General features: G+C 49.3%; 1 protein-coding gene and 1 long non-coding RNA gene across 2 annotated transcripts; one reads left to right on the top strand and one right to left on the bottom strand.

Moving 5' to 3' along the window:
• Positions 1–11,816: 11,816 nt before the first annotated feature.
• Positions 11,817–39,898, bottom strand: CCND2 (cyclin D2). Its single transcript, XM_082351510.1, has 5 exons — positions 39,417–39,898; positions 37,419–37,634; positions 34,683–34,842; positions 25,629–25,777; positions 11,817–17,210 (listed from the first exon to the last, which is right to left on the bottom strand). Exons 1-5 carry the CDS (start codon positions 39,609–39,611, stop codon positions 17,061–17,063), a joined length of 870 nt encoding a protein of 289 aa, XP_082207636.1. The 5' UTR covers positions 39,612–39,898; the 3' UTR covers positions 11,817–17,060.
• LOC309609734 lies at positions 37,669–66,109 on the top strand. Its single transcript, XR_014233552.1, has 2 exons — positions 37,669–38,607; positions 64,265–66,109. It is a non-coding gene; the product is annotated as an uncharacterized lncRNA (long non-coding RNA).
• The last annotated feature ends 3,174 nt before the right edge of the window (positions 66,110–69,283 follow it).

Below are 69,283 nucleotides of genomic sequence, written 5' to 3'. Positions count from 1 at the left end.
GGCACCTAGCTAGCTGCTTGGCCTGAGGCATCCCAATACTGTTGCCTGCAGTCTGGTGGGTGTGGTTGAGTCCCAACGCTAATAAACTCAAGGGAGGATTCCAGAATGGCAACTGCCAGCACCAGTGTCCATGTGGTAGAACAAGCTCCCCAGAGTGGCTGCTGCCATTGTCTGTGTCCCCAAACATTCTGGGGCCTTGTCTTCCTGGTGCAGGAACCCTGGGCTGGGGAGCCCGATGTGGGGCTCAAACCACTCGCTCCTTGGGGAGAAGCTCTGCAATTGTAATTATCCTCTGGTTTGTGGGTCACTCCCTCACAGGTGTATAGGTCTTGACTATACTACATCTCTGCCCCTCCTACCCATTTTGTTCTGGTTCCTTTTTAAAATCTTCAGTTGTAGAAGATCTAGTCTTCCTATCTTCCTCATCAGTAGTTGCTCTGTAAATAGCTGTAGTGTTGGTGTGCCCCTGGGAGGAGGTGAGCTCAGGGTCCTCCTGCTCTGCCATCTTGGCTGCTCTCTCCTCTGCTCATTCATTTATCCAGTGACCTGCTCAGCATCTTCCCTGGGATCTCTAGTAGAGACATCTCAGGCTAACTTTATCCATGCAGAACCTTTGAGTTTTGCCCCCAGAGACTGCTCACTGCTCTCATCTCAGTAAATGGCAGTACCTCTACCATGGCTCACATAATCCTGACTCTTCACTGTGACCTTACATTCCCCATCAGTGTCATCACAGATTTCTGTAGGTTCAATAGTACAGTGAGTGCTGGACTTTTGCTTTTATTTTCAAATAAAGATTTAATCCCAGTCTTCGCTAAGGATGAGCCAAGTGTGAAAATACCTGCTCTACCTGGAACGTGGGCTAGGGGAGGCGAGTGAGGGTGGGAGTCCATTTCCCGGGCATTTAAATGCTTTCAACAATAGAATCGGGGCTGAAAATAATTCCACTGCGACCAAACGTTGGCCTGTTGGTTAATCAGAGTCAGTGAAATTTCTGTTCTTCTTGTTTATAAATATATATTTTTAAACTGAAGGTTTTTCCTCATTCTGATAGTAAGACTAAAATATATATAGTCTTAAATCTCCAGGACTTCAAAGATCTTTAAAGATACACGTCTTTGAAATTTGCAGAGACTTGTTCCATGAATATGTCCCCAGTCCTGTGGTGTAAATGTTTCACGTATGTTTGTGAAGAATGTGGATTCACTCATTATATGGTGCAGAGTTCTATGTGTGTCTGAAATAATTGTGTTGTTAATTGTGTTGTTCAAATCTTCAATAAGAAAGAAAGCTTGTTAATTGTGTTGTTCAAATCTTCAATAAGAAAGAAAAGGAAGGGAGGGAGGGAGGAATTTAAAACCTAAAAAAGAAGTTTCTGTGGGCTCTCTCACCAAATTATGTCTTGAATCCACCACTTCTCTTTGTGACTTTCCTACGTCCTCCACTAACCCTCCATCATCTCTTGTGTGAACAACTGTTAACATAGCTTGTCTGGAGAGTCTGTTGGCATAGCTCTGCTGCCTGCACCCTTGTACCCCATAAACCATCCCCTCCTCAGCCAGTAACGCGATAACTCTGTAATCATCTCATGTCACCCCCCTGCTGGAAGATTCTCTCATGGATTCTCTTTGCCACTGAAGTCCCAGCTCCTCCAAGGCCTAGGTGACTTGGCCTCTCTCTGGGTCTCTGGTCCCATTTCCCTCCTCACGGCCCCTCTTCACCGAGCTCCAGCCATAATGGCTTCCCTCTGTTCCTGGACCACGTCATGCTCATTCCTGCCTCAGGGCCTTTGCATTTTCAGTTCCTTCTGCCGACAAAGCCCTTTCCCAAGATATTTGCATGGCTACCGCCTTCTAGCCTTCAGATCTTAACTCAGAAGTTAAGGCCTTCTTTCCAGTCCCCGCCCACTCACCATGTGTTACCCTATCTTAGAGCACTTAGGTCTGAAATTATATCATCTGTTTACTGTTTTCACAGGTTTATTGCCTGTCTCTCTCTGCCGGAATGTAGGTTTTTTTGAAGGAAGGGACTCTCTTGTTCTCTTATACGTCTTTAGTGCCTGGAATGGTGACAGTCACATTGTAGAAGCCCAATCAATATTTGTCATCCATAGAAATCATGTTCCTAAAGAATATCTAATGATACTGGTAAGTGGTTAAATGGGAAAAAAAAAAAAAGGAAAAAAGTAGGATAGAAAACTATTCACTATGAGCCTGATTTTATAAGAAAAGACATACATTATAACAAGATAAGAAGAAACGTATAGGTTGTGTCAGGGGTTTGTCTAGGTGATATTTATAATGTTAAAAATGCTTCTGCTATTCTACTGTTAGAGAACTTTTCAGCTGTATGCGTATAATTAAGATTTTTTCATAAAGAAAATTACCCAGAGGGCGGATAGGGGAGAACGCATATATTGTTGTATGTATGTGGTCACGCATATGTACTGAGGCAGGCCAAAGTTCTAACGTAAAAGCACTTAATAGAGTAAAACTCTGAATATTCAAAAAGAAATCTGAGTTGGTGGGTATGTGTGCTCCTGGTATTTGTTCTGTTTACTTACGATTGTTATATTACGATTCTAACATGAAATTCGTTAAGACTCATCAGAATAGAGACAAGAAGATTTTAAGACTAAAAATGGACAGACAAAACAGACATCAGGTATTAGTATAAACTAACAAGAGTCTTCAGGACCAACTGAGAATTGTGGTTTTGCAATTACCCAAGTTATTTCTAACCCCACAACTTTGCTTTTTCCTGTTATTGCTTTTAAGTTGGAAATTGTAGTGGTTTATGCAAATTTAATAAAAGAGAAGGTCTTGGACTTTTATTGGCAGGGACTTTCTTACACCACCCACTGTCATAATTGATTACATGCTGTACCCTGATGGAAGAACAGAATTTCTAGGCCAACAAAAAAATCACAAATACACGGTAAACCATCTGTCTGTCCAGCGACTGAGAAATAACAATGTGAGCAGTGATCCAAGCCAGTCCAACTGTGCCCGGTCCTCCAGCAGCTTGATGTCTGAAGGTGGACAGAGATTTGTTCTGGCAGCCACTCTGCCAGCACCTGACATCTGTCACCCAGAGTTCCCCATGATTGCTGGTTCCAAAAATCATATCTGCCAGTCAGACAGCTTTTCTACTGATGGGCAGTCGAAGGAGGCCTTGTCAGCCTGCTTCTGGGGACCTCCCTTTTATCTGAATACATGTATCCAATAATCCCTTTTCATGCCTTGCCTTATAGCCTGTCACTTAGTGGGGAAAAGAACTTCCCCTAAGCCCAGGTTCATTGCTATTTGGAAGAATGGCAGCAGAATGAAGGGGATACTGTGGAAGTTGTAAATGCTTATGGTTTCATAAGCATTTACAACTTCCATCGTTGTAAATGCTTCACATGCTGTGGATGAGAGCCGTCTCCTCCATCAGGATCCACAGGAAAACACTACCCCCCGCCGCCCCTGCCTTTTTGGAAAATTAACATTTGCATTGATAACGCCTTAAAAAATAATTACAAGGTACTTGATGTGTTTGCATATACAGTCAGTGTCTGCTGGGAATTGTTTCCAGGACCTTCCTTGGATACCACAATCCGTGGATGTCCAAGTCCCTTATATACGGTGGCACAGTATTTGCATGTCACCTTTGCACATCCTCCTGTGTACTTTGAATCATCACTAGTTTACTTAGAATACCTAATGCAATGTAAAGGCTATGGAAATAGTTGCCAGCGCTCTGCAGATTCAGACTTTGCTTTTTGGAACTTTGTGGAATTTTTTCTCGAACATTTTCAATCTTCTGTTGAACCTGTGGACATGGAAGGACTGTATTCAGATTCTTGTTGAAGCTTCCAATGTATTAGGCGCTGTACATAGACTACCTCATTTAATCTTTCTAATAATCCAGCAAGTCTTCCCACTTTACAGCTAACAAGCATCAGCCCTGGGATTCAAACACAGATCTTCTTGCTTAAGTGAAATTCCCGCTCCACTGTGGCATCCTGACTTTCCCTGTCACCATATTTGTGACAATTTTTATGTAACAGATAAATGTACAATACTGCCAGTAACACTCCAGACAGATAGCAAGCATTGGGGGGTATTGATTGGGAGGATCCCCCCCCAGACACCTGACAGAGTGCTAAGGAAAACCCTGGACTCCTGTTCTCCTGGTCCTAGTATCTGGAAAGATGTAGGGTGTGAAGCAAGTAAAGCCATAGGAAGTGCCCTATCGAAGCAAACCTTCTGTAGACTGTTCATTCTGATCTATAGGGATGTATGTAAGACAGAAGTGAATGATTTGCTGTCAGAACATCTGAGGTGTCAAGACTTTCCAGGAAGGTACTGACCAAGGTATCCAGACTCATTAAGCCCAGCCACGAATGGAAAACTGCACAAGCCAAGAGCTCTCTCCCCACGTTAACACCTCCGTTGCTGGGCAACCCTTTGCTGAGAACAGCAGGGAGCCCTTGCAGGGTTCAGGTTATTGTATCCATGGTAGGATACATTTTTTTGAAACAGTACCAGTGTATTTCCTCCAGCATTTTTCCCTTGCATTTTTGGCCCTTTATCCCGTGTCCCCTTTTCAGGGAAGGGAAGGTGACAGAGAGCCAGGGAAATGACCACCTGGAGGATAAAGAAAGTAATCTTGACATGAGCAAAGTTTTGAGAGACTGTGATGAGGTCTTCCCTGATCCCTGGACCAGAAAGATTCTCTAGACTGTTGGGGGAGGGGAAATGATGAGAGCAGAGATATTGGTGGGGTCCCTGAGGAATAAGGACCAACTAAAGATGCGATTTTTTTTGGGGGGGGGGCTGCATTGGGTCTTTGCTGCACGCGGGCTCTCTCTAGTTGTGGCGAGCGGGGGCTACTCTTCGTTCCAGTGCGTGGGCTTCTCAATGCAGTGGCTTCTCTTGTTGTGGAGCACAGGCTCTAGGCATGCGGGCTTCAGCAGTTGTGGAACGTGGGCTCAGTGGTTGTGGCTCGCGGGCTCTAGAGTGCAGCTCAGTAGTTGTGGCACATGGGCTTAGTTGCTCCGTGGCATGTGGGATCTTCCCGGACCAGGGCTCAAACCCGTGTCCCCTGTATTGGCAAGTGGATTCTTAACCACTGAGCCACCAGGGAAGTCCCAAGATACGATTTTTTAAAATGATATACGTTTGGGGGTTTGGTAGGAGAACAGAACCTCTGCCCCTTCCCAGGCAGAGCGCCCCTGGAGGTGGCGAGACCCCACAGAAGCAGTGGCTTTGCAGAGCCTTAGACAGAGTCTGGGGTAATCTTTTGGCTCCAGGCCCCAGCATAGCGTGGGAGCAGCAGAATGTTTCTTTTACATCCAGAAGAAAACCACAGTTACAGTGTTTGCAACTTTCTTTAAAATATTTTGGAATATGCAGCCCATGTGTGTGATTTCGGTAAGTTATAACCCAGATGCTACAACCATTCTGCCTTGGCCACCTGGCACTGCTGTAACAGAAGACCGCAGACCTGGGGGCTTTAACAGCCAATATTTATTTCTCACAGTTATGGAGGCTGGAAGTCTGAGATCAGGGTGCCAGCACGGTCAGGTTCTAGTGAGAGCCCTCTTCTGGTTGCAGACTGCCAACTTCTCACTGTGTCCTCCTCACACGGCAGAGGGAGAAGAGACAGCTAGGCTTCTGGCTGCTTCTTATAAGAGCACTCATCTCATTCATGGGGGCTCCACCCTCAGGACTTAGTTATCCCCCAAAGGCCCCACCTCCAGATACCATCTCACCAGGAATTAGGTTCCAACCTATGACTTTGGGGGGACACAAACGTTCAGTCTGGAGAACATTCTAATCAAGAATGGACAGTCTAAGGGTGGTGCACTGGTTCTAAGGATGGCGCACTGGTTCTAAGGGTGGTGCATCGGTTCTAAGGGTGGTGCACTGGTTCTAAGGGTGGGGTACTGGTTCTAAGGGTGGGGCACTGGTTCTAAGGGTGGCGCACTGGTTCTAAGGGTGCTGCACTGGTTCTAAGGATGGGGCACTGGTTCTAAGGGTGGTGCACTGGTTCTAAGGGTGGGGCACTGGTGTCGTAATCAGGAGAACCGTAGTCCACAGGAACTTCTATCTGCATTTCGATTGCAATGGATACTTAATTAGCATCCTGAATTTCAGAAAATAGATTTTGTTGGTGCAAATGGTAACGTGTGCAACACAAGTTAGACGGGGGCCTCGTTGAAATTGTGTGTATTGGCTGAGACGTTTTAGGGCCCCCCCTCCCCACCAGATGACCAGTTAAGGGTCTAGAGAGACTGGTCTCCATCCTCGGGGTGCTGCTGGCAGAGCCTCGTCTCTCCAACAGCCCTCCATCCGGCCGTGGGATTGGGAGGCCCTCTGGTTGCTCCTTGCTGACTGTAAAGGAAGAGAACCCTTCCTTTGGAACATTTGCCTGGAGGAGGGAAGCCTTCCTGCGAGGTGGAGGTGGAGACAGAGCTGCGCAACGTGGCGGAAGATGCAGAGCGCTAGAAGTCAGCCACCTCTGGGTCCCAGTCCGAGCCTGACCCTTGCTGCGAGCTGTGTGTCCCGCGAGTCACTCGGCGACAAGACGAGGTGTCAGATTCATCGGGGGTCGTGAGGGTCATGAGACGCTTGTGAAAGCTCTTTGAAGACTGCACTTAGCTGCTAAGAAGTCTCCCTCATCTCAGAGCTTAAGCTGGCGGTACTGAGTGGCTAAACCATCGATACCTGTCTGGAAAATGAACTTTTGAAAAGACTGAATTAGGTGCCTCTCTCACACGCCGCTTTAGTTATTTATTTTTTAACTTTTTATTTTATATTGGAGTATAGCCGATTAACAATGTTGTGACAGTTTCAGGTGCACAGCAAAACGACTCAGCTGTACATATATATGTATCCATTCTCCCCCAGAATCCCCTCCCATCCAGGCTGCCACATAACACTGAGCAGAGTTCCCTGTTCTATACGGTAGGTCCTTGTTGGTTATCCTTTTTAAATATAGCCGTGTGTACATGTCAATCCCAAACTCCCTATCCCTTCCCCGCACCCTTCCCCCACTGTTAACCATAAGTTCATTCTCTAAGTCTGTGAGTCCATTTCTGTTTTGTAAATACGTTCATTTGTATCATTTCTTTTTAGAGTCCACATATAAGCGATATCACATGATATTTCTCTTTCTCTGTCTGACTTACTTCACTCAGTATGACAATCTCTAGGCCCATCCACATCTCTACAAATGACCCAATTTCGTTCCTTTTTATGGCTCAGTAATATTCCGTTGTATATATGTACCACATCTTCTTTATCCATTTCTCTGTCGATGGACATTTAGGTTGCTTCCATGTCTTGGCTCTTGTAAACAGCACTGCAATGAACTTTGGGGTGCATGTATCCTTTTGGACCATGTTTTTCTCCAGATGTATGCCCAGGAGTGGGATTGCTGGGTCGTATGGTAGCTCTATTTTTAGTTTTTTAAGGACACGCCATACTGTTCTCCATAGTGGCTGCACCAATTTATCACACTCCACTTCAGCCTTGACAATGGCTCATATTTATCAGGCTCTGGCTCTGTGCCAGGCACTGTGGACGTGTTAAAATGAGTAACTCAGGAGGTACTGTGAGCGTTGGACCGCATTTCAAAGATGAAGAAACCGAGTCATGGAGGGGCTCAGTGATGCCCGAGGTTACACAGCCAGTGGGTGGTCCAGGGGTGGGAGGGGAAGGGGTGGGGGGAAGAGGGGATCCCAGAGCAGGCACTTGTGTTCTTTACCACTGCATGAAATAGCAGCCGTCCTGTGACTCCTTGTCTTTTTCTGCAGGGAGTGCAAAGACATCGTACCTGGAAAACTAGGTGCCAGAGAAACATTTGTCGAATGGGGTGTTCGGTGCAGAATGCTTGGCACGTAAGCAGCCCTCGTTTACTGAACGCACAAGCAGTGCCCGAGAGCCCCACGCACAGGAAGGGTGGCGAGAAGGCATCATGTGGATGGTTGGGCTGACTGAAACAGTCTTGGGATTGGTACTTTTTCAACAGATCCAAAAATCTCACAGGTTTGTCTTCTTACGGGGTCATTACGGTACTAGGAGAACGAAAAGTGGCTCCCCAAACAAACAAGCAACAGAGAAAAAGCTGACCTTTAACCTGGCCTACCTGCAGACCTCAGTGTGGGCTGACTCTGGGGTCTCAAAGGAAGTTCAAGAACCTGGCCCAGCTCCCGGTTACCTGATAACTAATAGCCCATGGAGAGATAACAGAGCAGAGATGACAAAGCCTAATGAGGAATGCAGGTCTTTTTCAGTTGGGGTAGAAAAGCAAAGGGAGGGTCCCAAGCCTGCTTTGCTCCCCCTGGGGCTTATGGGGGTCCTGCTTCATAGCTGGAGGTGGGACAGGCTGCAGAGCTGCAGACTTCTTGGGGGACAGGTGGCTGAGGTCAGTGAGGGAAGCAGGTTCCACGGGGAATGGGGGGAGGGGAAGGGGTCAGACTGTCTACAGCAGCAGCCCGGACTGTCTTGCAGGCCTGTCTTTTGCCAGAAATGTATTTCCCAAGAGGAGTTAAAATCCTTACTTTTACGGGAAAGCTCTCATCTCATATTGGCCCCGTAAATCATGATGAGAGTCAAACTAAACACGCCCGCAGGCTGGATTTGGTTTATAGGCTGCCGTTTCTATCTCTGAATTAGACACTGAAAAGAATGGCAAGAAGTCACATATAGCACCAGCCGCTCCCAGGTGGAGTCAGGATGTGGCAGTGCTGACAGGTGCAGGGGAGGGAGCTGCCGTCCCGCTCACCTGCGGGAGGTAGGAGCCACCCTACACCTGGCTGCCCCGCTTCTCTCTGCAAGTTGCTCCCGCCTGTGGCCTTAGCGCCACCTAGTGGACTTTCCAGGAAGTGCTCCATGTTGACACCCACCAAGGCCAGAGGGAGGAGGTGGAGTTCCAGGGCCACCAGCCAGAGCCAAAGCAAGTCGCCAGCAATGAAATGGAAGCGGTGTTTTGGATAAGCGTAAACGCCAAGCTCCCGTGGGATGCTGAGGCACGGTCCGAGGGAAATCAGCGGGGCTGTCTTGCTGTGTTCTCAGGCCGCCCAGTTTTGCTTGCCCACCTGATGGGATCTGACCCTCCACGGCAGCAGGAGGCCCCCAGGCCCAAGCCATCAGCTCAGAACGGCCAGACGTATTTCTCAGGAGGAATTAGGTACATGGGAATCGACGTCTGTGGCCAAGTTCATCCCGTTTCACGAGGATAACATCTGTGTTCATGGTGTTTAAAATCCATTATATTATGCATGCTCTTCAAGCTATATTTTCCCTTCACTCTTAAAATCACTTCCCATCCCCTTATTTTTGGAAAAAAGTCAAACTCTGTTTCCAAACTCTCCTGCATCTTTCCACACGTGTTTTCCTAAAACTCATTTGCTTGAGGGAACCCATCCCATCTTGTCGGAAAGTGCCCCCTGCCACCCAGGGCATCGGCGTTTGCTGTCAGAGCTGCGTGCAGTCTTGAGGGCGTGTGTGTGTTGTGCCCCATGGGAAGCCTCTTAAACCAGGGGGCATGGGTTTTGTCTGCTCTGCTCTTCCTTGCAGGCCCATGTAGACCCTGCACACGCGTGTTGGCTGTGGCCGGTCAGCTCTTTGTGATGTGCTGACCCTTCACGCCAGCATGTTTGTTGCCGTTGCTGCTATAAGAGCAGAGCAGAAATGATCTGGTGCAATACCCAGCTCTGAACGTTCGCCTCATGGCAGCAGGTTGAGAACATCACTAAGGCAACTGGAACTTTCATTTTGGTGTGACCTCTGTGTCCTGACATAAAAGTCCCAGATCTCTGCAAAGTCGTTAGAAAAGTCGTTAGTCACTAGAGCACAAACAAAAGACCTGGGATTTCGAAGTCTCCACTCCATCACTAACTTCCACTTGCAGAAAGGGCCCTTTTGTCTCAGGTTTGAGGTTTTCCACTTATAAGATGAAATGGATCCGAGAGTGTGCTGTGAAGGGGCCGTTGGATTGACCCAGAGCCAGCTGTGTGGGATGGAACACTCGCTTCTTCAGGGTCCTTCCCACCTGCAACACTCGTAGCCCCGGATGGGAGAATCCAGCCTTGCTGGATGGAATTTGTAAGGAGCGGTGTTGGAGTGTTATTAATGGACATGGCACCAACACTGCAGGGCGAACAGATCGGGAGGGGAGGGAGGGAGGGACCTGGCTGGAGAGCAGGTCATGCAGAAGAGGATTCCAAGGATGGTTAAGAGCGGCAACCAGAGGCCTTGGAAACTCCCGAGAGGTCCAGCGGGCTCCACGAGGCAGAAACCCAAGAAAAAAGTTATCCCTACTTTTCTCCAAGAACACTGGAAATCAATGGGGGATGGAGACAAAGGGGAATTTCGAGAGTCCTTGTAAGATGAAACATCCTATAAAGTGGAGTTCCTTGGGAGTAACAGGGAATGTTTTCATCTGTACCTTCGCACCGTGACCAGTACTTATCTTCCCACTTGCAACTCAGGTCAGAATGAAACTGGAAAACAGCCTTCAGTGACTTTTTTTTTTCCTTAGGAACTAGGTTATTATTTTGTGTCTCTGTAGCTCTATTTCCTTTAATATTTCATTGTGTAACTCTCACAGAAATTCACTTATTTTATTTTCACATTTAAAAAAATTTTATATTGGAGTACAGTTGATTTACAATGTTGTTAGTTTCAGGTGTACAGCAAAGTGATTCAGTTATACATATACATGTATCTATCCTTTTTTCAGATTCTTCTCCCATATAGGTTATTACAGAGTATTGAGTAGAGTTCCCTGTGCTCTACAGTAGGCCCTTGTTGGATATCTGTTTTATATATAGTAGTGCGTATATGTTAATCCCAACCTCCTAATTTATCCTTCCCTACCACCTTTCCCCTTTGGTAACCGTAAGTTTGTTTTGTAAGTCTGTGAGTTTCTGTTTCTGTTTTGTAGATAAAATTCATTTGTATCATTTCTTTAGATTCCACATGTAAGTGTTATCATATGATATTTGTCTTTTTCTGTGTGACTTATTTCACTTAGTACGATAATCTCTAGGTCCATCCACGTTGCTGTAAATGGCATATTTCACTCTTTTTTACGGCTGAGTAATATTCCATTGCATATATGTACCACATCTTCTTTATCCATTCAGTGACTTTGAAAGAGACAGGGAACTACAGAGAAAATGAATTTTCGTAGTAACATCAAAAGGGCATGACCCATCACTCTTGGGAAAGAGGCTGGTCTGAGTTGCTGAGGTCGGGGAGCAACGGGCAATTTGTTTAAGTGTGGACTTTCCCACCCCTTTCCCAGGCTCTACCTCACCACCCTTCCACCAAGGCAGTGGTAGTCCAGTCCTCACAGGAGGGATACAGAGAGGGAGAATCAGGAATCAGGTGGGAGCCGGGAAGAGCTGCAGGCAACCGGGAAAGCTGCGGAGGTTGGGTTCTCCAGAGACATGCCCTCCCCTCCCCGCCGAATCTAGAGGTGGCACCTCGGAAGCCAGGAGATACTCATACCCAGGAGTGAGTAGCTGGCAATAATCAGAAGATTAGCATCTGAGGTCTGGTCACGACAGCAGTGACTGACCCACCTTCTGAAGGTGGCCTGAGGCTTCTGGTTTATAAGAGGGTTGTACGGGTGACCCAAAAGTTAAAAAAACAAGGTCATCAATTGGTTGCACTGCAATGACACACACAGATGACCCTCCAGGTTAGGATTTGCATTTTACCCCAGCACCAGCTGCGGCCAACAGAGTCCTGACGCAAGAAAGCTGTGTTCCACGCTGAGGATTGCCGGTCAAGAAAGAAGTCAAAAGAGCCAGAGAATTTAGGTCAAGGTGAGTTTATTGTCCAAATAGCATAACCTAATTGCATCCAAAACCATTTTCAAATCCATCTTTAAGCTAGTCAGAAAAACAGGTTATTATTTTTAAAAATCACTTAACACTGAACAGATAGGACCTCTGAAAAGGCAGCTTGACTATACCATGTCACCATCATGGCCAATACAACATTTTTTTTCCCATACTTCCTAAAAACCTTCCGTGTATACTGATCATGCTACTTTAGCACTTGCTCGCATGCCGACCAAATAAACACCCACACCTCTTACAGAGTACATGGTGAGAGAATAAAATTGACTGGATATGGCATCACACTCATTTTAAAGCAAAAAAAAAAAAAATTATAATAATAATAAAAGAAAGTCCAAGACGAGAAACTGTAACTGAGAGAGAGAGAGAGAGAGAGAGAGATCTGAGGTACATGGTAATGAACATAATGGAAAAAATCCAATGGCCTGGTGATCTGCCGGGGATTTCAGAGCTGGCCAGCAGTAAGAAATACAACCAATTAAAAAAAAAAAACAAAAGAAACCACGAGAACTTTTTTGTTTAAAGGATAGGCACCTGTCAAAATACACTGGCTACTGTAATGCTACAGTCAGTAAGGCACTTTTTTCCCCAAAGTAGGCTGCAGGCAAAGGGATAAATGTGGCAGCTCCAGCATGCGCGTGTATGTTTGCCGATGGCTTCTGGAAACCTAAGCCAAGAATCGGGTCTGACAGCCCAGCCAAGTCTAAAAGCAGAGACACACGGATACAGAACGGTGGTTCTGGCTGAAGTGACGGTTCTGGGTCATTTAGAATCCAGAATCATGAAAAGCCAAGTGGGATGAGGAAGCCATACACGTCCTCTTGAATCTCCCGGCCCTATTTTGTACAAACGGGTGACAGGAACTGCCCCGAGCCCACTGTGCTCCGTAGCTACAGAGCGTCTGGCTGGCTGAAGGGGACTTTACCGTCTCAGCACTAATTTCCCTTTTAAAGCTATTCTCAGGGTCGGACTGTCTCAAAGATAAACAAAGAGGAATCCTTTTGGCTTAGAAGCCAGCTGGCTTACTCAGATGTCCCCCCCCATTCTTACTTCCCATTTCCACTCTACCAATATTCTCTTCTTGAGCTAGAAAATCATTATTTACATGAGATAAGGTGCGAGTCTATTTCTTCTCCCAGCCCTGCCCCCTGTGGCCCATGGAGGGAAAATGCCCTTGCCCTCTTTGAGAAAGTCATCCAATCCTGCTACCGTCCTAACCCAGCAGTCCCAGGGCTCCCAGGGCAGCGTGGACATGGCCTTGGGGCCGGGCCGCGGCCCCTTCGGAAGGGAAGCCCCCGATGCCCGCAGCCGGGGTGGTGTCCCCTCGGAGCCACGCGTGCCCGACTTGGATGCTGAAGGAGGGCGGACGGGGCCTCTGCTACAGCACACAGACCAACAGGGACCTGGCTGGGGGACACAGTGGGCTGCTCAGTGGGGTGGGGCAGTTCCAGAGGACAGCCTCCCCGGACAGAAGCCCCTTCTCTCAGCCTAGGGGGAGCATTCTGCTGAGGCATCGGTCCCCTGCCCCTGCCGGCGGGCTTCTCGGCTGTTATGAACCCGCATGGAACTGAATCATGCTTAGCATATATTTTTGGCATACAAGGATTTCCCCCCGTAGGATTTGGCCAAAATAGGGGAAGGAACAAAATTTGGCAGGTTAGGGGAACAACTTAGCTCCCACTGATGGAGAAAAACATATAAACAAACAAACAACCAAAAAAAAAAAAAAAACAAAAAAAACCATAAAGAGGAGGAAGTAAAGAAGAGAGAGAAAGACAACAAGGTAGAGAAAGACCAGAATAGGTTTGGAACCCTCTTAGTGGGAGGAAAGAGAAAAAAATGCACGGGGAGAAGTGAACTCCTCTGGAACAAAAACTCCTACCGAGGAAACCAAGATCCAAGGAGCGGGTACAAGCCAGTTCAACAAAGCCGGGGTCCCTTCTTTTCTGTTAAGGAGAGAGCAGGCAGAAAAGCTAAATTACCTAGCACCCTCCCCATCAGCAACCCTACACCTCCCATCACACTAGGCCCTGAGGATGGGAAGAAGACAAAGCCAGAAGGCCCCAGTGGCCCCCTGGGGGCTCCAGGGCTGGGAAGAAGAAAAAGCCAGAAGGCCCCAGTGGCCCCCTGGGGGCTCCAGGGACAGTGGGAAGTGAAGGGCTCTGGCGAAGTCTGTTGGCCTGTTTCCTTCCTTATTTGTCAGGTTCTCTCATGTGCTGCTTCCCTCTGAGCTTAGTGGCTGGTCACTGTTCAAGGGATCTGTACCTGGCTTTCTCTTTAGGTTCCAAGACTCCCAAGAACTCTAGGGCCCTTGCATTCCTCCATCCCGTGGAACCCCTCAGGGCCCAGAAGAGTGGCCTGTGCAAAGTGTGCTCCCGATAAAACACAGGCTGCTCGGCCTTCCTCTCCAAAACCTCAAAATACAGCACCCACTGGCCCACCAGGAATCCCTAGAATGTCAGGGTCATGTAACTCACCAAGTCCTGAACCCTTCTAACACACTTCACGGGAGACTGACTCGGCTGGGACTGCATCTCTGCAGAGAAGCAGCCTCCCTACCTCCCTTCGACCACCAATCCAATACTCATCGGACCCATTTTTCCAACCATGCCAATTCAACGCACGATCTAAAACCGGAAAACCATTTAGTGCCACTTAGCGAGGACCTGCCGCAGGCCAGACAGGTGGGAGCGGTTGCCGTGGCAACCCTACCTGCTGCAGGTTCAGACCTAGGAAACCCTCCGAGATCATCCTGAACGGGGGCTGCCCGTATCCGGGAAGGGGCCAGAGAGAGGGGAAACGTGCCAGATGAGAAAGGACCCAAAGCAGAGGAGAGCCCTGCTTTAGAAAGGCCTGCAAGATGAGACTCTCCAGATAGCCTGCTGGAATTCTCTAGTCTGTGTCCTGATCGCTGGTACCCAAGTGGTACCTAGGCCACTGCATCAACCTCTGTGCTGAGTGTCAGCCTGGCGGGGGAGGGGAAATCCCTTGGTTCAATTGCATTTTTTCCATCATGATGAGGATACCAGAGTCAGAATGGAAGCCTGATGACCTTCACCACGGAAGAGGTCCCTGGGCGTGAGACCCTGGGGCCAAAACCTCCACCTTCCACCTGGGAGGGGCTGCAGCCTCCTCCCCCCGCCTGCCTTTCCTGACTAATGGGCTCCGAAGCAGAAACTGTACGGTTGTGAGGTATTATGAGAACAAAAATGTGAACCATTTTCTTTTGTAGCTATTGATTTTGTCCAGTAAACCTGAGGTAAAGAATACTCTGTCTTTGAAGGATGTGACCAGAGAGGAAAAAAAAAAAAAAAAAAAAATCCATGAATACGCTACCAGAAGAAAACAAACTATGTATGGAAGAAGGGCTTTTCCAGTACGAAGAACTCCTATCTCAACCATCTACTTCAGGACTTGGAAATTGAAGCGGTAAAATAATATATTATAAAATTGTTTATAAAATAGCAGCACACTCGGTGAAACATTACAGCTAGGTACTGTTAATGTGGATAACAATGAATGATCTTAGCTTCTTAGCAGCGCAAAAAAAAAAAAAATAATAAAAAACTGAACATAATAAAATGAAAAATAAGAGACCCTTAGATTTTTCTCCATCTTAAACCCTTATACTACGAAACAAGGCAGAATCTGTGTATAAAACAATTCTTCAAAGTAGCCCTGTTCTGATCTTTTTCTTATTTTTACTTAAAAAGGCAAATATTTTAATAGCTTCATTACCTGTCAATTATAATTGTGCAAAAAAAAAAAAAAGTTGGTGCTTCAACCTCTCTGCTAACTGAATGCCTCTAAGACGTGGAGAGGAAAAAAAATTCAAGTACGCTGAATGCAACCTTGCAATGAAATCAACAAAAAAACGGAAACGGGAACAAAATGCCACACTGATGACCCGCTGTCTGTCTTTGCACCAGCAATAACGTTTTTTTCCATGTCCAAAGGAGGAGTATAGAGGTGGGAATTAAGATCCTTCTGTGCCATCAAAATGGTAACAGAGCTTTGTTTTTAGGAATGTTGTGATGGGGATTTCAGCGGAAGAGGGTGTGTCTTGAGTTCCGGTGGGGATGCCAGAGAGTGTCAGATACAGGACAGCAACCCAACTGGGGGCAGGAGGGGAGGGGGCACAGGAGGAGAAGGGAGGCAACTACTCTGCATGATTTGCATAAACCATCCCATCTATCCCTCGGGAACAATTTTTCAAAGTGCTTTTCGAATGGAATGGTTTATACCAAAACGCTCACCTGTGGACCAGACATGCCAATCAGCACCAAAGAATTCGTTTGTTTCCTAATGAGGGATGCCAAGGTCACATTACTCTCTTGAACACATCAGGAGAAAAGTTTCCATTCCAGATCCCACCCTCGGGCTCCGTCTGCCTCCATTTCATAGGAGTTTTGGGGATGGCCCGTCGCTAGATTGCCCCTTTTAGATAAAAACTGGGTGGTGTCTGCAACGAACCATGTTTGGAAGAAGAAGCAAGATGTCGAAAAACGTGAAACCCCAGGATCCAATCACCTGTGTCCAACGGGCAAAACATCATCTCTTTTAGGTAGCAGCTACTGTAGACAGCAAGAGTTGTCACTAGAGACCCAGCAACGCTCCTGACTTAGTAACAAACAGGTGGTCGGGAGCAAGGGCGCTTCTCTATCCAAAATGGTTCGATCGCACTGAGATTATTTTGTAACTCCCTCCCCGTCCTGTCCCTCCTTATTTCTAATTCCTTCTCGAGTTCATTGCTTTGCAATCTAATCCTGCCATAAATGGCATCCGCAATTCCTCGAAATTATCCTACCAGGGGTATATACGTGCTAGTTCATAACATGAAAAAAAAAGTCTCTAATTTGTTCCCATAGTGCAGGCATACATTTTCGCTAGCTACTCTGCAGGTTTTCCTGTAAGCATTTTACTATGACTTTTAATATCATCAAACAATAACTGTTCGCATATATACGGGATTCCCTTCTGTTGTACTTCAAATAGGCACCAAATGCTTTTAATGATTCCGTTTTTATAGGACCTTTATCTCTCACTTCTAAAAGATCTTTCAATATGATCTAGGTGGGGGCAGATTTTTTTTTTTTTTTTAAGTTTCATCCTAAAACATAAGAGAACAAAACACAACCAGAGAGAAGGAGAGAGCAGATTGGACGCTTCTCTCCCATTCGGCCTGCCCGACATCCTCTCACAGGTCAATATCCCGCACGTCTGTAGGGGTGCTGGCTTGGTCCAGCTCGTCCTCCGACTTGGATCCGTCGCCCTGGTCCTGACGGTACTGCTGTAGGCTGTTCAGAAGCACCACCTCAATCTGCTCCTGGCAGGCTTTGAGGCAATCCTAGAAGAAGAACGGTCCAGACCAGAGCTGTTAGCAAGGGCAACAGTACACAGAGCAACTGATGAAGAAAACACACACGATTCAAGCCCCGCCTAAGTCTGCGCTCCTTTTCCAGTAGAAAGAAAGTTGAAACGTACGGGAGATGCATCCTTCCGGTGCCGGGGAAACTCACCACTCCAAGTGGGGTCCACGGACCGGCGGCGTCAGCACCACCTGGGAGCTTGTTAGAAATGCAGAACCTGGGACTTCCCTGGTGGTCCAGTGGTTAAGCATACACCTTCCAATGCAGGGGACGTGGGTCTGAGCCCTGGTCGGGGAACTAAGATCCCACGGGCCGCGGGGCAGCTAAGCCCACGGTGCCGCAACTACTGAGCCCGCGCGCTCTGGAGCCCACGTGCCAAAACTAGAGACAAGCCTGCGTGCCGCGATGAAAGATCCCGAGTGCCACGACTGAGACCCGATGCAGCCTAATTAATTAATTAAAGAAAGAAAAAAGAAATGCAGAACCTCATCCCTCTCCAGACCAGTCAAATCAGAATCTGCATTTTAGCAGAAGCCCAGGTGAGTTGTATGCACAGGACCTGGGCAGCGCTGGCCGAGAGGAGGAGCCATTTGTGGCCACGCAGTGCCTGGTAATCCAAGGGCCAGCGAGATGCTTCCCGCCTGGGGACACTGGGAGGTGAGAGGGAAAAGGGGAAGGCCAGCCGTACAGACAGTGTGACAGCACTAGACTACCCAAGGGATAGATAAGAGAATGGACTGAACTACACTGACCCTCACAGCAACTGCGGAACCGCTTAAAAACAAGCAATCTGTTTTTCGCTTATTTACCGTTCCCTTAACTCTCATAAAAATACAACACAGAAATGTTCACAAAATTCTGGACACTTGAGCCGTCTAATTTGGGAATAGGCAAAAAAAAAAAATTGCTGCATTGCTTTGATATTAGTCTATATTTGGTAGGGAAGATTCAGAATGTGTTGATCTCAGGCAGATGTTTCTGTTAGCTGGGTGGCATGGGACACAGCGGCAATTCGTGGGTGTCACCAGGGAGGGATGGTGGTTGGTACTAGCAAGTGGGAGGCGAGCTGAAGAAATTGCTCGTAGGAGCTATTTCCCAACATCTTTCCTTGGCAAGCCTGCTTTCCTGTGCTCTCGTAAGCAGCACAGACACATGGAACATATGTTAAATCCACTCTGCCTGGGTCTTGCCACAGTTTAATGTATGTTTCCCTTGTGCTTGTTTCACCGTGCAGCTGCCCACAGGTTACTGTTTGCCGAGCACCAAAGCGTTATCTCTATTTTCCAAAGATCTAAAAATAAAGTTGGGGTTCTCAGGAACGCCGTTTCCATACGCCCACGTTTTCCTTTCTTATCTCTCATCCATTTCAGCTTTTTATGAAAATCAAGACTGGGGGCAGTGGAAGACCGAGCGTTAAGGGCAGAGATGAAATTTCACCTGGAATGAATTAAGAGTGACAAGAAGGCAGGGGTATTTGCTGTCGCCCCACCAGACTTGCAGGCAGCCGCTAGGTTATTTTCCTTCTCTGACCTCAGTTTCCCCACTTGTAAAATAAGGCTCAGGAAACGCTCACAGACGGAGGATCAACTGAGATCGTTTGGACAAAGTGCTGAGTTCGACACACGACAATCATTTATTATGAACAGAAAGAAGTCCATCCTGGACTGTGAAAGAATTCCTGAGATTTCTTTGAAACGAGGTACGAACGAGCATTTGCTCAGGACAGGTGAGGCGGACAGTGCAGCAGGCACAGTGGGTGGAGCGTCCGGCAGGGCAGACGTACCCCGGCCCAGAGCTCTCCGTCCCCCCTGAGAAACAGCCAGGGACTGGCCACTGAGGACCCGCCCACATTTCTCAGACTGGCCTGTGGCCTCGCCTGCTCATGTCCTCTAACCTGCCTGACCCCCTAACTGGTGATTAGAAGCCGATGGGCCTCGTCCGCTGCCTCCTCTGCCCGCCCAGCACTCCTCCTCCAAGGCCCGTCCTGCAGTGGCCGTGCTTCTGGTCACTCACCGCTCACGAAGGTGCTCGGTGGTGAAGGCTAAAGGCAGGATGCTTCTAAGGGCACCTGCATTTCAGCGGAAGGTACCTGAGGACCCGAAAGCCTTATGATCTCAAACAATTAATCTTAAAGAACAAGGTTAACAACGTTAAAAACTGGCGATAGTCAAAACTCCTCTGGCTTGTCCCTGAGGAAGCTCCTGGCCAATCCTGTCCGACTTTCCTTCCTCCAAGGCTCTACTTCTGGGTCAGCACATCTGCTACCCCAATAATACGACAAACTCAGGATGCCGTGATCATCACTGCCTTAGCCACACCAGCAGCCGAGATGGATGGTCCTCCAAACAGGGAGACCGGGCTCTGGAGAGCTAACGAACTTGATTTGGGGCCACGGACAGTCTCCCTTTGGGTCACCCATGTTCCTATTGTTCCCGGTATTTAGACTTCCCTCCCAGCAGCCTTAGACCCTAAAGGAACAGTTCTGAGAAAGGCCTACAGGGAGGGCTGGCACACTGGGCAGTGACTTCTACGGGACTTCAAGAGAACACGGGCGTCGAATGTCATATTTATGTAACTTCCAGCCAAAACCAGCTTTCCCGAATAAAATGAAGAAAGCTTTCACATAAAACACAAACTCTCCTTTCTTGATCTTTCCAGTCCCATTTTAATTTCAATCGAAATCATTCCTGACTATGGCCAGCTCTTCCTCTTTGATACCCCTTACTCCAAGGGAAAAGGGATGACAATAGCAGTTCCCCCAGAACGGAGGGACCCTGAAGCCCACAGGCTCAGCTGTGACAGAGCAGGAAGCTAAAGCTCTCGGTGGGTCAGTGGTGTCCCTCATTCCTGGAGAGCGCTCTGGGGTCTCCGTCTAACCCTCCTCTGGTTCCACTGCTTCACGACTTGGCTGTCCTAATCTCAGTTTCAACTGCGGGGACCTCTTGGCTCTCGGCCAGATGAAAACCTACTTAAGGGCAAGAGCTTGTCTTGCATAAAGGATGTTGCACGTTCTACTCTGACAGTGGCAGGAAGGAAATCGGCATCCCTCTTCCTGGAAACAGAGCTCACTCCCTGCATTTTAAACCTTCCTTTAGGATTGCAGGAGCCCTTCTTGGGCGTCCCAGGAGCGTGTGAATTTCCTGTGAGCTGGTGGAAAGTGAGGTCCAAGGGAGGGTGGGCTGGTGCAGCCCCGGTCTTGCCGGAGCTGCAGCCCCGGTCTTGCCGGAGGGGCTCCCAATCTCCCGAGTGGGTAGGAGAGCGCCGGGGGGACCGGGGTGGGAGGGGTGATCTGGTGGAAGGAGGAGGCCAAGCCCAGAGAAGGAAACAGAAGGGGGACAAGTTGCAGAGCCTGAAGGGAACCCAAAGCGAAGCTGGAGAAGAGTGACGGCCATGTGTCCAGGGGCGGAGTTCTAAGGCGACACACACAGATCCTTACAGGATCTGAGAACTGGGGGCTCTGGGGGCCTTCTGGAGATCGAACAGCCAGCTGCGCCCACTTCACAGCTAGGGAACCCACCCGAAGCTGGCTCCTCCCCCCAATCACACCTAGTTAAAAACGAACCCTGGCCTTCAAAGGGCGAGACTCCCAATTCCAGAACTCTCTTCCCTGTGCACCTCGCTGCCTCTTCCGGGCTCTAAGGAAAGACAGGGCAGAGAATCTCCGAGAAAGGGAGGAGACACAGTCCAAGTGGCCTGGAAAGCCCCCGACAGCGCCTCCGTGCACGGCGAGTGCCGCGGCTCCCGGCCCTCTGCTCCTCGGCAACCTCCGAAAGCACCAGCCGTTGTGTCGAGATGCCCCAAATTAAGCTGATTAGAAGGAGAGCCATAATGCTCGTCTGTCAGCCTGGACAGGTGGCACTCCACAGAGCTGGGGCTCGGGCAGGCCTCCAGCCCGATGATGCTGGGGCCCCTCCCCCGCCCGCCCCCGGCCCGGAGCCCTGACAGCGGCGTTTGTGATGGCCGGCTCCTTCCCCGGCCCCACTTCCTCCGCGTGCTGGCTCCAGCCCCGCGCCCCGCACCCTCCTCGGCCCTGTGAATGGGCTGCGGAACTGCTACCATCAGCCTCCAGTGTCACTGCATCACGGCATTGTCACCACACACGCACTGCACTCAACAGGGGCACAAAGGGCTGAATGAGCCCCGGACCCGCGGCCAACTCAGGCACAGACAACTTAGGAAACTATCTCATTCTTCCTTTCTTCACAGCCTGGTGGGCTTATTTCCTTGAATACCAAATGAGGCCCGCGGCAAAAATCAAGCTCAAGCAGGAGCGGGAACCATCAGCCTCCATTTCTGTTCCCTCTGCCGTCCCACCCCCGGCTTCCCTTGCAGCGACTCTTCTGGAGGCTTCTGACCACAGGCCCTGTTCAGGGCGCAAAGGACAGTCTCGGGGACACAGGGGTCTTCAGGAGAAGGTGTGCTGTGAGGGCTCCGGGGACCAAGGCAAGGGTGGGGACCCTAGGATCCTGACATGCAGTCACAATCGAGTCTTCCCTGGCGCTGCGGACTGCCCATTGACAAACAGCATCCTAATATGGCCAAGATGACCCTAGGGGAGGGATGTCCTGGAATCTTCTTGGGCAATAGTTAAGAATTCAAGGGACTTCCCTGGCAGTCCAGTGGTTAAGACTTAGCCTTCCAATGCAGGGGATGTGGGTTCGATCCCTGGTCAGGGACGTAAGATCCCATAGGCCTCCTGGCCCAAAAACCAAAACATAAAACAGAAGCAATATTAACAAATTCAATGAAGACTTAAAAAAAAAAAAGAAAAAAGAAGGTAACAGAGAGTTTTGGTGTAATCTAGGTAGAAAAGAATACATATAATGACGGGACGACTCACATCTCTACCTGTTCTGTTAAACATCTTCCAATAACTTCCCATCTTCATGGCCCGTGAGCCCCAATTCTGCTTGTTCATTAGTGACTCAGGAAAATGGTGTCACGTGAAAACAAAGTGACTTGCTCTAAGATAAAGTCAGGTAAAAGTCAGGGGACCCTGACGTATTGTTAATGTTAAGACCCATCTAGCTTTTCCAAAAGACCTAGGGAGACCAAAGCACTAGAAACACACTTGAAACCCACCTGCCCAGCCTTTGTCCCCCTTCCTTCCTCCTCCGCCCTCCCCACATCATTCCCCAATGACTCTGCCAGGGGATCTGGAGAAAAGGCTGAGTCAAAGTTGGGTCTCGTTCAAAAGAGTCTATATACAAGTGAACAGGGAGATAAAGGCTGGCACCAAGCTCCAGCAGGATGCCGAGGGGACGGAAGAGGAACCCCGATTCTGCCAGGGAAGTGGCCCAGTCGGTCCCCCCCTTCGCAAGCGGACCCTTGGCAACGGAAGCCCCGGTAGACGTTCCCCCAAAGCCAGAATGGCCTCTCTGGCTGGTGTCTGTTTTTAGCAACACTTAGGAGTAGAAGGAAAGAGTACTTAAAATACACCACCCTCTGAGACTTTTATTCCCTGTAAAACTGTCAGGCTTCTCACTCAGCTTTCTCTTTGGAATGAAGCGTTCCGGTTTATTTTGGCAACCAGAGCAAGCAACAGAGAGCAGCTTTCTCAGGGCCGCGTGGGTCCCTCCTATCAAAGCTCTCTGCCGCCGGCCAGAGAGCCAGAGAGATGGCTCTGGCTGTTTCAGGGGAGAAAGAGGGGATCCTCTTCCTACAGTCGTATCTCTGACAATCCACAGAAAAAGGACACCGTCAGCTGGCCCAGGTCTCTAGGTGCAAGGTGCGCAGGGCTAGCACACCACTGTAGGACTCTGGGGTCAAAGGCCGGCACTTCCCGATTCTTATTTGCCCGTGCACCAGGGCCCATAGGGCAGAAGGTGGTCTGGGCACTGGGCTTCCCTGTGGGAGGGCTCAACTTCAGTGTGGCCCAAGGACATTATATGTCTACGTGGGTTATCTACAACTTTTTGTGGTAGCAATATATACACCACCCAGCACTGAGCGTCTCCATCAGTTTTAAGTGTACAGTGTTAGCTTTGAGTACATTCACTGTGTCGTGAGACCACCCCCCTCCTCCAGGACGTTTCTTCCCAAACGGAAACTCCATCCCCATTACACAATCACTCCCCCACCCCCTGGGCCCTGGGAACCTCTATTCCACTTTCTGTCTCTATGGATTTGACTACGTCTAGGGGCCTCGGGACCTCATATAAGTGGAATCACACAATATTTGTCTGTGTCTGGCTTATTTCACTTAACACGTCCAAGGCTCATTCATAGTGTAGCACGTATCGGAATTTCATTTCTTTTTAAGGTTGAATAATGTCCCATGGCATGCACATACCACAGTTTCTTTCTCCATCCCAAGGACATTTTCAACCACCAAGGGATGGCTTCTACTCTGCATTTTACGTTAGGCCCGGAGAGCTGCTTCCCGAGGGCTGATTGCCTGCTGCATGTCTAGTTCCTAACACCTGCTTAGCATCCGTTCGTTTGACCTTCATTTGCTGGGGTTTTACGTGCTTTACTGGGGATCCTCCACACAATCGCTACGTTCCTGGGTGACAGGAGCCCCGTCTTTTATTTTCCGTGTGCCGCCCACCCCCCAACTTCTTCCACGCTGCCTGTGCCTTGCTTGTTGTTCATGGGCCTTGCTCACAAGGTGACAGCCTGCACCAAGAGCTCTCCAGAGAGCACAGGCTGATGGGTGGGAGGACTTAGCGCCCCAAGTCCGGCACGCACAATAGCTGAGGCACCGAGGACGTCCCCAGGGAGAGTGGGAGTGAGGCTCCGGGGACCCGAGGTAAGCTGGGAGCTTCCTGAGCTCTCCAACTGTTCTCTGAAAACGTGGTACACGCATGCTTGGTTTTTCACATTAAAATGTTTAACCCGGGGCCCACTGGTGAGAACGAGGCACATGTGTGCACCTCCATTCAACAGCTGCGATTTTTAGAAGGAAGCTCTAAGCCAGTTTTGTATCTAGCTGACCCAGTCTGACAGCGGACTAGGATGGCCTAGCTACACAGTATCTGAAAGGGGCAAGCAGTGTCTCCCGTATGAAAGGAGAAGACTGGTTTGCGGACTTGAAAAGCAAAGCACAGCCCGCGAGCTCCACGGGCACCCAAGGAGCGACCTCTGTCCATCTGAAGCCAGTAAGGGTGACACAGAGATGCGGGAGAAAGCTGGAGAGCCCGTGGGACAATCAGCCCATCAGGGCACATCTAGAAACATCCGAAGGAGGTTATAATGCTGGCGGGGGGGTGGGGGTGGGGGGGGCAAACACTTGTCACTGACATTTTTGTCCCCGGGGGTCGAGGAGGGGCTGGTCTTCAGCCGGTTGGGAGTCCTTTTGGCAAGGCAGCCTTAATAGGAGATATTCAGAAAAGGAAGGAAGCGTATCATTTCTATAAATGCTAAGTTCCGTCCAAGATTTGCCTCTAGAGGATTCGAAGAGCATTCTTCCCAGGAAGCTGCAGTGGAGGGTCTTTTCGATCTACGTTTTGGAAACCATGCTTCCGAAGCCTGTTTGGAGCCAGCATTTGAAAAGCATCTCTAGCTGACACCCCTCTCTCGGGTGGCTTTAAACCAAAGGCCTTTTTCAAACAAAAAGATCCCAGGAGCTGCAGCGAGGGAGGAATGCAGGGTTCCCAGGCTGGGCGTCAAGAGCCTCCAGGTTCTGGTCCCAGGCCGGTGACCCCGGCTTCTCCCCCTCTCTGACCTCGCAGAATCAACCTTCTAAGGACCGCAATTTCCAGCTAGCTGAATCAGAGCCTCCCTGGACCCTGGGCTGTCCCCCAATCCTCTCTTCTTCTAAGGAGCTTCAAATGCTGGCAACCAGAGTTACAGCCTCTGCACTGTCCAGAGGGCACCCAGAATGGAAAAATCTATAGCTAATAATAGTTCCTTGCATTTGTACGGCACTTAACTCTTTTTAAAGTGCTTTTTAATCCGTCATCACGTTGAACTAAAGGGAAGTGAGAGGCAGGCGGGGTGGAGAGGTCTGTGGAGGTGGGGGGCCCCTCCGTCTCCCAAGCCCTGAGGTGCAGGGGGAGGGGGGGCTCGCTCCCGCCCTGCCTGCCAGCCTCAGCGCGCGTGAGCAGGCGAGAAAGCTCCACGCTGGAGGAGAGGCAGGCTGCGGATTGTACATAAATGGAAACAAGCAACAGGCAACAAATCAGACCCATGGGGAAGCCCGGGCCACACAGGAAACTGGTCAGCAGCCCGCCCTCCCCCCTTGTCTCTGCTTGCGAAGTTCTTTTCTCTATTTGATGGCACGTGAGGCCTCACCTGCTGAATTTTCTTATGACCGCGGGTGCTGATCTCAGAAAACAGAAACCAACAGCAACAAACAACCTCTGCCACCTCCTCATCGAACCTACTGTCTCTCTCCCCCAGCTGAGGGAAGAGAGGCCTGGTCTCAGCCAAGAGGATGGATGGGGGCCACCTACCACGTCGGTGTTGGTGATCTTGGCCAGAAGGTCCACCAGGGCGTCGCCCGTGAGCGAGCTCACGTCCTCGTCCTGCTGGAGCCCACAGATGGCGGCTCCCACACTTCCAGTTGCGATCATCGACGGCGGGTACATGGCGAACTTGAAGTCTGCGAGGACGAGAGGCGGAAGGTCAGGACGGGGCGGAGGCAGGTGCTCCCCAGCCTGAAGACGCTCGGCAGGAGGATGGCACAAGTGGCCCCTGGTCCCCACGGATGCATCCTCTCCTAAGTCTTTCCTTCACGAGACGCCCTTCATTTGCCCATGACTGTGGCGGTTCCAGATTTAAAAGGAGACTGAGCAGAGCAGGGGAGGTCTGAGACCAGTACAGACAAGGTAACCCACGTGCTACACAAGCGACACGAGCCAAGGGCTCCAGATGTTCGAAGGAGGGGGAAGTACGAGCGGGTAAATCTTAGGAAGAACGACAGCCCTGACGTGACTCTGCCATACTCTCTGGACAGGCATCAAGGACTAAGATGGCTCAGAACAAAAGAGATGATTTGATTGAAAAAAAAAAAGGATGGGACTTTCCCGGTGGTCCAGTGGTTAAGACTCCGTGCTTCCACTGCAGGGGGCCCGGGTTCAATCCCCGGTTGGGGAACTAAGATCCCACGGGCCATGCAAGGAAAGTGGGAGAAGCAGCCATGGGGGGGGGCGCGGGTGCTGGGGGTGCAAGTTTCACACAATTCCCCACGTCTACCCAGCGTCAAAGGCCCTCAGAATGTTAAGAGACAGGACAGGAAGTCAATCGAGCTCCCAATATTAGCCGTCCTAATCAGAGGAACGACTTGGTTTAGATTTTATGGCTTTGAGGCCTGAAGATCCCATTTTCTTGCTGGGGAAAAAAAAGAGTGGTTTGCTAGAGACAAGTGGAGAAACGATGGTACATTTGATGGGCTCGAACCCCCTCATTTTCCATCTATCCAAGAGCAACTACAGAGGATGCTTTTACGTACCAGCCTGGGAGCCCAAACACCAGTTTCTTCTGGGGGTGGGGGGGGTGCCCCAGAAGGTCTGGCAACCAAATCGGCCACTGCTGTCCATGGAAAGGAGCTAAGGATACACACCCCTTACCCCTGCTCCGGCTGCTAAGAGCTCCCACCTGCCGACACGGCCAGGACCTGACTCGTCACAGCCTGCGTAATCCAGCCCTCAACCACGGAAGCTGTGTACAATCCGCACCTTAACGTTGTGGATGAGAAACCGAGCTCTCCGAGTCTCCACGGCCCTCACCCCGCCCTGTGCTGATAGGTGAAAGAGGTGAGAGTTTTGTCCCTGATCCTAACTGCAGCCCCGGAGTGGAGAGCACCTTCCGCAAAGGGCTCTCTCTAGCTTTGCCATCATCCCAGTGAATTCACTGCATGTAGAAGTGGAAAGTTGGAGACAGGGGGATTGCTGTAGAGGGAAGACGTGGGTCACGCTTCCAATCCCAGCATAAGCACTGGGTTTAACCTACAGAAACAGTTCAACCTCCTATCTCCCCCTCTTGCTATTCTATCAACATAGTCCAAGGACGCACTTTTATCAGTGACCCCGTTGTCCACATCAGGTCAGTGGCGTCCTCAGAAACTGCGCTGGGTTGCTCAGCCAGGCACAAACCCTTCCCCTCCTGGCCGAATCCCATGAACACAGCAGGCCTGGCCGTCTGTCTGTCTTTCTCCATGGCCTTCTTTTCTTAGCCCACGCACCATCTCCACCTCTCGAGGGATGTACATATATTACGCCATTCCACCCAAAGCCTGCTGTGCTCTAACTCGTCCAGAGCCTTCTCTGTCCCCACACAGTGACGAAGCCAGCCTCCCTGCCTCCCACTCTGCTGTAGGTCTCTTCACATGGGGTCACAGGAGTGTTTCTCTGCCCAGTAACCTCGTTAGCTCCCCGCCTGGGACATTCACAATGCAGAGGCCCTGGGCCCACACAGGCCCCGGGTGGGAGCAGCTGGCAGGGAAGGGCAGGGCAGGAGGGGATCCCCGGCCCCCCTGCCCCAGGCCTCAGCCCAGGAAGCATAGCCCACACACGCCTATCTTTGCATCCCGCTGCCTGCAAACCCAACTCCCACTTCCAGCAAATGAATTCACTCTGGCAGTCAGGGCGTGTGGATGGATGGTCCTGGGGCTGCCGAGAAGATCGTACCTCCCTTCTCGTTTTGTGGGAAAATGCCGAGGGACACTGTCCCCTGCCCCGCCCCCCAGAACTGGGGAGCACGAGCTGCATGAACACGGCAGCCTCTGGGCAGCAGCGACAGGGCCAGGGAAGCCAGGGTGGCCCTGCTGAGCAGCAGGGCAGTGACCCCCTCTGGGGCCCCGACAACTGCCCGGCTCTCCCGCAAAGCCAGGTCCAGCCCGTGGGACCCTGGGCGAGTCACTTCCTCCCTCCCAGCCCCTTGGAGTCCCAGTTGCCTACGAGGAGGGTGGAGGTAGAGCAGCGAACTAACTAGTTAATTTTTCTAACCTCCACCTCCAACTCAGTACAGGGTCATGAAATTCATTTGTAGGTGGTGACCAGCATTTTTTGTTGTTGTTGAGTTGAACAAAATGTTAGAACAGGGCTTCCCTGGTGGCGCAGTGGTTGAGAGTCTGCCTGCCAATGCAGGGGACACGGGCTCGAGCCCTGGTCTGGGAAGATCCCACATGCCGCGGAGCAACTGGGCCCGTGAGCCACAACTACTGAGCCTGCGCATCTGGAGCCTGTGCTCCGCAACAAGAGAGGCCGCGATAGTGAGAGGCCTGCGCACCACGATGAAGAGTGGCCCCCGCTTGCCACAACTAGAGAAAGCCCTCGCGCAGGAACGAAGACCCAACACAGCCAGAAATGAATAAATAAATAAATAAATTTAAAAGAAAAAAAAAATGTTAGAACAATTCTAACAACGTCAGACTAGAAAGTATCAGGAAGTAATGCAAGTAGTGAGAGTCAATACTGTCTTAAAAAACATCTGTATCGATTTGACATACGTTGACAGTTATCCTGAGTTGCGTTATAAAATGTATTTCTTCCTTTATGGTTTAGGTCAAAAAGTTGGAAGATGGTAGGCTGGCTAATCTTCCCGGGGCCTTCCAGCTCTAACTGGCTTTTACTTAAGGCTCTGGAGTAAAAACGACTCTCAAGGAAAAGAATAAGGAAGAGACAATAGAACACAGCACAGCTTCCCCCAGGCAGCAAAGTCACAAGACATCTCTCTCCATCGAGCAGTTCTGCATGGCCTCAGGGGCTGCCCCAAGACCACACCCAGGGACACCCCCTCTCTGCTGGTAGGGGAAACGGCAGAGAGAAAAACACCTGAATAAAACATCTGAAGGGTCGTGTCCTTGTACTAGCTCTTGTTAGCTAACCTCCACACTCACCTGTGGAAAGTTCCATCCAACCCATTCAGCCATTTCTGGAAACCTTAAACTTTTGGCTATGGAACTGGATGGAGATAGATTCACAATATTTACTTGAGGGAGGGAGCAAAAATAAAATCAGGCCTCATGAGCACGTGCTATGATCAAGACTGCAACTGTCCATAAATATATAAATAGAAATGCATCGACATGCATGCACATGGGGAAATTAGAATACAAAGATGTATGTAAATTTCCCCACCATCCAGTGGGGGAAACGTTATTTTATCTTCGCAAAAATAAAATACCAAGTTAACGATCTCTCCCAAATCTCTGAGTCTCTTGGTCAAAAACGCTGACAAGCTCTACGTTGGTGCTGTAGGTGTGCTCAGTGGTGAGGGTCTATCTCCATCCTCAGCTGCCCACCTGGAAAGCTGAAGTGTGTGCGACTTCCTAAGAACCCGCCCCCCCCCCCCCGAGTGAGAGGCAATTAGCTGAGCTGATTGGACCCATTCCGATCGAGTTACGACGTGTTCCTCCCTGTTTCAGGCAGCATGATGATGATTCCTCCAAGACACGGGACATATGAATAGAATACAGCATGGCGCGTTCTAAATGGCTAGGTGACTTCTAAAGAAACATCTCAAAGAAAGGAGGTGCCCACGTGGACAGGAGCATTAGAGACACACGCTTAGGAGGATTCCCCAAAGGAGGTGGGAAGGGTTTGGGCCAAGCAGCTCCAAGCACTGGAAGGTGGAGGCCACGGAGGCTGGTGACCTACCACCTACCAGCTGTGTGAAGGTGGGCAAGTTACCTGACCTCTCTGAGCCTCCATTTTTCCACCCACAGATAAGGATAATAATTATACTCTCATAGGGTAGTTCTGAGGATTCAGCTAAGAGAACAGTGCCTGGCTCTTGGTAAACAATCCACAACACCCACCACCAGCATCACTGTCATCGCCCCACTGTTCCTACCCCAGGGGCCCGCTGTGGGATCGGGGTGGACAGTTCTGGCTGTCGGCGATTCTGTTCAGCGTCTGCAGGGATAAGGGGAAACAGCAGGCCCTGCAGAGCGAGGCCGGGGAGAACGAGGGCTCTGCTCTGGCCGCCCTGAGGCTCTTTCACTCTCAGTGTGTGTGTGTGTGTGTGTGTGTGTGTGTGTCGCAGAACCGGCCTCATCGTGTCCCCACTGCCTCCTGCTGCTTTGTCAGCAGTGGGAGAAGCTGAGGCCTCACAGGGGGATGGAAAGAGGGCACAAGCACACAAGGAATGAAAGAGAAGTCGGGCTATTCATTCAGCTGGGGTCACCCAGAGCCAAGGAACAGGCCCCACACCCCAGCAGCCCTGACCTGACCTCCACCTTCTCGGTGAGGCCAGCAGCGGCCTCACAGGGAACCCCAGCTCCACCGACCAGCCCAGGCAGCGTTCCTACTGTTTGCTTACTTGGCAAGGAATTAGCAAAAAAACAAGGTGGAATTCACCTGCTTCAAGACACTCCCTTTTACGGGTGAATCGATGAAACCTTGAGAGGTTAAGTGACTTGTCTAACGTCTGATGCCGGGCCTGGGCTTCAGATGGAGAGAGGCACCTGGACGCTGCACCTCAGTGCACTCGGAGACTCACCAGCAGGTAAAGAGCTCTTCAGAGGCACCGCCCACGCCCCACTGGGAATACACGGCCATCTTTCCCATCAGAGGCCGGAGAAAAAGCCCAAAGGAAGGAGCCCGGGCTCAGGAGTCCAGGAGATGGGAACCCCTCCCGTCTGTGGCCCCAGCCCACTGTGGGACCCTGCAGAGACGCTTCACCACCCAAGGACCTCCTGGGGTCCCGCTGGGCTCCTTAATCTGGGCAAGGGCAGGAGAGCTGCTCCACGTTCATCAGCTTGGTAAGATTTCACTGAAGGAAGCGTTCTGAGCTAAGCGGGTTTGAAACCACAGATTACATGGCCCTGGGGATGGCTTTATCCCCATTGTTTTGACTATGGTGGCCGAGGCCTTGACCGGCAAGTGTGACCGCTGTGCTTCTGTTCACCACCAGGGGGCGAGAGGCGCTCGCTCCGAGGGGGAGAGAACCAGGGATGCCCTTCTCCCCCTCTCCTCCAACCTGCCTCAGGTGGGGTTTTAAAAGGCCAGAACCGGTGGGGGGCTGGACGAGGGCCCTCAGCCTGCTCCTCACCCACCTTACAGCCAGGTGGGAAGTGAGATGGGCCCTGTCAAGCTGCCCGTCCCCACGTACGGAAGAACTGAGACTCCCGGTTCAACAGCCCACTTCCCCGGGGCCCCGTGACCACTGCTCGGTGAACGGTACTCATTGGGTCGCAGATGGAAAGGGCTTTCCATTCTTCCTTCCACCTTCCAACCACCCAGGCAGACCTCGCTTTCTGGATCAGGGGCGAAGTCGTGGACCCTCTCTGGGCCACCACTGTCTGGCTATAACCCAGGGATGAAGCGTCACGAGACACGTCTAGGTACAGCCAGGAGGACGGGGAAGCACTGGGGTACCCCCATCCCTGGGGCCCAGGCCCACTGGGCAGGGAACCTGGATAGCTGAGGGCAGCACCTCGGGGTGGGGGGCTCCTAGGCACAGAGGGAGATGCGGGGTGCCGTGGGTAGGGAGGCTAAACACGTCCTCCCTCACCCCCGCCCGCGCCAAGTTCAAACTCAACGCCACTGGCTCTTCTAAACTAACTGGAATCATCTGTTCAGCATGATGTCATGCATCAGGAATCTCCCCCACGCCGGCGTGCGATCCTGAGTCATCCCAATGGTCTCTTTCCTCGTTGGCAGACTTGGGGGCTCTGCCATCAGAGCGGCACCAGGGGGATGCTAGGAACGGTCTGCTGCTCAGCGTCCAAAGCTCTAGGGAAGGCGGTTATGAAGGGCTCCCCCTCACCCCATGGCCTCCACTGACCAGCACCAGCCAGAGTTCCTGCCCCAGGGGCTGTTCAGGGCTGAGCAGGGGAGGGAAGAGGGCACCTCTCTCCGTCTCACCACCATGTGAAGCCTCAAGCCCCGGGAAGGAGGACTGACAGCCCTGCCCTTCCCGCTTCTTCCCCTTTCACACACAGGCACTCTCCACGGACTGCGGGACCACCGCCAGCTCTTTCACAAGCAGCTTTCCCCCTCAACTAGCCACACAGCCCCAGGGTCGCTGCCCCTGGCTGCCGGTGCTCCTGGAGCTCCAAGGCAGAACGTCCAGGATCCCTGGGGGGAACGGAGCAGGACCTGTGCTGCTGTAACTCCCGCCGGCCTGTCCTAGGCACACGCCCATTCCTCACACCCTGGCCCCAGAACGAGGCATCTCATCTAACCGGAAGGTGTTCCCCTCAAGAAAAGCAAGCCCCTTGGCTTTTACTCCGTCAGGCCCGCGGCCCTAAAACCCCAGGCAGCGGGATGCCACGTGACTCGGCCACGCAGACAGTCAAGGGCAGATCAGGGGAAGAAATGCCTCTCAGGCAGGCTCATCCCCTCTAGACCCAGGAAACGTCTGAGACCCTCCCTGTGCTCTGAGCGGTCCACACGTGGCGCTCAGTACCCGGCTGGAGGAGTTCTCATTCCCATCCTCCCCTGCCCCTGCCCCAGGCTAGCTCCTCTCTCAAAAGGCAGTCTTCCCGACTTCCTCTGCCTCCCCTCAGACCTCTGTCCCGTCCCTGAATCCCAGCCTCCCTCCTCGGGCCCCAAACGTGGCAGCTGCCCCAAGGACCTGGCCAAGAAGGCCAGGAGTGGCGGATGGGCTCCCCAATTTTAGAGAATGGGCCTTTAGGCAATCGGGGGATCTGCTTTTGGCCTGGGTCACTCCACCCACCCTCCCGACCCGAGTCAGAGATCAGCGAGGAGGAGTGGGCAGATGGACCCCAAAAGGTACGTCCGTTAAGAGACAAGGTCAGAGCAGAGCTCTGGCTATCGACAGCTGGGCGATGGGGGAGCACAGGGTCGGGGGTCAGCCATCCTAGAGAGAAAAGGGCTGGTTGACCCCTTCTCCACAGTGAATCATCACAATGGAGAGGAAGGGACAGCAGGGCCTGGGAGACAAAATGACAAGTCAATGAGGGGCTGACCTCTAGGGGCCAGGCCAGACAGCAGAAGGGGAGGAAGCAGAAGAAGGGCTACGGTCTGCAGGGCAGCAAGAATCATGGGCAAAGAATGGTCCCCCAGGGCTGCAGGAAAGGCACAGGGCACGGACATTCCACGAGGTTGGGCCTGGATCTGGGAAGCTCAGGGACGGGAAGCCCGCTCTGGGATCCACAGTGGGGGGCTGGACCCTGCATCTGAGCCCGCAAAGCCCGAGCACGGCGTCCTGCTAAACTCAGATGGGGGTAGCAGGGTTAGGGTTAGGAAAGTCATTGTATCCACTCAGTTAAAAGAGTCAGAATCGGAGACATTTTCACATTTAGTACCAGGGCACATCGCCTACACCTTGCCTGGTTGACAAAGGACCTCCTTGTACATCATCTCTCTTCTGATGTCCGTTTTCCTAACCACCTGAAAAGGCTGTAAGAGCATCCTGTGTCAATAGGCGTATTTTGCAGATGAAGAGGCAAAGGTTCAGAGAGGTCGCGGGGTGGTAAGTAGCAAAGCTCGACCTTTTGACCGTGAACAGGGCATGAACACTATTGCAGATAACGTGCTCATCTTCGGAAGCTCCAGAGTAACATGTAACAAGATACTGAAAGAAGTCAAGCCCCAGGCCCACCTTTGCAATTCCAGTACATACTCCTGGCAACCGTGAACCCCGCCCTCTCACCCGGTGGGGGGGAAAGATCCACCCAAGCAAGTTCTTTCCCTAACACTTCTGATTGTGAAAATATGAACGCCTGACGCTCTACCCTGGCCGACGATGGGTCCGGAGTTTCTCCCATGGCCACTACCATTAGGGGGGAGGGAAAAAAAGATGGTGGAAACTGGCCAAAGTTCAGTGTTATGAGACTGCCTCAAACCACTGCCTTTAGTTTATCAGTTAATTGCAAAGCAAATGGGCCAACAAGGACGATGTATCCATTGCGGGATCAATGGTGGGTGTAGAGCTCTTAACATGAAAAGGCGGTTTCAGTGTTAAAGGCTGCAATCAAAACCCCAACACGTGGAGGGAGGGCAGCAGAGCCCAGGCTCAGGAAGCGGTCCTTGCTGAAAACCCCACATGTCCACCCGAACCCTGCACAAGGAGCAGCCGGAAGGCAGTACATGACCTGCAGCCAAAAGAATTCCTCTGGCCTCCCTTACCACTTATCAGGGCAGGCGGTATTTATCTTGACAGCGTTCCTCAGACCTGTATTTGCATCCCGCCCCCCTCCAAATTTCCTCTTGGGCTTATCTCCAAGCCATCCTTTTCCTCCAAAGATGAAAGATTGAAACACGACCGGAGGGCAGTATATATAATCTTCAAAGAGCACTTTAGACACCATAAAGAATATTTTAACGGGCGCTATTTTTTTTTTCCCCCCTCACCACACCTGTTCTCATAAACCATTTATGAGTTTGGCAGAGAGAGAAAATATACCAGCTGAGATAAAGGAAGGAAGAAAACAGCCCAGGAATGAAACCTTGGACTCTAGATTACTTGGGACCCCCCTCCCCTCGACCCCCCAATCCCTGGAAGTTAGGGCTGCGGTCCTCCTCCCGTTGAATCCCCCCCCCCACCGCAAAGGCCTCCCCAGCACCTGGCCCCCACTGGGCTCCAGCAGCTCTTACCAGTGGCGCACAGAGCGATGAAGGTCTGAGCGTGCTTGCGGATCAGAGACAGCTTCTCGCTGGGCTGAGGCAGCTTGCGGAGGATGTGCTCGATGAAGTCATGGGGGGTCACAGCCGCCAGGTTCCACTTCAACTTGCCCAGCACCACCAGCTCCCACTCCTGGGGATGGAGGGAGGAAGGGAAGAGTATAAAACCCACAGGCTGACCTGGCATCCGGGACTGGGGGCTTGGCATCCAGACCAGTCTTCATAACGATTCTCATTAGGACACGGGGCTAGATTGGAAGGCGGGGCCGTTTATCAGAGTGGCCCTAAAGCTTTGAAGTGGGTGACGGCTCCTCTAAGGCTTCAAAGGTCAGGCTCCACTGAAAATAATGAGAGCCCAGGTAGCTGTTGCCAAGATGGTACTTTCTATTTCTCTGTCTCCCCAGCTCCCCGACCCACACCCAACCCTGACTTGCATTCCACAGTATGCTTCTGCCTGCCCACCCAGAAGGTTGAATCTACAGTTAAGATAACGCCAAGGTCATTGTAGCCCTTTGGTAGCAATTTACTGTATATCTATCACCAGATTAATAGTCTTTTTAATCCTCGTGGAAAAATGATGTACACAGAATAAAGCTCAAAATTAGGTTTCTTGGCCCAAATCCTTGGCAACCAATTAGCTTGCTCGTAGTCGGTGCCAAAAAGTGCCATTTTTCTCTCTGCTGCTAAAACTTTCCCCTGGACACGTAATGCAGAAATCTTGGGAAATGATACTCAGACCCGGGGCACCCTTCCACTTAAATGTTTCACAGGCCTTTGTTACCATGACTGAAGGACCGCATGGTCACTGGCAACCCCATTGTGCAGCTGGAGGTGATTCAGGGCAGGGTGAAGGTCCTTGTTCAAGGTCATAGAAGCCTGAAGCCCAAATGCTGGCACCATGTAACCCTGTCTCTTGTGGGCCTCTCACCAGCAGCCCACCTAGTGAAAAACCTTGTTTCTCTCCCTTGTTGGAATACGTTGGGGGGAACTGTGCTCAAAGGGAAACAAACCAAGGAGAAAGCCTTAAAAATACGTGCAGTCAGAGGGAAAAACAGGCCTATCGATCTATCATCATCAGCAGAATGAGCGACCAGCTTACCAGTGTCGTCCGTTCCCCCATTCACCCCAAGATCCCGACTGTCTTCCGCCTGTTAAGCTGGCCACCAGAGCCCTATTCTGCCTGCGACGCACAGCACCGGCTGGCTGTGCGGTGTGGGCCAATTCCCTCCCCTTCCCTGGCCTCGGCTTTCTTGTTGGTAAAATAGGAGGACTCCTCCAGTTCTCAACTTCTGGGATAAAGAGACAGAGACCGGAAAAAGGCAGATTTGTCTGCAGTAATATAAATTAGCTTGGCAAGCCCCTGGAAAAAAACTGGGGCGCTCTGAAAAATACCCGAGTCCCCCATCATGTTGAAACAATGAAGCAAAAGGAAGATTCGTTTTCCTCGTCTCCCGTGAGAAATATAACTGGATCCCAATTTTAACCATGCTCCCTTTACCTGCTTTCAAGTCTGCCTTGGCTTTTTACGGGAGGCTGGGGGTGAAAACCCAGATAGACTACTAAACAGTCAGTGTCTTCCAAGATGGCTTGAAATTCCAGCTCTCCTTCTCACGGGGGAATGTGAGTATAAACCACTCGACTTGTACCATTATTAAAGGAAGCAGATCTCCTAGAAGAAAGCACCTTTCTGGGCCTCCCGGACCAAACCAGAAGCAGCTGAAATCTGGCAACTGTTCAAAGGTGAGGTCATTCATGCCCCTCTGCATTCTCGGAGATTCCTCCCCATCCTTGCACATGTCTGCCGCTAGGTGGCAGCACAGCCTCAGGGAGGAAGGCCTCTCACAAAGAGCTCAGTTCAGGCAGCCAGTCCCGGGTCCTGTGGACTTAGTGCAGGCCTGGCCAGCAGGGAGGGGGAGGAGGAGGGGGTGGGAAGAGGGGGCCCCTTTTCCGAACAGTTGGGAGATAGGCTGTGCAGATCACTGAAGGTGGGCCTCTGGAGCTGCCCAACCAATGCCACGCTGCTGCCACATGGCCATCTTAAGTATGAAGCTACAGGGGCAAAGAGTCCTATTGGGTGGGAAAAAGGTTTGCGGGCAGGAAACCAGAGTCCAGACAGGACCCCGTGTCTATGTAGACGTAACAGCCCCACCGGAGACAGGAATCCAGGCCTCCCAACCCTCTGACAAAGGGCCCAATTTGACTCTGCTCAAAAGCCAATGAGCTGGTATTTAGTGAACAGCTATTATGTGCGGGTATCTTGAGACTCTAAGAGGTGCCTAAGACCTACCTTTGAACTCCCGGTTCTTAGGAGACACGCCACATGTGTATTTGAGAATCACGTGAGAGGTTGATTACTGTCTCGGAATTCAGCGATTGAAAATTTGGAATTTAATTAAAATATTTTATCACTGTGTTTCATGCCTCCTTTGCATACGCAAGCGGGCGCGCACACACTGCAAATGAATCTCACCAACACAAGTCTCCCTGAGTGAGGATCTTATTCATGGGTGGAGTCTCGGTACTTCGCACAGAGCCCAGCACACAGTAGGAACACAAGGAGCCTCGTGTTAAAAGAGTTCCCAGAAGTGTGAAAACTTCAGTGATGGGTAATTTGGGGTCCTATGGATCTGTTCTGGGAGCAGCGGCATCAAAGTATATTATTAGGATAGGGGAGAGCAGAAAGGCAGGGAGGAAGGAGGCAGTCATTACCAGCAGCTCCTGAGGCTTGATGGAGTTGTCCGTGTAAATGCACAACTTCTCAGCGGTCAGCGGGATGGTCTCTTTGAGCTTGGAAGCCAGGAACATGCACACGGCCCCCAGAAGCTGCAGATGGGTCTTCGGAGTTGGGACTCCGGCCAAGAAGCGGTCCAGGTAATTGATGGCCAGAGGAAAGACCTCTTCTTCGCACTTCTGCTCCTCACAGACCTATGACACGAGTGGGACAGGGTCGGGGTGGGGGGAGACCATAGTATCAGGAAAAGAGGAAAAAAGGGAAACCGCACAATCTAGGGAAACGACAAAAATATTGAATTTGTCGGGGGAGGGGGGAGGGGGAGGGGAGTAGAATAAGCGATCAGAATGAAGGCGAGGAAATTGGGGTCAATCTGAATGGCCATCCGCGCTGGGGTCCTCCCCGGGAGCCTAAAAACTCAAAGGAGAGGTGGGTTAAGGACCCCGAGGCCGAGGGCGCAGCAGCTCCGGCCCCGCCGCCCCCGTGGGCCGCTCACCGCTCCGCTCGCTCGCACTCACTCACTCTCTTTTTTGGATTTCGTCATCTTTTCAAAAAATCAATAAAAATATTCTGGAGGCTCCGGGGGTCTCGTTCTTGGTCTCATTCGGACCCCCAGACCCTGCTCTATCATTCCCGACAATTGAAAAAATTGTCGGGGGCAGTCCCCGCGGCCCAGGCGCCGCATTTGGGGGGGTGGGTGGGGAGAGGTGGGGAAGCGGGGGGAGGGCGGAGGGAGCCAGCGCCGCGCAGCCTGGGCGGCCGGAGTCGGAGCAGGGGAGACGGGTTCAAAAAATAATTAAAAATCGAGGAAATACCCCAGACAAGCCCTTTCGCCGTGAAAACCCTACAGAGGACCCAGGCTACCCGCAGCGGAGGTTTGGGGTGCCGGGAAGGTCTGGACCGCGACCCCTGGGGCTTTGGATACCGAGGGGGAAACTTGCAGGGGTGAGCGCGGCGGCGGGAGTGTCCGGCCGCGGCCCACAAGGGCAGAGGCCGGGGACGGTGGCGAAGAGCTGGGGGACAGACGAGGACGGGGAGCCGCCGGAGAGAGGCGCGGGGGGCTCCAGCCTCTCCTTCGGGGGGGGACCCGCTATCCCCCCTGCACACACCTCCTCCCCCCTCCCACCCCACCCAGATCTCCGCACCCAGGAAACTGAAGGCCGAAACGTAAGTAACCTTCGTGAGGGAGGGGGGGATCGGGGTCGAGGGCGCCATCAGAAGTGGGGGGCCGGGAAAGTGGGGTGCGAGGGGGAGCGGGCGACGCGTTCCAGCCTCTCCACCCCGAGTTTACAAAGCAACATGGCGAAACCACGGCAGGTCCGGAGCCGTGCAGACGTGGGCACAAGGCTCGGTCCGCGAGGGTTCGGAGCGAGGGGAAAGAAGTGGTTCTTTTGGGTTCCCCGAAAACACACGTTTCTTCAGTGTGACTTCCGGGGCTCCTGAATTCCCCGTTTCTCTTCTCCTCCCTCCGCCCTCCGCCCTCCCCCCTTAAGTGCCAACGCGGAGTCGCGACCACAGGCGGGGGGTGGGGGGGGGACCCGAGGCTAGGACGAATTTGCCCTGGCCTTTGTGGGGGGGCTGATTTTTTAACTTTGGGGTCCCGGCTTCCCGCTCCTACTCCCTTCTTCAAGGCACTGAAAGCAGCCTCGGCTTCGCAAAAGACAGGTCGGGGTTGGGGGGGGGAGGAGGAGGCAGCCACATGCAGGCACCCGCGCGCGGGATGCGCCCCCACCCCCGCCCCGGGACAGCCTCGCTGCTCCCAGATTTGCCTCCTCCCTCCTCTCCTCCTCCCCCCGTTAATCTTGCACCCCGCAAGGAACAGAAAGGAAGCCACGCGTCTCGCCGAGGGCACGGGGTAACCTCTCGCGCAGCAGCGGGGAGGCGGGCGCGGAGGCTGCCCTCTCGCAGGTTCAGGGTCCCCGCGTGGGGTCTGGGGTCCGGGCGGGGACGGACGGTGCGCCTGCCTGCAGACCTACCTCCAGCATCCAGGTGGCCACCATCCTGCGCATGTAGGGCTGGATGTCCTTCTGCACGCACTTGAAGTAGGAGCACTGGGGAAGGTAGCGCTCCTCGATGGTCAGCAAGTTCTGCAGCACGCGGTCGTCGTGGAGCAGGTTGGCGTCCGGCACGGCCCTGCGGACCGGGTCCACCTCTCCGCACAGCAGCTCCATGGCCAGCTGGGTGCCCACTCGCGCCCCTGCGATCTCCGGACTGGAAAATTGGGGGGTTTTTTGGAGAGGGGGAGGGGAGAGGATTCCCCTTACCTCCTTCCTTTGGCTAAATAAGGGGTTTTCGGGGAAATAGCGAAGGGCAGAGAGGGAAGCTGGGGAAGAAGAGGGGAAAGGGATGGGCGGTGGGAGAGGAGCGCCCCGGGGGCTGCTGACTCTGCCTGCCCTCCCCTTCAAACTTGTCTGCTTTCCCCAGCTCGCTCTGCTCTCTGCTCTCCGAGGCAGTGACGCAAACTGGCTGGGCAGTTACTTCTCCTCCCTCTCGCCTCACCCCCCTCTCCGGTTCCTCCTCCCTTTCCCTCCCCTCCCGGTCCTCCCCTCCTCCTCTCAGTCTCTCCCTCCCTCCCTCCTTTCCCCTCTTGTTATTAAGGAGAACAGCAGCTGGCCCGACCAAACTTCAAACGCAGTCCCCCGCCCCCCGGCCCCCTCTCCTTAGCTCTCCGAGGCCCTCTCCCTCTATCCAGCCCCGCAAGCCAGGGGCCCCGGAGAGGGGAACCCACAAAAAAAAAAAAAAAACCCACCGATTCCTACTTATTTCCTCTAATTGCGCACATTCTGTAGGTGCATCCTGCCAAAATACGACCCTCCGACTCTGGCTGCTTCAAAACTTATCCTAATACTCCCGCCCATGTATTTTAAGATCCAGGAATGACGGGTAGATTACTTGAAGATGAGGTGGGCTCAGACAATTGAGAAATAGATCCTTTACGTGAGAAAGAAAGAGGGCGATTTGAGAAAACAGCAACTTCGCATACCCAGAGAAAAAGGTTATGTCCCTGAAATTTATGTTCCTGATCATGTCGAAGCTGTTTCCAAAACCCGATTAAAGGGACCAGAACTACGGCGCCCACTCCAACCCCCGCCCCCGCCCCCCCGCAGATGTGTTGGGGGGGGAGGGGTGAGTGTCCGGAGGGAGGGGGCGCTTCTCCGACGTGATAGAATGTGACCCAGGAGCAGAAACCATCCCGTTCTTGGGGCGCCGCAGGCGCCACTGGGAGACGCGGGGAGGCGCCCCGAGCCGCCGCAGGCCGGGGGCAGGGCTACCAGCGGTTCCGCCGCGGCCAGCGGCCACGCAGGAAAAACCCGCTTCCTCGCCCTGCCTCTGCTGACAAGCCGCCCGAGGTGTCTGCGCCGAGCGTGGCCACACTGATACAGCTTTCTAGGAAATAGCCCGGGAGGAGGAGGGGAGAGGGGCGAAAGAGGGGTAGGTTTGGCTCCCCCTCTCTCCCCCGGCGCCAACGACACCACCCCTTCCTTTCCTCCGAGGCCCAAGAGTTCCACCCCGGGTCCCTCGCCTGCACCCTCGCGGACCCTCCGGGTTCACGCGTCGCTCGCAGCCAGGGCTTTCTCCCCGCGAGCGGAACTACGGTGGAGACGCAGCCAGCGCGGTCGGCTCTGACACGTGCTCCAATGCATCCTCGGGTCAAAGCCGCTTTTAGAGGGGATCTGGTGGCGTTTCCTCACCTCCTTCCTCCCGCCACCCCCAACCCTGCCCGTCCGTGCTATTTCACTCCGGGAAGAAAGGGAGTGGGCCCAGGGCCCGCGGCGCGCTGGCGGAGCTGGCACGTGCGCCGAGCGCGGCGTGGGTAGGGTCTCTGGAGAGACACCGAGGTTGGCCCAGGACCTCCCTCGCTGAGAAAGGGGGCCCGAACCGGGGCGCGAGGGCAAGCGGGGGGAGGGGGCAGGCTGGGTGAGCTGTGAGCTCTGTTCCCTGAAAGGAGGGGGAGGTGGAATAAAGAGGGCGGGGAGCGCATAAACCAGAGGTGCGAGCGATTAACCCTGGCCCCGGGGCCAGCCCCTTTCCAAGAGGGTGGGGCGGAAGGGGTGGGTGGGTGGGTGGAAGGGGGATATCGCTTTAAAAGGGTGAGTAAGAGTTTGGGGCGCCGTCTCCCCTCCCTCTATTTGCATAGCCAATAGCTCTGGGTCTCCTGCTACTGCGCGCTGATTGTTACCGGGCAGATTACTTTTTTTTTTTTTTTTTTTTTTTTTTTTTTAGTAGGACGCGTTCCCCGCTACATCAAAAGGAAGCCAAGGAAGGGAGGGCGGAGGGAGAGCGGGGACTGGGGCGGGCGAGGGCTGGGGAGAGGCCGGGGCGCCGGCGACCTTATCAATAGCCTCGGGAATTAGTATCCAATCGACTGTATGTAAAGAGAGGGGAGGGAAGGGGCGGGCGAGGAGAATGTCTAATTGCGGTGGAAGCCATTAGCTTTCGGGAAGAAAAAAAGCTCGCTGAAAAACCCAAGTTGCAAACTCAAAATGAAACAGTCCCGCGCGGCGGATGACAGTCGGGGCTGAGTACGGTGTTCCTCGGAAGACAGCGGGTCCCCAACAATCACCTATTGATTTCAGTCAACGTGGACTTCCCGACTCAGGCCTTGAGTCACTCCGGATAAATACGACGAACTTAACATTTTAAGACCCCATAAAGGACTTACTCAAACTTCAGCTCAGCCACCTTTGAGCGGATCAAAGAAAGCTGTAGGGGTAGGGGGTGGGGGGCAGTGTGGGCGAGAGAGGTATTTTTAAAGTATAAATCTGCCCCGACAGGCAAGGACAGAAGCCGGCGAGGGCTCCCAGCCTCTTGACATCACTTGGTAACTAACCCAGCACGGCCTTTTCTCCACCTCCCTGCAGGGAAAGCATCCCGAGCCCTGGTTCCCCTGAAGAGGGGCAGCGGGGGGCGGGGAAGAGGCGGGTGGTCGTCCTCCGGGCCTCGCCCACCCTGGGGAGAAAACCTGGGTGGTGAGGCCTCAAGTCTCGGGAGCGGCGAGCCGAGGGGCCCCTTCTCCCCTTCCCTCCCCCCAGCCCCAAACCCGTCTGGCTTTACTGAGAAATTCCGGCGGGGAGCGGGGCCGGGGGGCGGGGGACAGGCGGCTGTGAAGGGGAGGGGCGCGGGCGGATGCCCCTCGCCCCGCCGCCCTCTCCGTCCACCCAGACCCGCGAGTGCGGGCGCTCCCCGCGTGGCAGGCTCGCCCCTTCAAGTTCCCCATTGACTTCCCCTTCCGATTACCGACTGTTCCCGAACTGCAACCTCGCAGCGAATCCGTCCCCCAGTGGTTCAGGCTCCAGGGCTCGGGGTGGGGCGTGCGAGGGTGCGGAGGTTGGCAGGAATGTCTCCGCGAGGCTTGGACTGGAAACTGAGTTTTCCCTTTTGGTCGCCACTCCGACCATGTGTTAAAACTTTAATTTTGCTTGCTAAAAAGCACTCCTCCTCGCACGCGGGAAAAGGCACGTTGCCTTCTGGGCAAACCTGCGCATTTTCTTTTGAGTGTAGCCTTAGGTTTAGAGAAAAAAAAACAAACGTCTGTGCTCTGGCTTTTAAGTCAAAACTGGTCACTGTAGGGAAAAAAAACCCCACAAAATATTGGCTCTTCCTTATTCCTTTTTCACCCCTCAAGGGGGAAAAAAAAAACCTCCTTCCCTTTGTAGGATCAATGATAACCTTTAGCGAACGTCAGTTTTACTGGACTTTTATTCCCTCCCTGGCCGGCTCACCACCCCTCGCGTTGTGGAGTTTCGGTTGGAAAGTGTACAAACCCCTGTAGGTGCAGGGTGTTTATAGGCACATTTCTGCAGGAACCTGCAACGCTAAGCACACTTACGCCCCAGCTCACCTGGCGGATGCCGCCCAGCCAGGTGATCCCGCCGTCGGCTACAAGCTACGTCCCCTACGGGCGCTCTGGCGGGGTGGGGGGAGGGGAGTGAGTTCGGGCTCAGGCGCCCCCGCCACCCCTAACTCCCCCTCCCCTCTCCCCCCCCCCAGAGCAGAGCGGTGTATTTCTCCATTTAGGGATGGACGGGCAAGTCAAAACCGAAAACCCGACGGTCACTTGAAAGTAGATGGCCAAGGGTCCGAGTCTCGGCTCCAGGAGCCCGGAGTACCAGGGAGGAAGCCGAGGAGGTGCAGAAGGAGGGGATGGGAGGGAGTGGGAAGGGAGTAGAAGCAAATTGGAAAAATGTGCGAAAGGAAGAGGGACAGGTCGGGAACTGGAGCTCACGGGGACAGAAGGTGGGTGGGGACGAGCCGCCGGCTGGCTCCCCGCGCCAGGCACTGGGACCCAGGTGTGAGAGCGCTTCCGGGGCCCCGCACGGCAGCCCCCCGCCCGTGGCAGCCCCGGGGCGCCCAGACCCTGCGGGGATAGACACGGGCCGGCCTGCGCTCTCCAGCCGCCCTCCCTGGGTCCGAGCTTGCACCCGGTCTGCGTGCCTCGGGCGGCAGATGCGACAGGCGTGGGTCAGGAACGCCTGCCGTCCGTTCGCCCCCCTCGCATCTTCCTCCCCTCCCTTGGAAAAAAAATAAAAAGTAAAGAGACCCGAACTTTCCCCCTCTTCCTGTCTGATTCAGCTGCCTCACGCGGCCGAAAATAGCCCTGGAAGTGCCTTCGCTTTATAAAAGTGACTTTTCCAGTAAGATCTGGGGCGGGGGGCGTCTGCCCCCCGGCGTCGGCGGGGCCCGGCCTCCGGGAGGAAAGGGAACCGGCCGGCTCGCTCCTTCGCCCTCCCCTCCGGCGCCCGGGAGGGGCCCGCTGGGCAACGGAATCGCGCCTCCGCCGGAGGAGCCAACACGCGGCTTTTTCGCGGAATTTTGACGTCACCCACACGTGGGGGGAAGGGGCTGGGAGAGCGAGAGGAAGCGGCGGGGGAGGGGGCGGGCGGGGGCGGGCGGCGGCGGCGGCGTGGCCCGCCCCTAGCGGAGGGCGCTCCGGCCTCGCGCCCCCGGCCGCCCGGCTCGCTGGGACCCGCCGTGCTCGCCCGCCCGGAGCCAAATGGCAACTCTCTCCCAGGCCCTCCCTGCCGCGCCCCCGCACCTTCCACCACGAGGAGCTGAGTTTTCTCCCTTTGAAATCGCGAGCTGCTCTCAGCTCCGGGAAAACCTGATTCCTTTGCGTTGCCGTCCAGTTGCGCTCATTGGCGACATCAGATTGAATATCGCGATTGCTGGTCGCGACGCGCCGCCACCTAGCTCTCCGCCGTCTCTCCAGCGGGGGAGACGTGGGTGTGCTTTCTGTTCCTCGGTAATGAGTTCTGCACTTACTTGGACGCCAGTTTTTTACGCGCGACTTATTCCTCCCTGGTCCCCCCGCCCCATCCACTATTTCGATACCAGCTGGGTTGGCTGACGCTGTGAAAATTACATGTGACATCCATCTCCCGAGGATGCACAGAAGCAGTTTTGGACGAATTTTACTTTGTTAGGAGCAAATCCGTCCAGAAATACGCCCGTCAAAAGAGTTCCACAAATAAATGGGCAAGCGTTTAGGGCGACTCCCCTCCCACTCGCTGGATACCCCCAGGGTGTCCGTGCTCGTGGAGAACCTTCTAGACCCCAAGAGCTAAACACTGCAGCTGCAGAGTGAGTCCGCGCACCTTCATTTCCCCTCCATGTGGGCAAAGTCTTTTTAATCTTTCAGTCTGGGGGGTGATATCAGAAGTGTGCCATTCTTAAAACCCACGGTGACAATGCTGAGTTTATACTGAAATTTACAAGGAGCTCTGTGGGACTATTTGGGAGAAAAATAGTCAATGTGAACTGGGTTTTACCTCAGTGAGGTATAGAGAATGTTGCAAGAATCAGAGGCAGAAGGCTAGGGGCTTCTTTGAAAATGTGCTTGTGAGGTGGAATTACTTGTTTCAAATGTAAAGGAGGAGCTTTCTGTTTGAATCAGTTATGAAGTGTGGAACTGTTTCTTTTTGAAGATGACAGACTTTGGTTATGACCATTCTTGCTTCGTTTTAACACATTCCCTCTATTTTTAACTTATTATTTATTTCTTTTTCGTTTAATGGTTGCTGTTCTGACCCAAGAGACTTTGTTTTGTTTCTTCTGGGGGGAAAAAAGAGTTAAAATTAATGAAAATGTCCATACTTGCTGTTGAAGGTCAGTCTGAGTGAACTATATTTAAGAGAGCTTTGCTTTTTGGTGCCTGATTTGATGGACACTTGATTTGTATGTACAAAGGTAGAAAAACAGAATAAATTATTGAAGGAAAAAAAAAGGGAAGGAGCCAAAGAAGTGTTTGAAAAACCAAAAAGACAAATGTCTTTTAAATTTTACTCCTGCTTCATTTTAGACATTTAAGTTCGGGGAGGTCATATTAAACGTTTTATAGGTTTAAATCCTTAGTAAAATGTCAAGACTACACCTACCAGAAATGTTTCTGGAGCAATAGTCATTTTTATTTGTTTTATAAAACTTAAAAATGTTTTTATAAACATTTTGCCCAAGTTCAAACGTTCATTTGCCTTTAAAATGTCCACTTTCCTAGTGTGATTGAATATTCTTTTGATTTTGTGGCTTTATTCAGCTGTGTATTAGTTACAACCAAATCGAAGCAATGTAAACTATTTCTAACAAATAGTCCTTATTTCATATTTTATTTTTCAGCCTTTAAACACAAGGATGGCCAGCATTTGTTAGTATAGTTTATAGCATAACTCTGCAACACCCTGAATTCATATTCTCCAAACTTTAAAAAACTCATTAATAAAAACCGGAGACATAATTTTCTTGTTGAGGTTTTGGGTTGTTTTTGTTGTTGTTTGTGGCTTTTTTCCCTGGTGGCAAAATTCAGGAGGGAGATTGAAAATTTTTCTAAAATTATTTTCTTGGTGGTCTTTTGTTGGCATTTTTTATTTGAAATGTGAAATAGATTGTTTTTAAAGTTTTATAATCTTTAAAATGTGCACCTCTGGAGAGAGATGTTCTTCCTATTTTAGGATTGACCTGAAAGCAAGCAGTTTGTATAAGTATGCTAGACAATCCAAGCTAGGATGGATTTAGACTCCTAGGAGGAATGCATTTCCTTTTTGCTCAGCCTGAAGTAAGGGCATCTGCTCTTACATGAACTTGAAACAAAGTCTGCGCCTATGCATTGTGTAAACAACTTAGAAAAGCACAAATTCAGAGGAGAGGGGTTTATGTGGAAGGTGAAGTTAGAACAGAAAATCCTAATTTATTTCTGCTGTTAGCCATCTCAAATCACACTTTCATTGTGGTCCCATCAGCTATAAACCAAATAATTTTTTCTTTATGACATATAGAGGTGTGTTCCTTCAAGCCCTATTTAATAATGATGATGATGATAATCGATAATAATAATTCCGCTGTCTCCTTCTCTTCCAATAAGTGTGTGTGAGTCTTCACTTTATGTTTCTTTAAAAATTGTGATCGAATTGTAAGGAAATGGATTCCGAAGTTAGGTTTTTGCCCTGGGAAACAACACCAAAAGGGCTCAATTTTGTGCTTTTGAAAACAAAAAGTCACCAAAATTTAGTAGACCTATTGCTTGAGGGAAGAAAACAAAATGCACAGGATTAAAAATGAACAGGAAAATTCCTTTGCCTAACTGACAAATCCTTCCTTACCTTCATCGTGCCCACATATGTTTCCATTTTTGAGAGTAGCGAGGTGGTCCATCTAGCTAATGCAAACTCAGGACCTAAAGTCTTTCCTGGTGTCAAGGAAGATGTTCTAAAGAGAATGGTATGGGTTTACGTAAGGTTTTGGAGGAAATGTCTTACATCTGGCATCTCACAGTCACCAATTATTTCAGGATCGTGAAATATCATTTTAAAGAAATATTTTGAGAGAGAGGGGAGTCTAGATCATGCATTACATCTGGACAGCCATTTTGTGTGTGAGGTCTTCCTGAAATCATTTAAACTCAGGAAATTTAGTTGTTTCAAGTAGCAGCCCATGAGCTCCCTATTGTATAATTCCAATAAACTGGTGAATAGCAAGTTTTTCTACCCCCTACTTCTGAATATATATTCTTCTACTGTTTCTCTTTTTTAAATAAAATGGTGTACCTAATTTAAAATTTCCCTAACATAATATAGACTAAGGCTCCAATTTACTTGCCTTTGTACAAGGAAATTATTCAGATAATTACTCTTTGTAGTGTAATTACCCGCAATTTTATGTCATCTAGCAAATGATTTAAGTAAGTTGGTAATCGAACTCCAGTGAAATTTGCTATACTTGGGATGAAAACCGTACTTTATCTCGAGAAATCAAGGTCTGACCTTCCATTTAGACACTTAGGACTTTACCTAGGCTGCCTGTATATTTCACTCAGTGGAACTCTTTTCAGATTTAGGGAAGCCTGGCTCTCTGTTATAGATTAGATGTAGTCTTGCTTGGAAACAGGGGAACGGGCTGTGGACCCTCATGACATTTTGGCCCGTCACAGAATATGCCTTCTGTGTCTGGGAGTCTGCAGTTGAAATTCTATATAGTATTCATCAAGGTATTCATGCTGAGCGATCACATATGTGCTAAACTGATAACATCACAGGTCTCTGCACAGATACATCAGAGCATGTCGGGGGCACGCTTCAGATTTGTAAGGTAAAATTCAAATGGTTTTAATGAAGGAGTCAAATATGCGGAGGTTTCTGTGCTTTGGAGATTGCTTCTGGCTTTTGTGTTTTATTCTTTCATTTATTTGGTACAAGCTGAGTCCTTACCAGGTGCCAAACGGTGTGCTAGGCATCGGGGATGTCGTGGGTATGTAGTTAGACTCTCAGTGAATGTTTTGTAAGGCTGGCAAGAAGGAAAAAGAGTTGAATAATACAGTCCCTTTCCCTAACAAGCCCGTTGTCTAGGGATCAAGCCTGGGAAAGAATTAACATCCTATACATGAATGCTTTAAGAAAATAATAAAACATAGAACAAAAGGCATAGAATAAGATGCCATGTTTTACCCATCTTACACCACCTACCTTAACGCAGGGGCATGGAAGTTTATCTTTTCTTTAAAACTCAGTCTAGGCAAGTAATTATTCCTTGGATTGCATAGTAGTTTTTAAAATTATTTTTCTTGAATATTGTTCTTAATAAACTATTGGAACTTGTTGATTGGATGTCTGGGTTACATGTCTAGGGTTTGGTCGGTCCTTTTAAAGTAGCCAAACCCCTTCTTGGTCCATCAGACTGCGAGCAGTGCTTTCTTTGAGTAGCTGTTTTTCCCAGAGCATCTGTTTCTCGTCTGAATGAACCCTCCCTGAATCTGACAGACTATTGATTAGCATTTCACTCCTTTGGTTAGGGAAGTTGAGGTCAGAGTGGATCATTTACTTGTCCTGAATCACCCAGATGTTCAAAGAGCAGAATGTAGACCTCTGATTATAAGCTCAGACGTCTCCTAAAATAGATGCAGAAAACATTGTCCTTGTCATTGGCACCATGGTGGTGAAATGGCACCAGGCTAGGAGTCAGAATGTACACATTCTAGTTCCAGCACTGTGACCTGGGGATAGCGTCAATGTTTCCATTTCTTTTCTTTTTTTAATTAATTTTTATTGGAGTATAGTTGCTTTACAATGCTGTGTTCGTTTCTGCTGTACAGCAAAGTGAATCAGCTATACATATACATATATCCCCACTTTTTTGGATTTCCTTCCCATTGAAGTCACCACAGAGCATTGAGTATAGAGTTCCCTGTGCTATACAGTAGGTTCTCATTAGTTAGCTGTTTTATACATAGTAGTGTATACATGTCAATCCCAATCTCCCAATGCATCCCACCCTCCTTCCCCCCTTGGTATCCATACATTTGTTCTCTACGTCTGTGTTTCTATTTCTGCTTTGCAAATAAGTTCATCTGTATCATTTTTCTAGATTCCACATACAAGCGATATTATATGATATTTATTTTTCTCTTTCTGACTTAATTCACTCTGTATGACAGTTTCTGGGTCCATCCACGTCTCTGCAGATGGCACAATTTCATTCCTTTTTATGGCTGAGTAATATTCCATTGTATATATGTGCCACCTCTTCTTTACCCACTCCTCTGTCGATGGACACTTAGGCTGCTTCCACGTCCTGGCTACCGTGAACAGCGCTGCAGTGAACACTGGGTACATAATGTTTCCATTTCTGATGTTCCTGCCTCATCTACAAAATTAGCTAGCTGGAGTAAATGATCATTAAGTTCCCTTTCAGCCCTAAATTTCTAAAGTTCCTGTGGCTTTATCACCATCATCATCATCATCATCAAAATAGGAATCATATCTTATAGCACCTTTTATGTATTTTATGTTTTACGTAAAAAATTCTTAAATTGTGGATTTAGGCATATGTATTCTCACTCCATAGGTATCTGGGAGATATTAACTCATCATGGATTGAAACCTTTTAAATTCACTTCCTTATATAGATGAGCATTTGCTGCGTGTTGTCAGCTGATGGAAAGACTTCTTTCCTTGTCCTAAGTCAATAGAATAGGATGGCAGCCTTCAAACTTTTTGAAATGTGAAAATATACGGAATATAGCACTGTTTCAGGGGGCTTAAGAAAATCTCAGCACAAAAGTTATTAAACTAACCTAGTGCTTATTCCTACAAGTCAAACACAACCCCCCTTACAGCACATATCGACATAGAGTTTTGGATGGACCCTAACTTCCAGATCCTTCTTTAGGTGGTCTGACTAAGTGACAGCTCAGAGACTGCGGGCCTCTTTCAATCAGGCTTACTCTGAGCTACATGAAACTCATGGAGCATCAGGTAGCTTGTTTGGTGAAAAGAGAACAAAGCAAATTTCCCAGCATTGCAATCTTTAGACAGGATATCCCTCCTTGCTTTCTGGCATGTCCTAATAGCTAGGAGTAAGCAAGGAAAGCTTTCTGCTCTGTTGCACTTTTCTTCCTCGCTTTTCATTGCTTTGAACATGTGACAAATTTCATTCATTGGAGTTCTTTGTACTCCACCAAAATCCACTTAGATGTAAATTATTTGCTTTATAGAATTATATGTTTGTAGACATGTTTCCTTCTTAAAAGTGTGGCTACTGAGAAAGAGAAACTGGTAGTAATTAATAAGCAATAACGTTTGGGAGAGTTTCTGGACAGTGTTCTATGTAATTTTTTTAAACATATGGTATATAGGGTCATGGAGAAAGCACTAGACTTGGGGTTGGGAGAGGTGGGATCTAGTCCCCATTATGCCATAGGCTGTGTAACTTGGGGCAAGACCCTTATGGGATTACCACATTTTAAGGTTGTCAGTCCCTACCCCCATCTATCACAGAAGAACACCTTTAGAGCATCCCTGACAGATAAAAGTGATGTCTTTGCTCAAATATTCTACTGATGAGGAACTCATGTCCTCTAAGTTATCCCCATTGTCTGTTCTAAGTTTATACGTTCTTTCTTATTGAGCAAGATGTCCCATCAGCATCACTGGTGCGTGTCTGCTTACTATTGATGGGCCTTGAGCTAGGTGCTTTGCCTTATAGGATCTTCCCAAGAACCATGTGCCATTAGGATCCTGAAGGACAGAGGGGTTTGATGACTTACTCAAAGTCATTGAAAGCTAGTCAGGGGCCCAAAACCGCCTGCTTCCAGGCAATTTCTTCCCGCATATGTTGTCTCTGGCCACTGGGACAAGACAGAACTAGCTGTCTCCCTCATTTATACTGACAGTTGGTCAGATATTTGAGGGTGCCATCCCTTCATCCATTTCTCTTCAGTTATTTTGATGGATGCTGGCCCCTCATTAGCGGGCTGCCCTCCTCTGGATCCTGACTAGTTCATTGATTTCCATCTCAAAGTGTGGTATCTTTCTTAATGTGTCACTAATGAGAAGGAGCAGCTTGGAACAACTTCAGAAACCTACAGATCATCAAGGTGGTCACAGAAAAACACACTACAGCCCTGGGCCACCCTTTGGCTCCTCTCACTCCATTTTCCTGGTACCACTGAGGCATCCCCCAGTAACACTGAGGACATACTAGTCTAGACAGGAAAGAGAAAATGGTTATCCCATCTTCTGGAGGCTGGTTTTGTTAATGAAACCCCAAATTGCACTCCATTTTCTCATCTATAAGTTGGGTGAGTTAAACTATGGGTGATCTTACCTTATCTATGTTCTGTGGCCCCAGGGAACAAAACGAGTGATTCTGATAAAACGTTAGAAAGAGGCATATTTCTGCTCACTTAAAGAGCTTCTTCTGCAATCCATTGCAACATAGCAAGGGTTACCTTTAGTAATCACATAAAGGACCTACAGTAGTAACTAATTAGGGATGTTACAAGGAGATCGATGAGTCACTTATTGACCCTGAGCCTAGATGTCCTCCTCTGTAACATTGGGATAATAATATCCATAGCAGAGTGGTTGTAAGGAATAAATGTTTGTAGTGTACCTAGCACAGTGCTTTGGCGTGCTATTAAGCACTGAGATAAAGCTAAGTGGAGTTATTATTACTGTTAAACTCTACTGTGTTGTGTTCTGTCAGAATCAGTGCAGCTCTAGGAGTCCATGGAATTATTAATGTATTTCATACACTCTATGAAAGTATGGACATTTCTGTACCAGATCATGGCTCTGGGGTGTCTCTACCCACTGTTTACACCACTATTGGCCAGTCACTCAGTGGCTTCTGCCAACATGGTTTAATCTCAAACCAGTTAATTCTAAACTTCCTATTGCCTCGTCCTCAGAGAGACATGTACTCAGAGGTAATCTTTCAACCTTAGTAATCTTCCAACCTATGCAAGGGACAAGGGAAAACGCATCTACACAGTCATAGAAGTGGAAAGAACCTTACACATCGAATCCATTATTTATCAAAGTGAGGTAGTTGGTACATGGAGGAGCATTTGTATTTAAATGCTTTGAGGTTTATTTTAATGAGTATCAGAAAAAAACGCAACATATCAGACTCATAGTTTCACAAATATTATAATGGTATTTAAGTTTAAAAAAAGAATCCATTTTAAAAAAATTAAGTAAGTTGAGGAAGTGATATATAGATATGGGTTTTAAAAATCTGGAAGGTTGTATGAAATTATTAAAGCTTAGAAAACAAACTCCAGTTCTTCCTTAGAAAACTAAGGAACAGCATCTCATTTACACCCATAATCATACAGCCTGTTAGTGGCAGTCTGGGACTAAAATAGCACCTCTCACTTCTGAAACTAAAGAAGTTAAGACTTTGCATGGATTATTTTCATGTAAACTATGTCGTTAAAATTTACCCATTCTTCTTGTTTCTTCTGTCAGTATTTTATTGTGACTCACAAATGGATTCTGTTTTCTGAATGGCTTTAGATACTTCTTATTGTTCATTGTTTCTGTTTTAATGATTTTCCCTACTCTGAACTTCTGGACTGGCTGCCTTGCTTTTTACCAGACCACAACTGCCTGTTACTTCTGCCTCTCCAAGTAGGTTTTCCTTCTGTCCTATCACCTTTCCAAACTTCTCTGCCTTTTTGAGGGCAGCGAAATGTCATTATTTGACTTATCTATCAGTTCTCTGGAAAAGCTTCTTTCTCAAGCTTGTCATTATTTGACCTGACTAAGAGGTTGCTCTCTGTGAACAGCCTTATCCCCAGAGTGTTTGCCCAAAACAATCAGCGGCAATTGTTTAACATTTCAACTACCTGAGGTGGTGATATCCATTGGGCTAACAAGAAGCGACTAAGAAAAGTAAAAGGAAACACTGGGAAATGTGCTGTCCATATGGGCTTTGAACAGCTCTGACATATTCTTGGGAATCTAGAAGGTCACATGCATGTGCATGGCTTTGCATGTACACAGGAAAGACCTGAGAAAGCCCTAATTACTCACCACCAGTGGACCTTGAGCCTCTGTGCAGACAGAAAGTGATAGTTAAGAGTTTTAAACTGTCTGCCACTTGCTGAAGACATGTCCCCACCCCCAACACACACACACACACACACACACACACACACACACACACACGCACACACTGGATCTCTTGGCAAAGGCTAGGAGACATACTGGTTCAAGGCATTTAAGGAAATCTCTATGTAATCATTAGCTGACTATGAAGCAAACGAAACAGAGACTTCAGTGGTTATACATGACCAAGAATACAGACTTTATGGAATTAGTTCATGAAAGGCACTAAGTAAACAAACAACAGCAACAACAACAGCAATAAAAACAACAAACCCTGCTCTGTGTGTGTGTGTGTGTGTGTGTGTGTGAATCTGATTTGCAGGGTTGCCACCTTATATTATTTAAAACATCTAGTTTTCAATAAAAAATTATGAGACACACAGAAAAACAGAAAAGTATGGCCTAAACACAGGAAAGAAAAGCAGTGAATAGAAATCATCCCTGAGGCAGCCCAGATCTTACACTTACTACACAAACACTTTAAATCTGTTATTTAAATAGAAATATGTTCAAAGCAGTAAAGGAAACCATCTCTGAATAATTAAAGTATAAGAAATAGAGAATATTGGGACTTCCCTGGCAGTCCAGTGGTTAAGACTCCACGCTTCCACTTCAGGGGGCACGGGTTTGATCCCCGGTTGGGGAATTAAGATCCTGCATGCCGAGCAGAATGGCCAAAAAAAAAAAAAAGAAAGAAAGAAAGAAACAGAGAATATCAATAAAGAGACAAATTATTAAAAAGAATAAAACATAAATTGTGGATTTGAAAAATATAATGACTAAATGAAAATTTCGCTGGCAGGGGGCTCAGCAGATATGAACTAGCAGAAGAAAGGATGAGCTAATCTGAAGATAAACCAATGGAGATTATCCAGTCTGAGAAACAGGAAGGAAAAAAAATGATGAAAAATGAACAGTCTCAGAGACCTGTGGACACCATCAAGCATACCAACATACATGTAACGGGAGTTCCAGAAGGAGATGGGAGAGAGAAAGAGATAGAAGAATATTTGAAGGAATAATGGCTGAAAACTCCCCAAATTTATTTCAAAACAGTACTCTACACATTCAAAAAGCTCAATAAACTCTAATTAGAGTCAACTCAAGGATAGTCACATTTATACACATATTAGTCAAACTTTCAAAAGACAGAATCTTGAAAATAGCAAGAAAAGAGCAACTCATCACATTCAAGGATTCTCAGTAATTTTAACAACTGACTTCTCATCAGAAACCATGTAGCCCAGAAGGCAGTAGGATGACATGTTCAAAGTGCTGAAAGCAAAAGACTGTCAACCAGGAATTCTGTATCTGACAAAATTATCCTTCAAAGATGAAGGAGCAATTAAGATGTTTTCAAATAAGCAAAAACTGAGAGTTTGTTGCTAACAGACTTTCTTTACAAGAAACACTAAAGGGAGTTCTTGTGGTTTAAGTGAAAGGACACTAGATAGTAAGTCAAATCCACACAAATAAAAAGCACAAAATAAAAAGTAAATGTAACTGCATAGGTAAGTGTAAAAGGCAATATAGATGTAGTTTCTTTTTTGGTAACAGTTTTCTTCCCCTATCTAATTTAAAAACCAATTGCAGTAAGCAATAATTATAAAACTTTGTCAATAGGCTTATAGTGTTTAAAGATGTAATTTGTATGACAATAATAGCACAAAGGAGTGAGAGGGAACAGTGCTGTACTGGAGTAAAATTTTTGCATACTATTGAAATTAAGTTGGTATTAATCCATTGTTTTAAGTTAAGATGTTAACTGTAATCCCAGGACACCCACCAAGAAAATAATTTTTTTTTTAAAAAAAAGGAAATGAAACAATAAGAGAATTTAAATGACACACTTGATAATACTATTCAACACAAAAGAATCCATCAATGGAAAATAGAAGAACAAAAAAGGCATAATAGATATAAAAAACAAAGAGCAAAATGGCAGGTGTCAATTCTACCTTACAGTAATTACATTAAATGTAAATGAACTAAACAGTTCAATCAAAAGGAACTGTTTGGCAGAATAAAGAAAACATGATCCAACTATATGCTATCGACAAGAGACAAACTTTAGATTCAAAGACATAAATAAATTTAAAGTAAAAAGATGAAAAAATATTTATCATGCAAACACTAACCAAAAGAGAGCTAAAGTGGCTATACTAACACCAGACAAAATAGACTTTAAGACAAAAATTGCTACTAGAGACAAAAAGAACAACCGATAAAAGGGTTAATTCATCTGGAAGACCTAACAGTTATAAACATTATATGCCCCTAATAAATCAGCCCCCAAAATACATGAAAAAAGATCTGTTTTATATTGAGCAGGAAACTGTCTCTGTTACTTTTACTCCATGTACTTATTTCTGCCCTCTGGAGCCTCACGAAGTAAGTCTAACCCCTTTGTGACTAGAGAGTTCTCCAAATATTTGAAGCCAACTCTCATGTCTTTTCTCACTTTCAATTTTTATGTGGCTTTGCCTTATAAAAATTTCCCTAGAACTCAATTATGTTCACTTATAAAGAAATCTACTGCAGTGTAGAACAACTGCAAGAGCAGAGCCTACTTTCATAGAATTTCAGGGTTGGAAGGAAACTGAGATTATTTTTTTCCAAATCTCTAATTTTATAGATGAGTAAGCTGGGGCTCAAGCTGGTTATATCATTGAGCTGGTTAATGGCAGACTAACATCCATAATCTTGGTTTCCAAACCCCTTGCCTAGTGCTTATTCCAACATTTTCCTTCCATGATAGTTTCTTCCACTTTGGTACTGAGGAGGGTTGCTGGCTTTGGGTAAGAGAGAGGCTAAATAACTCTTCTTTCTTCCCCCTTCTTTTAGCAGTACCTGGCATCCTTCATCTTGAATTTGCCATAGAAGAAGAAAGCTAAGAGTAATGGAAGGAACTGTACTGGGTATTAAAATATATGGATTCTCATCTTTTTTGGTCACTGACCAATTTCTGATACGTTGGATAAGTCACTTCAAAAAATAATAAGAAATACTGTCTATTGAGCACCTACCGTTTACCAGGCCCTGTGCTAGGCACTTTATCTACAAGCCTCATCTATGTGTTCAGATGTGTTCCTTTCTTATCTGTAAAATAATCAGGTTATACCGTATGTTGTCTGTTGTACCGTCAAGCTCCAGAGTTGCGTGATTGTAAGGAGCTATTAGGGCGTTCTTATGTAATAGTTCCTGAGGGTTCATCTTGATCCCCCTCCTTCCTGTTTCCTAGCTGGCAGTGGTAGGGTTGCTGTAGAATAGTTGCTGTAGACTTCTCTCTACAGTGAGTCCATGAGTTGTGATGTCCTACTCTAGCCTCCCAAGAGGCTTTCCACTTTCCGTAGGATTTGGCTGGACTCTTACTGGTCCCTTTCAGGGTTTCCAGGACTGTATTCTCTGCCCTCTTCTCTCTGTAGATTCTCCCCATGGACCTTTGATTCACTCTGGTGGCTTCTTATTTTACCTGTGGGCTCGGAGAAGTCGAGTAATTTAGAAAAGGTCCCTCAGCTTGTGTATAAATGGCAGACTTGGCAGCTTTCTGACCCCACTGCCTTTGTTATCCCTGGTATAACATGATTCCTGTCTCTGACAGTTCACCTGATCTAATTTTCCCACCCTTGCTTAATACCTTGCTCAAGCCCTGCCTTCCCCACCAGCTCAGCCTGGCCAGCTGCTCATTCCTCTCAATTTACCCAGCAAGTGTTGTCTGAAGTACACATCACGCACCACCTTGGGACTTATGCCTTGGGAGAGTCTATGGCTTAGTGGTTATGAATGCGGAGTCTGGAGTCAGAGGGCCAAAATGGGAATCCCAACGCTACTACTTATAAGCTGTGCAACCTTGGGAAAATTACTTAACCTCTCTGGGCCTCGGTTTCCTCAATTACAAACTAGAGATGCTAGTAGCACTTACTTCCTAGGGTTGTTGTGAGGATAAATGTGAATTGATTCCATCACCAGCTCTAGGGGTAAGCCCTGATTGGCCCAAGCTGATGGACATAATCCCATCCATCTTGCCAGAGTGATTGAGTTAGACTTGGGTACACGAACTTGACTAGGTCAGAGCGACCTTCAGGACTGAAGTTTGACAATGTGGTCTCAAATGTGAGGCCTGGAGTTGCTAGAGCCATTTTGTTTTACTAGCAGGAAGCCAGCCTGAGAACAAAGCTGACACAGAGAGTAAAGCAGAGCTGAGAAAAATCAAAGAGAACTAGAGCTACAAGCCTGATTAAGTATCTCCTGAAGTCCCTCCAACTTCTGGAATTTTCCATTGCTTGAGCCAATTAAAAAATTTAGTATTTCAGCTACTTTGCTAGGTTTATTTTATCATTTGCAACTGAAAATATCCTAACCGATACTTATTATTATTACCTTCCCGTGTATATCCAACACTTTGTCATTAGACTGTCATGTCCTTTGGGGCAGAGACTAACTTCCTAAGCTCTGTGTTGCCGTGCTACCTGGCACGGTTCTGTCATATCATCTGTGCTTCATACCACAATCCTCATTTCCCCCTGGTAACTATGCATTTTGAGTATCTTTTTTTTTTTTTTTCCTTTCTGATCTTCAGTATTCTCACTTGTTTTGTGTTTTTTTTTTTCACATCTTTATTGGAGTATAATTGCTTTACAACGTTGTGTTAGTCTCTGCTGTACAACAAAGTGAATCAGCTATATGTATACATATATCCCCATATCCCCTCCCTCTTGAGCCTCCCTCCCACCCTCCCTATCCCACCCCTCTAGGTGGACACAAAGCACCGAGCTGATCTCCCCGTGCTATGCAGCTGCTTCCCACTAGCTATCGGTTTTACATTTGGCAGTGTATATATGTCAGTGCTACTCTCACTTCGTCCCAGCTTCCCCCCACCCCGTGTCCTCAAGTCCGTCTCTACATCTGCATCTTTATTCCTGCCCTGCCACTAGGTTCATCAGTATCTTTGAGGCAGAACGAGAAGGTGGCCAGAGTCCCAAGTAGGGCGGTCCCCTGCTGCTGCTTCATCTTCTTAGTTTGCTAAGATAATACGAAAGTAAAATGCTTCATAGATTAGCTAAACCTTATTGAGAACAAGGCGTTGAACACAGAATCATCTTTTTTCTTCTCGGTTACCGATGGTTATTATTACCATGCCCTGTGTTACAAATGAGAAACGGAGGCTTACAGAGCTTATTCAACTTGTGTAGGACACGCAGCTTCTACGTACCCTAATTTAGGGACCTGCTCTCAAATGACTGCATCCGTGTCTTTAAGTTCTCATTCCACTTTACAGAAAATGAAACTAGCAATCGTGGACAGTGCTTTATGGGTGTGCCTTGCCCAGGAAAGATGATGGAGAACTCCATCATCAGACCCATGCTAAAAAATCGGCTTTGAATTGACATCAAGAGATTTGTAAATAAAGGTACATTCACTTCAAATAAATGTTTAGGTATGTATAATTCATCTCTTAATGATTTCTCACTTTCCTAACATTTTTAGATAACCCACCACCTTCCCAGTCACATCAGAGAGATCTTTACTTTTTGGTTTTCTTTTTTTGAGCATCAGAATTGAAAAATCTAAATAGGATCATGACAAATATATTGTTCTGTGACTTGATTTTTTTCATTGAACAGTAATCTCTTGGAGTCTTTCTATGCCAGTGGTATAGACCTGCTTCATTCATTGTAAGTACAGAATGATTTTAATAGTTACAATGTATCATAATTTAACCACTTCCTACAATTAATGGGCATTTGGGCGTCCTCCCTCACTACTTCTTTTGCTTTTATAAATAATGTGCCATTAAGCATCATCGTACTTTGCTTCTTCGTGCATTCAGGTGTCCATGGGAGGAGAAAAATATTGAGGTCTTGATTTTGTGACCTCAAAGGTGGTCCAAGATAGAGAATGAACACCTTGAGGTCCCTATCTTCAATGACCTCACAGTCTATAGGGGAGCAGACATGTACACACATAGCTTTCCCTTTAATATAAGAGTGAGGCAAATAGGAATCCCCTCAGCGCTACGGAAGTGTAGGAAGAGGGAGACTGAGGGGCTCAGTTGAGTGGATGACTAGGAAGGCCGCATGGAGGAGGTGGCACTTGAGTCCAGCCGTGGAGGATGGGAAGGCTCTGGTGCTTGGTCTGCCCATCTTCCTATCATGGTCTTGAAATGTGCCTATCATTTGGTTGGATTCTTCATTAGGCCATTTGGTTGGATGAATAACGGTGGGGATGGAGGGGAAGGATGCTTTGAGCAAAGGAGACATAGCCCAGGAACTAAAGTGACGAAGTGCCCGGTTTCTCAGAGGGCCAAGAACTGGCTGCTGTGGCCGGAGCACACGAGCACAGGCCACCTCCAGGCAGCGCAGGGATAGAAGGATGTCACAGGCATGGACTAAAAGGCACCCAGGAGGGATTTCAGTTGGCCGGAAAAGGAGTTTTGTTCAAGATGCATGCTGAAGGTTGGGCAGAGAGTGTAAGGACAGAGCAGACAGCTCTCTGATGGGATGATGGGAACCAGACAGATGGGTCCACATTCTTTCTAAGTGACCCCGCAGCCCCAGTTTTAGTGAATCTGTTACTGCGGCATCTCTCTGCTTCACTTTGGGGGGTTGTCTCTGCTTTGAATTCAAGTGGAATAGCCATGTGGAAGACAAACTACAAAGTTGTTGTTGTTTTTTTCAATATTTATTTATTTATTTACTTATTTATTTATTTGGTTGCACCGGGTCTTAGTTGTGGTTCGCGAGCTCCTTAGCTGTGGCTCGCCGGCTCCTTAGTTGTGGCATGCGAACTCTTAGTTGCGGCATGCGTGTGGGATCTAGTTCTCTGACCAGGGATCAAACCCGGGCCCCCTGCACTGGGAGCACGGAGTCTTATCCACTGCGCCACCAGGCAAGTCCTGAAACTACAAAGTTTTAGGGAAAAAAAGACACCCCACCTACTTTTAGCTGCTGCTGTGTCTGCATCCGTAAAAATTCTCTCCGTGCCGCATGAATTTCAACAGGCAGTTTATCTCCTTTGTTCCATAAAACATTAGATGTGACTTTAATGGCCTAACCCCCAAAAGATAACCTGACAGCCATCAAACATTCAGCAGCATTCCAAATAACCTTCTGCTGGAGCCTGCCTTCTACGGGGCCATGTGGGTGTCAGACACACACAGCTGGAGTCACGCTGACATAGCTGGCATGCCTGGACCACAGTGGAATCCCGGGGGTACCAATCACAGGCCAGAGAGAAGCCATCGGCCGGAAGAAACAACGTCAGCGTGCTCACATCTCTGCAGAAGGAGCTGTGTTGATAGTGATGGAAATGACAGTTGCAGCCAGAGGGGGACCGTGACCCTGAAGCAGAATGGGCACACACGTCAGTGATGCTGGCACCGTACAGAAGCATTCCGGGGGTTAGGGCCATGGCCGCACACTTCTTCTCCTGACCCCCAACCAGAAAAATTAAGAAGAGAGCAGATTTTCCCTAAAAATATTTCCTGAACGGAATGCCCTGCCATCTTCAGGGGTCTGAGAAATCCAGAGTGGATAATAATGGCCCGAAATTCGTTAAGCACTTAACATCTACCAGACGGTGTGCTGGGCGTCTTAGGAAACATTCATTTACTTCTCGCTGCTCCATGGTGAGGTACTTTTCATAATTCCCACTTTAGGAAGGTGGAAACTGAGGCTAGAAAGGAGTAAGAAATGTACCCAAATTCCATAACCAGTAACTGACAGAATCATGGACCTGAACCACAGTCTTTCAAAAGCAAAGCCCGGCTTCCTGACCACGGCACTCAAAGCCACGTGGCGGGTCCACAGACTCTGCGGCACCCACAGCAACCACTGTCCCAGATGGAGAAGGTCTGTGTGTTGAAGGTACAGAAAAATCCTTCGAAGGATTCTTTTTACCCCCTTGGTTTCCTGGGCGTCGGGCAGGCATGCTTAAACATGCTGTTCATTGAACCCTGGTTTTACTTCAAGACCCCTGGCTCAGCCCAGCGAGGGGATGTAAGGATGTTGGGGATGAGGCCACTCCCTTGGGGGAGACGGGGGGCTGAGCTGCAGGCATTTTTTACATCTCTCTTGAGTTTGGTCATTACTTTTCTAGCCAGGGTTGATCATCCTTTCTTTTTCTCTTTCCTTCAGGATTCTTCTTCTTCTTCTTCTTTTTGTTTTTATGCTATAAACCTTTATCTGACTTACTACATGTCAATTATGGTGCTAAATCACTAACATAAAACCATTAGCGGGCAGCGTCTCTTTGGTCCTCCAACAGTCAAGCGAAGTAGGTGCTGTGATTATCCTCATTTTAAGAAGATGAAGAAACGGGGGCTCACAGAGGTTAAGTGATGTCTCCAGGGATGCCTGATTCAGTTCTCTGCTCTCTTAACCACATGGTCACAACCAGACTGTCTACTAATAGGGCCTTCACTCTGCACAAGACACGGTTCAAATCCTTCTTTTATAGTAACTTGTTCAGTCCTCACAACAACACCGTGCAGGGGCGCTATTATCCCTGTTTAACAGATGGGGAAACTGAGGCACAGAACGGGTGTGTCATTTGCGCAGGCTCACCCTGCTGGTAAGTGGCAGAGCTGAGATTATGCTTCACTGCTTATATTTTGTGATGAAATAGGAAGACATTCCTCAGTTTGGGTTTTGTTTTTCCCTTGAAATCTTCTGCGAGGGCCGGGGGTGGGATGCCAGGGTCCTGAGAATAGAGTCTCTGAGCTGCACTGGGAAGGGGTGCCAAGGATGGCCAAGGCCCTGCAGCTCTGGAGATGGAGGGCGGTGGGGAGGGCGATGAGACAGCAGCCACAAGCCTGGGGTTTTGCCAGGGAAGACCTCAAAGCCCACTGGCGGGTTGGCACCCCTGAGCTGGGCAGTGCACCAAAACGAGTCGTGGCTTCAAGGAGACCAGCAGAACATGGTCCTTGGGAGAAGAGAAAGCCTGGGGGAAGGGCTGGCACGACCTCAGCCTTCAGATCTGAGAAGGGCTGTTCTGTGGACGAGGGCACGTAGGGAGCAGCTCTTCCAAGAGCCAGGCAAGAAAAAGTAGGTTTCTGTTTGGACAGCACCAGTGGGATTTCAGGGAGAAAGAGGGATTCAACCTGGCAACCCTGGCAGAGGGTCCTTGCCCAGAGGAGGGGCCTCTGGAGAGAGGACATGGGCCACCCTGAAGCTGACCTCTTCATTGTCTCTGTCTTCTGAAACCCTACCCATCTTTGAAGCCTTGGTTCCATGGGCACCTCCTCCATGAAGCCCTTCCTGACCAACCATCCCCTGCACACCCGTAGAATTCACAGTTCTGTTCCAGGGGTATAAAGCCTAGGTACTCTGAGGTCCAGGCCAGTCCACGTTCATTCAGAGCAAGGGTCCCCCGTGGGCTGAGGTTCAGACCAGACGTTCGGGTGATAAAAGCCTCAGATACCCTGGAAGCCAGCCTAGTCAGTCCCGGGACCTCTCTCCCTAGAAACCCCATTCTTACAGCAAACATACCCTCCCTACATACCATCCAGCTGGCCTTGGGCACTGATGTCTTGCTGCCTCTCTGGTATGGTATCTCCTGGCCATAGCAGCTTCTTGCATCTCTCAGATGCTCACAAGACAGTTAACGGAGCACCTAACACGTACCAGGCACTATGTCCAGGGATTATCTCATTTAATCCTCCCAACAACCCTACGAGTCGGCGTTATTATTACCGTATTACAGAGGAGGAACCCGAGGCCCCAGTCCTCGGCAGCTAAGGAGCCAGCTGGCCCTGGACCACAGTGTTGAAACCCCAGTCAGGCATGAGAGTCTGGGATTTGTCTCCGACTTGTCCTCAACAAGACCACGTCAAGGACCTTCTTGGTACCTCCTATAGCTCCTAGTGAGTGCCTCTGCAGAGTAGTTGCTCAAGAAACGTTGGCTAATTGATTGTTCAAAGACGTTTCTAGTCTGCTTTTTCGGTAATCCGTGAGTTTGGGTGCTTTTGAGAGGACAGAATAGCGTTGAGTCCTTGCTAGACAAAAACCAGGTACTTCTTGGGAGAAGTGAGAGGTTTGCAGGCAGAGTCCCAGAAAATTTTATTCCAAGTCTTCGGGCTAACCGTGACACAATAAAAAAATATATATTTGGTCTTTGTCACTGATTCCTGACACAGAGCTCCTAACTCCCTTGGAATTTCCTGAGTGATAAGAGTGTCTTTTGTTCTAATGAGGCCACTCTTGGTGGGTCCCTCGAGAGCTTCAGGATGGAGGCTGGTCACCAAGAAGACCAAGGCATGGTTAGAGGGTTGGAACTTTGTGTCCCATCCCCCTACCTCCTGGGAATGGAGTGGGCTGGAGACTGAGTTCATCGCCAATGGCCGATGATGTAATCAATCACGCCTGGGAAGGTGGTGCATCTCAGCTCCGAGGGGACAGGAGGTCCTGTGCCTAGGATCCTTCCAGACCTCACCCTCTGTACCTCTTCTTCTGGCTGTCCATTTGTATCCTTTATAATATCCTTTATAATAAACCAGTAATAGCAAGTAAACTGTTCCTGAGTTCTGTGAGTTGTTTTAGCAATGATCAAACCCGAGGAAGGGGTCGTGGGAACCCCTGAATTTATGGTCGATTGGTCAGGAGTCCCGGTGGCAACCTGGGACTTGGGACTGGCATCTGAGGTGGGGAAGTCTTGTTGGCTGAGCCCTTCACCTTCGGGGTGTGCACTAAGTCTAGGTGGTCACAGTCGGAGTTGTATCGAACTGTCAGACACCCAGTTGGTGTCCAGAGAGTTGGAGAGTTGTTTGGTGTGGGGATAAACCCCACAGATTTGGCATCAGAAGTGCTGTGGGTGAACACAGTCTATAGTAGCAAAGAGAAATGTGAGGCTTTCAGGAAGACAGCTCACATCAGTTGACTGATTGACGTAGCCAATCCAAAACATTTTATTAACTGCTGTCCTTTTCTTCTGTCCTCCACTTGTAGGAGGACATATGACAAAACTGGCTCCTACAGGATTGATGTTGAAAATTCACCTTCCAGAAGATGCCCAGGCATCTGTGTAGACTGGACTTGGTCTCTACCCTCTCTGTCCTGGGCAGTCAGACCTGGTGCCTGCTGGTGACCTCAAGCCAGAAGAAGCCTCTCGCAAAGATCACCAAGAAGGTGGCATTTGTTTCTCCGTGCTGGCTAAGCTAGGAAAGCCTGGCTTTGAGAGGTTTTTTGTAACAAGAATTGAAACCTAAAGGATTTTTTTTTTCAAATTATCCTTCAGCTGCCAGAAATGGAGTTTGGAAGAACTTCTCCAAACTCTGTAGGCTTTGGCCAATGGACCTTTTACTGTAACAAGTACATCAGAAGACAAATAAATTGGGGAAGAAGGTACACACTTTACCAAAAGGTTTCTTGCTGAGCTAGACACTCTCCCACGGTGCATCTTTAAACTGAGAGCGTTTCGGACACATTTTAAATGGCTTCATTCACTTGAAAGTGAGAGCTGCCTGTTGCATTCAGAAAATCTGGTGAAGTGTACTTGATTTTGAAATCCTCAAAAATCATATCACGTTCAAGCTGAAAAGGGCATTTGAGTCTTAGCTCCTCCGTTTAAAGGAGATGACACAGCGACCTGGAGAAATTAAGTGACTTGGTGGCACCTCAAGGCTTTGTCTGCGGCAGGCCATCCAGTTTCCAGCTTTCTCCCGTTACTGGGGGCCTTCTTTGCATCCCAACTACCCGACCGTCCCTGGTTAGGACTCTCTGCCTTGTCCTCAGCTGCTGTCCTGGATGTCTAATCATTGATTCCCTTCTGGATTTTTTTGGTATTGCTTTTTCCCGTTTTTATGGAAAATTTTCAAACGTAAAGGTAGAGAATATAATATAAATAACTCCCATGTGCTCTCACCCAGCTTCTACAATTATTAACATATGGCCAGTCTTCATTTATCCATACCTAGCCCCAGATTCCCCTGCTGCACAGATGATTTTAAAGCAAATCCAAATATCACGCAATTTCATCTGTAAACACTCCAAGTGTACCCATGGAAGAACCCTCTCATACATACATATATATCTACAGTACAGTGATCACAACTAACAAAAATGAACGATAATTCCTTAATAGCCAATTTCCCCGATTGTCTGTCTGTCACTCTTTTGCAATTGATTTGTTAGAATAAGGATCCAGCGGAAGGTTGGGTTGCAGGTATCAGGTAGAATGATTAGCTGCTCATTCAAAGTTCTTGCATGAGGATGTTTGCTGAATGAGAGGGAATAAATTACATAAGAAAAATGCTTTATGATAATTATAGATCACAGTTATCTATGCCTTTATACTTCCTAAGCTTCTTTGACCCATGACCTTCATGTCTGGAGATGTTATGGGATCCAATTAGTGGTCGAGCAGAGACCACCTGTTTCCTGAAAACAACAAAGCACCATGATAACCTCCAACTCCTTAAAATTGTAGCCTCTCCTTTTAAAAGGAGAGGCTCAAGAGATTCTCACCCTCTTCGAGACACTTTTTTTAGAGAAGCTCCTGTAACCTTCACAGGAACCCTGTGAAGTAGGTGCCTTCATTCTCATTCCACTGAGGAATCCCAGGCACAGAGGGGCTGAGACATTTCCTCAAGGTCACCCAGCACCAGCATTTAAACTCAACTCTGTAGTATACTAATATATTACACCACCTGTAATATACTAGTATCGATTACAAGGCAACTGTAATTTTCAGTGTTGAAAAGTCACCTCGATTAACTTTTATCATTTTTCTCTTTTAGAATATGGCTTTGATTTATGAAATAAAATGCCGTTTAAGGCAACTTCGACTCTTCAGACATTTCATCAGTGCAGATGTGATTTTTCTTTTATCCGAATTCGTGAAGTTTTATACGACTTCCGACTAAATCATTAAGAGCTGAAAATAAATCCTAGACTCTGGACCTGTCCCACCTCCCCCGGCCAGTGGCTAAGGTCACAGAGTCCCCGCCTTGGCCTGGTCCTGCTTACTCTGTCTTGGGCTTTCAGGAGCAATCAAAGCCCTTTTTAGAAAATATTTCCTGGTTGTCTGTGGCCTTGGATGGACAGAGTTTTCCACTAGGCTTTTTTTTTTTTTTTTCCCCCAGCCACACTGGCCCTTAAGAAGATGTTACTCAAGACTCCACACCTACTTCAAACATTTTTAGGGGCCCTGCCTGGGGCCTTGGGTGGGACTGCCAGGAACCCTATGGGAGGTGGAGCCCCGACTTGGGACCTGGCCTCTGTCTAGGTGCTGAGAGCCCGGGGGCCCACTGTCGCTGGGGGCGACTTTCTCAAAGGTCCCCCCACAGCGTATTCTTGTCAGGCAGCTGCTGCCCCAGCTGCTTCTCCCATGTTTCTGTCCCTGATGGGATAACCCCCCCTTTCTTTTTTTTTTTTTAAGGGTTTTCTCCCCAAGTCTGTCTGTCAGGGAACAGCTGTGCTCTGATATTAGATAGAATGTTTTCTGTGCTCACCACGAGCTTAGGAACAAAAGGGTTTTAAGAACCCTGATAAATGAACAAGGTCCTTGGAAAGATGAAATGTTACCAGCAATGCAGACAGTCACAACTCTTGTGCATCTCGAAGGCTTTGGCCTTTGCAAAGCACAGGGCCGGGCGGGTATTTGGTGGTGGAGCCTTGGAGACTGGGATTTTTTTTCAGCCTCCGTCTCGACCTGACATGGGAAAGTCGGTTGGAAGGTGGCCTTTTCGCTGTCATCAAAGCCCTGAGCTGCTTTCCCACCGCTGCTTGTCCGGGGCCGAGGCCCCGTTGAAGGGGGTGGGTACTGGGTATTGTCTGCACAGAGGCCATGGCTGGGGTTTCTGGTTTCTATGATCTTCCAGGTGGAGGTGCTGAGGTTCTGTCCTCCCCCAAAGCGTGTCCAGCATCCTTGCTTACGCGCTGCCCGCCTGCAGGTGCCAGGCTGAGCGCCGGACAGTGGCCTGTTCCATCTGCCGGTGATGTCTGAGTCTCCACCCCTGACTTTCAAATGAGGAAAATGAACCTTGGGGAAGTTAATGGACTGGCCCAAGGTCCTAGCAAGCAAGGGGTGGAGCCAGCATTTAAACCCAGATTTGGGGGAGCCCAAAGCCTTGGCTTCTTTGGTAAAAGTGGCTTCCCTGGGTGTCTGGCCAGGGGCTCCTAGGCTGTTCCATGGTCCCACTTCTACGGAGGACCTCCTTCTCACCAGAGCCTCTCTTCTTTCTTCAAACCCTTCTCCTCACCCCACCCTCCTCCATCCACACCCCTGAAGGATGTGCTCTGGTCCTTAATGCACCCTTTCAAGGTCATCCGACCCCTGCTTACTTACTTTGGTTCACTTACTGCCCAGTCCACGGCCCAACACAGACATTTACTCCCCAGCCCAAGCTTCTTCCTGGTACCGCCCTGCATGGGAACAGAAAGGTCAGGGCGTGAAGTAAGATGACAGATGGAAAGAAAAGCCTCTCTCAGCCCTCGAGCTCTGTGAAATCCTTCATTATGGGATTTCCCTCGTCAGGGCTGCAAGGAGAAGCCCGAAGGCTCACAGCAAAAATCGATAACACATAAAGGAACTGTCCACACAGGCGCTGCTCATGACAGTGGAAACATCTGACAAGCTGCCCCAGGGGTGAGGGTAGTGGGGGGATGCACAAGGAGGAGGGGAGTGGAGAGGAAAGAAAAGAGGGAAATGACCAGCCTCATGATTTCATTTCCTGCCCGTTGGCACCCTGCCTGCTCTCTCCTCTGCAGAGATCCGAAGGTCTTTTAAAAATGCAGCAGGAAGGATTTAGGTTAGACTCTAAGTAGCACCTAGAGACCTGGGAATTGATCAAGGTACCTCCTTCTCTGGAAACTTGTAAGACCAGCGTTCAGACTCGCCCCTGGGGGAGTTTAGGGATGGGCTAGACCCACGACTTTGGTCCTGTGGATTCAGGAATGAGCCTCTTGCCTTTGGAGGGTTCTCTCCTCAAGCCAGGCGGGGTCAAGTTAATAAGTCCACCACACGAGAAACTGCCAAGAGGTGGGCACGTATGCAGCGAACCCCAGAAACTCCTGTCTCCAGCCACACGCGTGCACATCTCTTCCTCCTCTGCCCTCCTCCTTCCCAAATTTTCTAATTTCCTTTACTCTCTGAAGCTTACATTACTCCTATGGAGAAACACAGACAAAGCATCTTTCTTTGGCACTTTTCATGTCGATCAAAAGATTTGCCCAGGATACAGAATTGATCACAAAGCACATGTCTCCAGCAAGTTGGGGAGAGAAGGGAGGGTGGGTTCTGGTGCCCAGACGTGGTGAGGCTGCCCAAGAGTGACGTCCTTGCCCACCGCTGCCCCGCGAGAGCTCCCTACACCTCCAGGTTCTTTTATGCAAACGGGAGGCTGTGAAAAGTGCAAAGACATTTTCACCGTGACCTCTGGGAGTATGTCGTGCCACCTGGAAAGGGTGTGGCAGGGGCAATGTGGCCTGGGGAAGGCTCCACGGCTCCCATGCCAGCGAACCAGCCGTGGGACCTTGGGCAAGTCATTTCACCCCGCTCTGGACTCTGCTTCCCCTTGGCCAAAACGGGTTAATCTGAATTATCCTGCTTACCTCCTGGGGAACTCATGGGGATCAAGTGGCATAAAATTTAGAAAGTCCTTTAAAAGGTTGAAAGTGACCCTTAAGTGTGATGGTTGCTCTTCTGGGTTTCAGAGAGCGAGGGGGAATAGGAACAAACAATAGGCCACCCACCCTCTCCTGCCAGGATTTGCCAGGGCCCTGTCGTGGCAGTGACCATACCCTGCCAGAAGCCGTGGGAGGAGAGGGGGTCCTGAAGCCAGCAGCATTTGGAACCGTGGCTGGTGAAACCACCCACCGCCCTCCTTGCCGGGCTGCTCCAAACCCCAGGAAAGGCAGAGTTTCTGTGGAAACTTAAGCCGTGCCTGCTGGACCAGACTGGGGTGGGAGTGGGAACTGCACCTGCCAAATGGTGGGCTTGGAGGGGGAGCGACAGCTGGAGGGTAG

The sequence above is a fragment of the Balaenoptera borealis genome (assembly GCF_965194805.1).
Source record: "Balaenoptera borealis genome assembly, chromosome: 13".
Lineage (NCBI taxonomy): Eukaryota > Metazoa > Chordata > Mammalia > Artiodactyla > Balaenopteridae > Balaenoptera > Balaenoptera borealis.
This window is presented reverse-complemented; position numbering and strand designations above follow the sequence as displayed.

Coding starts and splice junctions, on each gene's coding strand:
- CCND2 (XM_082351510.1), bottom strand. CDS start 39,611: ATGGAGCTGCTGTGCGGAGAGGTGGACCCGGTCCGCAGGGCCGTGCCG. Junction 37,635..39,416: donor TGGCCACCTGGATGCTGGAG/GTAGGTCTGCAG, acceptor CTCGTGTCATAG/GTCTGTGAGGAGCAGAAGTG. Junction 34,843..37,418: donor TCAAGCCTCAGGAGCTGCTG/GTAATGACTGCC, acceptor CTCCATCCCCAG/GAGTGGGAGCTGGTGGTGCT.